The following is a 72,089-nucleotide window of genomic DNA, read 5'->3' as shown; positions in this document are numbered from 1 at the left end:
TCTGAAGGGTGTAGAATTAGACGTCCTTAATGATCATCCATGCCACCACAGTCAAGCTTGCCAAGTGATTAAAATGCTACTGGTCCATTTTACAGTGCGGATTCTCGGTCATCTGAAACTAATTTAGTCACAAAGGGGCACTGGGATTTATTGTTTTCCTGGAAACCGTGAATAATCCACTGCTGTCAGCCAAGCTTATGCTTTCCTGAACATCGAATCATTTGGAGAAGTTTCAGATCTATCTATCAATAGCCCATCCATGCATCTATCCACCCATCAATCCATCTATGGTGTGTCCATCAATCCATCCATCCATTAATCTATGTTGTTCTCTCTATCTATCTATCTATCTATCTATCTATCTATCTATCTATCTATCTATCTATCTATCTATCTATCTATCTATCTATCATCTATCTATCTATCTGTCTATCTGTCTGTCTGTCTGTCTGTCTGTCTGTCTGTCTGTCTGTCTGTCTGCCTGCCTGCCTGCCTGCCTGCCTGCCTGCCTGCCTGCCTGCCTATCAACCAACCAACCAACCAACCAACCAATCTCTCCCTCTCTATTTATGGCCTGTCTATCTATCCATCCATCTATGGTCGGTCCATCTTTCTGTCTATGATCCATCTATCCATCCATCCAACTATTGTTTGTATATTCATTTATCCATCTGTTCATCAATGGTCTATCTGTCCATAGATCCATTTATCTATGGTCTGTCCATCCATCCATATATCTATGTATGTTCTGTCTATCTATTCATCCACCCATCCATCAATTGTCCATATTTCCGTAAGTCTGTTTGTCCGTCCGTCCATTCCATCCATCTGTCCATTATTGGTATGTCCACCCATCTATTAATTCCATTCATCTATTTATGGTTTACCCATCCATCTATTGTCCATCCATCCATTCATCCACACATCAATCCATTCGTGGTTTGTCTATCTATCTATCTATCTATCTATCTATCTATCTATCTATCTGTCTGTCTGTCTGTCTGTCTGTCTGTCTGTCTGTCTGTCTATCTATCTATCTATCTATCTATGGTTGGTCCATCTCTCTGTCTATTATCCATCCATCCATCCATCCATCCATCCAACTATTGTTGTATACCCATCCATGGTCTGTATGTCCATAGATCCATTTATCTATGGTCTGTCCATCCATCCATTTATATATCTATTTCTGGTCTGTCTATCTATGCATCCATTGATTAATTAACTTATTAATCATTAAGTAACCATTACTTTATTCATTCGTTCATCTATCCATCTTTCCATTTCCAACTATCCAACCATCCATCCAATAATGGTATGTCCACCCATCTTCTGATCTATCTATCTATCTATCTATCTATCTATCTATCTATCTATCTATCTATCTATCTATCTATCTATCTATCTATCTATCTATCTATCTATCTATCTATCAGCCTGTCTGTCTGTCCATTCATCCATGGTCTGTCCATCCATCCAATTATCCATATTTCTGTAAGTCTGTCTATCTATTGTCCATCCATCAATTCATCCATCCATTCAGATATTTTTATTTTTCTATCTATATATCTATTTATGATCTGTCTTTCCATCCATGGTCTGTCCATCTATCCATATATCTATCTATGGTCTGTCCAGCCATGTATCAATCTATGGTCTGTCCATCCATCAACCCATCCACCAATTGTCTGTATTGTTCCGTAAGTCTGTCTATGGTCTGTCCATCCATCCATCTATGGTATGTCCATCCATCTATGAATCTAACTATGGTCCAGCTATATATAAAACAATCCATCGATATATCTAACATCCATCTATATATCTAACTATGGTTCATCCATCCATCTACGATCTCACCATCCATTCAAACATCTATCTATGGTCTGTCCGTTCATCCATCCATCCGTTCCTCCAACCCTGTTCCTTTTTGTATCTGTCATTCTACAGTAGCTACCCTTCAATCTAACATTCTGTCATGTTTTCAATTTTCTTTTTAATCTGTTTTCCTCCCACTGTTGCCTTCAGATCCATTATATTTCAATATATAGCTGAAGGGAATTGAACTGGATATAAACATCGCTCACACATGATTGAAAGCATTGATTAGACACACAATAGAGGCAGGCTGGAACATTCCGATGTTTTTTCTGGCAGTACCAGCATGTTTAATTTAACAACCCCAAACTATAACACACATCTGCCTTTCTCCCTTTGGCTTTCTTTAAAGATTAAGATTATCTAATAAATGTTGGAGTTAAACCTTTAGAACTGTGTTGCGGCAAAACTGTTAAAGGGATAGTCAACCTAAAAATTTAAATGCCTCACCATTTACTCACACTCATGTAAACCTTAATGAATTTCTTCTGCAGGTTTTTCTGTTGAACACAGAACAAGATATCCTGAAGAATGTTTTAAAAAGACATCCATAGTAGAATCTCGGAAGTCAATGGCTGTTTTTTCCCAACATTCTTTGTAATACCTTCCTTTGTGTTCAGCAGAAGAAAGAAACTCAAACCGTTTTTGAAAGAGAACAAATAAATGACGGATTTTTTGTGTGAACTATCCCTTTAAGCATATGCATATCCTGTACATATTATGCCATAAAGTAGGTTGTTCTTATATGTGCATGCCATGATCTCACCAAGAATATTTTAGACTACATGCATTATTCTGCCCAATAAAACACACCAAAAGATAAATATCAGTGACAAATGCTCCTCTGAGGGGCTTTTAGGATTGTGGATGTGTTTCCTGTCACATTGCTCTGAGTTATATTCAACCACCTATGAGATAGGAGGCACTTTAAATACACTTTAAAGACACTTTAAACATACGTCACATGCACACTTCATTTCAAGCCTTTTCCAGAGGCCATAACCTCTTTTTGAAACATTGGCAGTTAAAATTCTGTCTCTTCAATGTCTAACTTAAGCATATTTTCTTTTTCTAGGGTGAGTAGCTTGAAGCCTGAGATGACAGCATGACAGGTGACTGACATTTTGAATACTTTTCCTTTGTTTACGTTTGCTCACAAAAAAATGTTCAATGCGGATCAATGTAGGTCAGTCTTTCGCAAAGAAATCAACACACACCCAGCACTCAGGATGCACTTAAAAATAACATAAATAGGGGTTTGATAAACAGGGGCCAGCACGGTGGCTCAGTGGTTAGCACTGTTGCCTTAAAGCAAGAAGGTTGCTGGTTCAAGCATGGGCTAGATCACTTGGCATTTTTGTGTGAGGTTTGCATGCTCTCCCCATGTTGGCGTGGGTTTCCTCTGGATGTCCCGGTTTCCCCCACAGTCCAAAGACATGCGCTATAGGTGAACTGAATAAACTAAATTGGCGATAGTGTATGAGTATGAGTGCGTGAACTGATGTTTCCCAGTGCTGGGTTGCAGCTGGAAGGGCATCTGCTGCTTAAAACATATGCTGGAATAGTTGGCGGTTCATTTTACTGTGGTGACCTATGATTAAGATTAAGATGAAGGAAAATTAATGAATAAATACCTTAATTAAATTAATATTTAAGAAATGACACAAGTGAAATTGTAGGATAATTATACTTGGTAAGATTTCATGAATTCAGAAAAAAAATTTAGGACTTAAATAAGTATTATACACTGTAAAAAAAAAACAAAAAAAAAAAAAACGTTTCCTTCTTGTCATCACAACATGAATCGATTAAGTTGACTTAATCGTGTTTACAAATTTAAGAGGATTGAACATGAAACAATTTAGTTGCCCCCCCCCCCCCCCAAAACCTTAAAAATGGCGTTATTTCAACTCATTTGAACAAGCAGTCATTTTAGAGTATAACACTTATTCCAAGAAGCATATTTAGTCGTATTATCTTAAAAGTAGCTTGTTAGTTGATTTTTAAACAGTTTTTATTTTCTGATATTTGTATGAAAAGGTCTAGAAAAAACTAGAGTTGTTAAACAAGGGAGTTCATCTAAATTTTCCTTCGCCTTTGTCCTTTATTTAACAAGGGTCACCAATGTGGAATGAACCGTCAACTATTCCAGCATATGTTTTACACAACAATGCCCTTCCAGCTGCAATCCAGTACTGGGAAACTCATTCACACACATACCCTACTAATTTAGTTTATTCAACTCACCTATAGTGCATGCGTATGGACAGTGGAGGAAACCGGAGCACCCGGAGGAAAGCCATGTCAAAACGGGAACATGCAAACTCCACACAGAAATGCCAACTGACTCAGGCGCGGCTCAAAGCAGCAACTTTCTTGCTGTGATGTGACAGTGCTAATCACTGAGCCACCTGAGCCAGAGCATTCAAACTTAAAAAGGATTACTTTATGAATTAAGTCTGGATCGAATATACTGTGCATGCATTTCTTTCCACAATTTTGTATCCAAATCAAGACTTGCAAGTGGTTTGCAGTTGCTTCTCAGAAATCACTGATTTGAGCCCTGCCTGGGTCAGTTGGCGTTTATGTGTGGAGTTTGCATGCTCTGTTTGTGTGGGTTTCCTCCAGGTGCTCTGGTTTCCCCCACAAGTCCAAAGACATGTAGTATAGGTGAATTTGGTAAGCTTAAATTGTCCATAGTGTATGAGTGCGAATGAGTGTGTGGATGTTTCACAGTGATGGGTTGCAGCTGGAAGGGTATCCGCTGCGTAGAACATATGCTGGACAAGTTGGCAGTTCATTCCGCTGTGGTGACCCCAGATTAATAAAGGGACTAAGCCAAAAAGAAAATGAATGAATTATGAGCATTTTTCATGAGCAAACTATACTGTGAGTAGAATAACTGTTATCATCGAGCCTTCTATAAAATATAGTCAATCTTAAAACAAGTTATTACAGCTAAAATAAAGTCTTAAAAATACAAGGCTGGTCTTAAATTTGGTCTCTTATTGTTACTACCCAGGCTCATTCTGAATACGTACCTCTATATACATTTTTTTATGAGCGCCAAATATGTCCCAAAGGGTAAGTTTTTTGCAGTTTTTGTTTTCCGTGAATCTGCTAGAGGCTGATGTGTACGCTTTTTCAGGTCTTAAAATTGTCTCATTGTTTCAGATTCAAAATTGATCTCATTTGTCTGCTCTTCTCACGTAAATCCACCAGAGGCCGCTGTCAATCCCCCTCACCCTCCTTCTTCCCTAAACCCAACCGATAGTGCTTTTAAAAGCATCAATTGACCCGCCCACCCTTTTCCCTAAACCCAACCGACAGTGTTTTCAAAAATCAATCCAGAAAAAGTAAAGCCCTCACGGCAGCCTGATTTTTACCAGGTTTTCAGATTTTACCACATTCTCACCCTGTTATACTTTTTCATTTTATTTTTTAGCTTCTGTTTTGGTCTTACCTGCTTTCTGGAACCTATCTTTGCCTGGCTTGGACCCCGTCGTCAAGTCGTCAACTCCTCTCTGCATCTCAAATCCTCTGACGTACATGGCTAGCCACTGAACAAACTGATAACAACAGTTAGCCATCCACACGGAGGAAAGCGGTCAGCTGGTAAGCATGAAAATGAATGGCGTCATACCACCCTGTAGTGTTCGTTTAAAGACAAAATGCAGCCATACGTTACTCTAGCTACATAATATACGATCTGCAAAAATGTATATAGGGCTACGTTTTCTGAATGAGCCTATGTTGCAGCGTAATTAAGCAATTATGCAGGTAAAATACCCAACTTTAAGGTTTACTAAGTAAGAACAAAACACAAATAATCTGAAAACAGTCATAATTGCTGTACACTTTCTTATCTTGCATAGAATTGTACTTTTAAAACAAGACTTTTTTGGCTAGAATTTTAGGAGATTGCAGCGTGCCATCCTTCCCAAGCTAAATCCATCTTTATAATTACATCAAGTGCATGGAAGTAACTTAATGAATGAATTGAAAACAGATCTGGTTGAACACGTTCTCATGAGAGCCCAAACATGCAATTAATCCTTCAACCTTTGAATAATGAGCCCAGAAGACGAGCAAAGCTAACTGCTGAATTTAGATTTCATTTCTTCAAAGGCAATTAAGCAGTGTAACTCATGACAAGCAATGACATTTGCATCCATTGATAAAGTCTTTAATTGTATTTTGTGCGTGTGTAACACAATCTGAAGCCAATATTATATTATTGTATGTGCAGTACAAAGAGTGCATTGTGTGAGAAACGTGTGTGTTTGTGCACCGGTTTTCCTCGTACATGTGCAGTGTGTGTGTGTAAAGTGATTTATGTCTGTGAGGAATGTGTGTTTTATAGTGTGTGATGCGTGCTTCGAGTGTGAAAGCATTAGAGTGTTTATCAAAAACTTCACGTGGGATTTATTATTCTCAGTGTGCGAGATGCATGTTAGAGAATTTTCACAGTTTATAAATATTGTTTTCCATGAGATGATGTTGTGCACTCAGTCAAACACAGCTTAAACGCAGGACTTCATCTGCTTTACTAATTACAGTCCAAGCGCTGAAGGTGGAATTATATCTTGGCGATGATTTTGTGTCATGAAACACTTTTCTGACATTTCCGTTATGCCTTCAGAGGAACTGGAGAAGTTCAGAGAGACAACTTTAAAAAAAAAAAATTGTTACTGTGTTAAATTAGATTTCCAAACTAATCTAAGTCTAAATATAGTCTGCTTTCCTAATAAAATGTAACATATTTTGAATCCAGTATATTTAAGTTAGTAAATGGGCATGTAACACAAGTTTTACAAAAATATCTTTGGCAAAGGAATGTCTTCACTATCCTTTACATTTACATTTAGTCATTTAGCAGACGCTTTTATCCAAAGCAACTTACAAATAAGGAAAAGGAAGCAATTTACACAACTATAAGAGCAACAATGAATAAGTGCTGTAGGCAAGTTTCAGGTCTGTAAAGTCTAAGAAGCAAAACAGTAATTTATTATTTAATTTTGTATTACAGTTAGCGGTAGAACCACAGAGACAATTGCAGATTAGGAAGGGAAGTGGAGACTAAATAGTTGAGTTTGTAGTCATTTCTTGAAGACAGCGAGTGACTCTGCCGTTCTGATGCAGTTAGGAAGTTCATTCCACCAACTGGGCAGATTGAACGCGAGAGTTCGGGAAAGTGATTTCTTCCCTCTTTGGGATGGAACCACGAGTAGACGTTCATTCACAGAACGCAAGTTTCTGGAGGGCACATAAATCTGCAGAAGTGGGAGCAGATAAGAAGGAGCAAAGCCAGAAGTCGCTTTGTAAGCAAACATCAGAGCTTTGAATTTGATGCGAGCAGCAACTGGCAGCCAGTGCAAACGGATGAGCAGCGGAGTGACATGTGCTCTTTTAGGTTCATTAAAGACCACTCATGCTGCTGCGGTCTGAAGCAGCTGAAGAGGTTTGATAGAGTTAGCCAGAAGCCCCGCTAGTAGAGAGTTGCAATAGTCCAGTCTGGAGAGAACAAGAGCTTGAACAAGGTGTTGAGCTGCATGTTCAGATAAGAAGGTGTCGGACCTTTCTGATGTTATAGAGTGCTTTTAGTAAACTGGATGCATTTGTCAACAAGCTTTCAGTTCAATTAGTACGTGTTTTTTTTTTTTTTACAAACATATCTGGATGGAACATATTTAGACCCAATCTCTCTCATTTTTGTACCTCTTCCCCATGGCCCTTAAAACAGAGTGTGAAGGGGAAGAGCTTCAAATTTGACCCCCTAAGAAATGGGACAGCATGACAACACCTACACACGTCATCATATGTCATCACAATCTCTTGCTTTATATGAGATTGATGATTGCGAGTTATACCAGTTGCACTATTTTTTGGTATTTATCTTCAGGAAATCAGAAGGCATCAATATCATGTTATCATAAGGATATAATGTGGCAATAAGCTCATAACTGTACTGTGCATTTACAACATGGCCATATTTATTCATTTACTACATCCAATCAGCTCGAAGTAGAAAAAACAAGCTATGCCCACTGTTTTCTTATTTATTATTTGTGCAGTTTATTCATAAAGTAATTTCGAGAGGATCACGTGCTTATAATGAACATGGCTGGTTCCTTATTAGCTCCGTAATCAGCCCCATTAGATGATTTCGGAAGCAATATAAATAACCTGAGTTTTTCACTCCAGTTATCTTCGTCTTGAAGCTTTTTTTTTTCCACTCCTACATCCTCCCACTTTTTCTGATCGGGCGACATGGTGGCCCAGTGGCTAGCACTGTTGCCTCACAGCAAGAACACCGCTGGTCCAACTTATCGGGCCGGTTGGTGTTTCTGTGCAGAGTTTACATGTTCTCCCCGTGTTCACGTGGGTTTCCACCGGGTTCCTCGGTTTCCTCCCACCGTCAAAAAAAAAAACATAAACCATAGCCAATCGACTAAAACAAATTATCACCCAATACAACCTTAGTTTACACTTCTCACGGTGACAAGCAGGGGAGTTCTTTAGACCTACCTGACCTCGAACTCCCCTCTCGCCCTTCTAATGGGAGGGACCCCCGGGCTCGAGGATATTACAAGTTCAGGGCTCTCTTCCGGGACAGTATACCAACAGTATGTTGTATCGGGGATGCCGCCCTCTGTATTCTGCCGCCCAGGTCGCCTCTATGGACGCGCCGGCCCTGTCCATGGGGCTACATTTCCAGTATGAGCCTTGGTTGACATAATTAGTCTCATCTACTTAACCCAAAGTATGAATTCATCCACCAACACTTAAACCAGAAAAGTAGAAAATAAATGGAGGGAAAAAATTGACTCTACCTCTGGATCACTTCAGACAGATTTAGTGCAGTTTGGGAACTCATAGATCCTCCACTTTTCACTGCAAAATTATACACACAGAATGACGGATATCTGACCTTTTGAAAGTTTCAGGTCATTACTTTTTTGTGTCTTATACGTCTGTGTTGAAAAGTACATCATATCTGAACTCAACCACCCCACACTTTTAACCCGCTCATGCATACATTCGCAGATTTCTTCCCAAACACTGAACAGCGAGTGAGATACAAATGCCCCGGCTGACTGACTGAGCGACTGTTTGTTTGAGTGTTTGTGGGTCTCAAGCGGCTCGGTTAGTGATTGTGTTATTGTATTGCGATATGTGTGTGGATTTGTTCTGCCCTGGGGGGGTTCTGTGTCGTTTTGGCTCGGATCTGTTCCACCCATCTGGTTTAGGAGCACAAAAGCTGAGAGGATCAGACCTAGCCAGAATTATTTCACTATCTCACTCATGTACACAATGAAGAAACTGAGCATAGTGCAAACAATTAGAAGTAAATAAGTAACGCATATCATTTATTTCATATTAGAGTTGTTGAATGAACTCATTTCAGTGCATTTTACTTGTTCTAGTTGTAAAATGTTTGATTCACTAGCCTTAAGTAATTTCTTCCACGAATAGAGTTGTGAGTGTGTGTGTCTCCCCTGCAGGAGGCGAGCTGGTTCGACCTGCAGCTCAGTGTGATGTTGAGGAACAGGTGGAGATGGAAGACTCTACAGAGACTGACAAGGGGGTGTTGGGCTGAACCATGTCATACCTGTGGGAACAGCATGAATTGGGTCTGTGTCATTCTTTGCCATCCAAATATAGTCAAGCAGTCCAACAGAGTCATGGAGAGAAGAATAAACTATATTTAGAGAAAAACATGTGAATAGCATAACATGTACTGTCACATGTTACAGATTCAGGTGATTCGATTAGAGCAAGTCTTCTGCTGGCATTTCATTGGTTTAAATTATTAGGTCAGAACAAGTTTAGAGCTAGCAATGACTCTCTGATTGAAATGATCCAGGCAGAATGTGTCTGGTTAGAGATTTGCTGATTCAGGTGATTCAATCAGAGTGAGTCTTCTGTTGGCCTTTCATTTGTTTAAACGATTTGGTCAGAACGAGTCTAGAGCTAGCAATGACTCTCTGCTTAAAATGATCCAGGCAGGGTGTCTGTGGTAAGCGATTCACTGATTCAAATAATTCAGTCAGATTCAGTCTTCAGTTATTGACTCTCTGATTCAAATGATCCAGGCATAATGTGTCTGGTTAGTGATTCACTAATTCAGGTGATTCGATCAGAGAGAGTATTCTGTTGGCATTTCATTTGTTTAAATGATTTGATCGGAACGAGTCTAGAGCTAACATGACTCTCTGATTCAAATAATCCAGGCAGGGTGTGTCTGGTTAGTGATTCTCTAATTCAGGTGATTCGATTAGAGCGAGTCTTCTGTTGGCATTTCATTGGTTACAATAATTTGGTCAGAACGAGTCTAGAGCTAACAGTGACTCTCTGATTCAAATGATCTCTAGATAAGCTTTAGATAGCTTTTTCAAACATTAAAATATCTGCTAAAAGAACATTCATTCATTCATTTTCATCTGCTTTTCCGAGCCGGGTCGCAGGGGCAGCAGTCTCAGGAGATAACCCCAGACTTCCCTCTCCCCAGACACTTCCTCCAGGGAGATACCGAGGTGTTTCCAGGCCAGCTGAGAGACATAGTTCCTCCAGCGAAAAGGAAAAGCCTGGAACACCTCCCTAGGTTGACGTCCAGGAAGCATCCGAAACAGATGACTGAGCCACCTCAGCTGACTTCTCTCAATGTGGAGGTACAGCGACTCCACTCCAAGCTCCTCCCGGTTTACAGAGCTCTTCATCTATAATGCTGTGTTCACACCAGATGTGGAACACGCGTCAAGCGTGAGTTATTTACATGTTAAGTCAATGCAAACGCACGAATAGACATCCTGCGGCATGATATGCGCGAATGGTGCTGAGCGAATCACGTGAATTGCTCGGTTCTAATAGCGTGATATGCGAGTTGAGCTTTTTGCGCGTTTGACGCTTAACTAGCGTTTTGCGTGAATCTCTCGAGTTCGAAAATCTGAACTTCAGCGGACATTCGCGCCGCATTAACCAATCAGAAGCTTGCTCTTGTGGGGGCGTGATTGATGTTTATGAGCTCACAGAGCTGGATGCACCTCTGAAAGCATGTAGTGGACTCAGACACGACCCTAAACGTATCGACGCTGTTTTTCAGTCTTCATAAAGCACATAAACACTGTTATTTTCTTCATAAAATCCATGTTAGCCATTTAGCTATGAAGCTACAGTCACCGGGCAGACAGAAGCCCTGCCCATCACGCGAATCCGCGTCTGTTCTGAAGTGAATTTGACACGCGAATGAAGCAGATTTGACGCACGAATGAAGCGGGGTTTGACGCACGAATGAAGCGAATAACCTCAAATGTTCACGCGGCTATTTATGCGCGAATAGCGCGATTTATCCGCGCGTTCCGCGTCTGGTGTGAACATAGCATTAGGGTGCGCCCTGCCACCCTGCAAAGGAAACTCATTTCAGTTGTCTTGTATCTGATATCTCGTCCTTTCAGTCATGACCCAAAGCTCATGACCATAGGTGAGAGTAGCAACGTAGATCAGCAGACCTTTCGGCTCAGCTCCTTCTTCATCTTAATGGACCGATACATCGACTACATCACTTCTGCCTCTGCACCGATCAGCCTGTCAATCTCAGATTTCATCCCTCCCTCACTCGTGAACAACCACCCAAGAGACTTGAACTCCACCTGAGGTAAGGACTTTCCTCCAACCTGGATGCTAAAAGAACATCATAACTATAATTAATAATGATCAACATACCTCTCTCCTGAGAAGGTTGCTGGTTAGAGCCTCAGCTGGGTCAGTTGGCATTTCTGTGTGGAGTTTGCTTGTTCTCCCCGTGTTGGCGTGGGTATCATCAGTGTGCTCTGGTTTCCCCCACAGTCCAAAGACATGCGGTACAGGTGAATTGGGTAAGCTAAATTGTCCATAGTGTGTGTGTGTGTGTGTGAGAATAAGAGCATATGGATGTTTCCCAGGGATGGGTTGCAGCTGGAAGGGCATCTGCTGCACAAAACATATGCTAGATAAGTTGGCGGTTCATTCCACTGTGGCGACCCCAGATTAATAAAGGGACTAAGCTGAAAAGAACATAAATGAATGAATGATACCTCTCTACTCACTAACATGATTATTTATTTCCAGATGGCCCAGTAGGAGCCAAATATCGCAACTGAAACTCTTTAGCTGTGTTTTTGCCATGAAAAACAACAAGTTTACAAAAACACAAATGCACACGTATTTGTTTACTCACACACTCTGAAAGTCAAAGTGCTGAGAGAGAAAAACACACAACGGCTGATGAACTGCGCCTGGCATGTAGAGGTCAGGATTTCTGAAACACTTCACCGTCACTCAGCACCGGCATTCACTCGTCATTCTTTTCCTCGCTCAATCACTCACTCTGACACACACACACACACGTGTGGAAAAACTCGCCGTGTGTTAATGTTCCATAGCTTTCTGCACCCTGTAAGAGTGTGTGTGTGGAGATGTGTTGGAGTTGTAGGATCTGTTTTTGAGGGAGGAAACCTCAAGTTGAAGCAAATGTTATGACAGAGCATTGAGTGAAGCATCACAGACGTGACCACACACACATATGAATGGCACTGGGAAAGGCTTTTATGAAGACACAGTTGAATGTGTGTCAGTTGTTTATTAATCTAGAGGCAGACCTGATGAAGGCTCCAATAGTCTTTAATGTTAAGATGGACGTCTAAAATGACTACTTCAGTTTCTCCTTTTCATTTGATCTCTCTCGCTGTTAGATTTTCAAGGGGTCCTATTATTAAGATGTACCATAAGTCTCGGGTATCCAAGATTGTGCCTTTGACGTTTCAAATTCAACATGCTGTAAATGGCAGAAGCTGAAGCAATTTATGTCTCTTTAAATGCAAATGAGCTGCTGCTCCACGCCCCTTTACAAAAGTGGGTGGAGCTTTTATGCCTTGGATATTCTAGCATAGTCAGTTTAAACTTCTTCTATAGACTATTTCAGTTGGTCCATGAACGTCTGCTTGTTATCGAACTATTTCATAACTGTACCAAGAAGCAATTCGATCATAACTTAATCTTAATACCACTATCATAACATTAATTATAAGTATGTGGCTCTTCTGGATTCGTGGAAGCTATAGAAATTAAAAATGTAGAAACACATTGGGACCCTTGTTTTTGTTTACATCCCTTAAAAATGGTCTATAGATTTTCTGAGTGTAAACACAAAGCTTTCGCACTGAAATCCATTGAAATTTGTGGCCAAGTATAATTTCAAAATAGCTGTCAGATACTCTTAAGGCTATGTCAAAAAAAATACAAATGTAGGTTGTGTGTGAATGAAAACATTCGGAGAAGAAATGCATGAATGCATTCAGTGTTTGTGGGTTATCACTGTTGCCTCACAGCAAGACATCACTAGTTCTAGTCCTTACCAAGCCAGCCAACGTTTCTGTGCAGAGTTTACACAATCTGTCCAAGCTCACGTGGGTTTCCCCTGGGTTCCCCGGTTTCCGCCCACCATCAAAAAACATGCAACTAAAGTTAATTGACTAATCCATAGACCTGCTCCTAGTAAGTAGTTATCGCTCAAGAGCAGTCACTATCTATCTGTTCATTAGCTACTACAGCAGGGGAGTTCTCGAGATCTACCTGAGCTCAAACTCCCTTCTCGCCTTGCCAACCCGACTCTCTGCCAACCCGACTCTACACCATAACTTTTCAATCCAGATGGATGGGGCAACCATTACTGCATCCAAAATGGTGAAAAGCCTTGGAGTAACGATTGATGACCAACTAAACTTCTCTGACCACATTTCTAGAACTGCTCGATCGTGCAGATTCGCACTCTATAACATCAGAAAGATCCGACCCTTCTTATCTGAACATGCAGCTCAACTCCTTGTTCAAGCTTTTGGTCTCTCCAAACTGGATTACTGCAACTCTCTACTAGCTGGGCTTCCAGCTAACTCTATCAAGCCTCTTCAGCTGCTCCAGAACGCAGCAGCATGGGTGGTCTTCAATGAACCTAAAAGAGCACATGTCGCTCCGCTACTCATCCGTTTGCACTGGCTGCCAGTTGCTGCTCGCATCAAATTCAAATCTCTGATGTTTGCCTACAAAGCGACTTCTGGCCTTGCTCCTTCTTATCTGCTCTCACTTCTGCAGATGTATGTGCCCTCCAGAAACTTGCGTTCTGTGAATGAACGTCGCCTCGTGGTTCCATCCCAAAGAGGGAAGAAATCACTTTCCCGAACTCTCGCGTTCAATCTGCCCAGTTGGTGGAATGAACTTCCTAACTGCATCAGAACGGTAGAGTCACTCGCTGTCTTCAAGAAACGACTAAAAACTCAACTATTTAGTCTCCACTTTCCTTCCTAATCTGCAATTGCCTCTCTGTATATACCACTAAATGTACTCAAAAAAATTACTAATGCTTTCCTTTTTAGACTTTACACACCTGAAACGTGCCTACAGCACTTATCCATTGTTGCTCTTATAGTTGTGTAAATTGCTTCCTTGTCCTCATTTGTAAGTCGCTTTGGATAAAAGTGTCTGCTAAATGACTAAATGTAAATGTAAATGCAAACGGGAGGGAGCCCCAGGCTCGAGGATCTTATGAGCTCAGGGATCTCTCCCAGGACAGCATGCCAAACAAGTTTCATAATCAATCAGCTAAGTGTGAACTCTTGAAAGACTCTTAGAATTGTTTGAGGGAGAGAAGATGTGTTTTGTGAGAAGCCCAAGATGGCAAGGTTCGGAATCTGGTAGAAAAAGTCTGCCATACACCTTGGAGTACCAGTCAAATATGTTTGTCCAGAATCTGTTCAGTAAGAGACAGAGCCAAAAGGCGAGCAGCCGTGTGCTTTGCTGTCTTGCATCTACTCATATGCATTTCTAATGACTCCTTGACCTCTGTGTGAACGTTTCATAACACTTATAGAAATCTACTAATGGGTCTTTTTTTTTGCACATAAATACGTCTCTTTTTTTTGCATATTTGCTAAATCAGACCTATATGAAAGTGTTTTGCTAAAAGTGAATGTTTCAGTTAATCTCCAGTTTTATCTTAAGATGCGCAGATGCCATCAGAGACACACACTTTAACTCTCTTTAATTAAGATCGATTTCTCTGTCCAAGACGGTAAATGAATGCTCTTTTCTTTGGCGAGGACAGCAGCGGCTAATTGAAATCATCTCTTAGAGATCACAAGAGATCAGATTCCTTTACGTACATCCCGATACACACTCCTGGGGAAATTTCGGAGATTACCGTAGGACAGGTTTTTGGCTGTTGTGATTGAGTTATTTGACTGGTGGGGCTAAAAACCAATCCGCTTGATTTGCAACCTCATATTTAACAATAATGAGGCAAAGCCAGAGAAGCTTTCTGCGTTCAGTGTGTTTATAATGCTGAGCAATGAACTGGTTCTTAGTCATTTCTATAGCGCTGCTGACTCAAGCTGAGCTCACTTTGGCTGAATCTTCACTCTGATAGCCTTCAGATGAGAGTCTCCTGCCATCTACTGGACATCATGTGAAACTAAATAAGAATCGATAGGAGTTCAGTCGCTTAGTGGTGGCTCAGGGGGGGTCGTCTCACAGCAAGAAGGTCACTGGTTTGAGTTCCGGCTGGGTCAGTTGGCATTTCTGTGTGAAGTTTGCATGTTCTCCCCTTGTTTACGTGGGTTTCCTCCAGGTGCTCCGGTTTCCCCCAGTCCAAACACATGCACTATAGATGAATTAAATAAACTAAACTGGCCATAGTGTACGTGTGTGAATGAGTGAGTATGGATGTTTCCCAGCTGTGTAAAACGTATGCAGGACAAGTTGTCGGTTCAATGCACTGTGGACCCCTCATGAATAAAGGGACTAAGCTGAATCAAGCCTCATGCAATGATCTAACAGCATCACTTAGCCACTATTAGCAACAAATTGTTCTGCCTTTAGCAGTTTCCTCTAAAAATGAGTTGGCAGTGATTGGCTTAGTCCTTGATTTATCAGGGGTTGCCACAGAGGAATGAACCAATTACTCTGGCGTATGTTTTATGTGGTGGATGCGCTACCAGCTTAACCCAGAGGTGGGACCAAGTCATTGTTTGGCAAGTCACAAGTAAGTCTCAATTCATTGCCCTCAAGTCCCGAGTCAAGTCCCGAGTCAAGACAGGCAAGTCCCGAGTCAAGTCCCGAGTCAAAGGCAACAAGTCTCAAGTCAAGTCCAAAGTCCTGCAGTTTGATTTTCGAGTCTTTTCGAGTCTTTTTAACAGAAAAATAAAATATATACAGATTAGGTATGGTTGTAAGATCTGTATTAATTAAACAAACCTTTTTTTATGAAAGAACATTGCTCAGATATATAAAAATACAAATGCAATTTTCTGAAAAAGTACTGAACAGTGCTGCGTCTCGTCTCCACAGCATAATGCACAAGAACGAGTTCCACCAAAAAAAGACTCCATTTTGCCTCATCACCCAGAAATTGCAGGTCTCCTGCTGTCTAATTCATTAAGTTTAGTTGTGCCCGTATGTTCTGTCTTCGGTGATCAACTTGTGATTAACCAAAATTACATAACCTCAATGTGGTAGCAGTAGACCAACTCCTGTATATGCTGCAAAGTTAAATTGAGTGAAATTGGAATTTTGTCAATTGAATCTCGTGTGTGCTAAAAAGATATTGCTGCAAATCTGTCTTGCAGCAATGTAAAATGGTAGCACATATTGTTAATGAAGTAGGCTACTTCATACAAACAATAATGTTGTTTTCTTCACATAACGTTGAAGAGCTTTGCTCTCTACCTTGTGTGATGCTCGTGCACGGATTTCCTCTGTTTGTGGACAAAACTGATTGCGAGTTCTCAAATTTTCTCTCGCTCTCAAATATGCACTGCTCACACACAAATTTTCTTGAGCGCTCTCAGAGATTATATGCAAACTCACAATTTGTGTCGTATTCCCTCTTCCTTTCATGCTTTTTGATATGATTCATATTGCTGCACTGTTTAATAACAATACCCAAAATACTAAAATAGACTTACATATTAAATGTTTAATCTAATAAACCATAACATTTTTGGTTGTTTTATATGATGAGATATTTTCAGTTTCAAACACTTAAAGACAGAGAATAGACCAGTGGTGCCCCCCTGAAAATTTGCTTGAGGGGGGCCAGAAGAGGCCAGCTACGTCAGTGGCACCAATCAATCCACAATAATTTAGTGGCTGCTATTTATTTATTGAAATATTGCATTGTATTGCATTTATGTAAGTAGATTTAAATAAATAATGTCAACAGCAAAATCATATCGGGTTGGCCACAGGGGTGGCTAGAGTTTACACAGGGGTAACACCCCTTGTAAAGGGGTTTACACCACTATAAGGCACCCCTGGAATAGATGTTGGATGTAAAGAATACATTTTATTTTAAAAGCATTTAAACAAAAACTAATGCAAGCAGAAATGTAACTGTGATAAAAATAAGGAAACACTTGAAAAGGTATTATAGTCTACTGTAATCTCACTATCAATCTCATTTTATCATGGCAGCTAAAATAAAGTAAACTAGTGTCTGCTGGCTTCCACTTTGCTGATGAGATTTTGGAGGACATTTTCCATGTCATCCTCTTCATTTTGAGGAAAGCTGTGCCACAGGGCCCCTGAACACGTATATTGGCATGTACTGTGTTTTGAACAGTAGCCTCCTACAGTAAAGAACTTCAATTGATCAGTTGTGGTAATACTATAGTTGCTATGGTAACACAAGTGTAATATAAACAAATTACCCAGTGCTGTATTATTTTACAATATAGGGTATTTTATACTACAAATCACTACACTTTACTGTAGTAAAAGTACACTTTGTATTATTTTATCTGTTCACTATTGGTAATACTACTGTATTATGAAGCATTCATTAACAAGTCGTAAATAATACTAGCCTAAAACATAAGTATAATACAAGTATACAACAAGTATAATACTCAAAAACACTAGAATTTATTAAAGAATTTACCTTAACCTTTTAGTTTTTTGTGTATTGTTAATAAATAGTAAAGCAAGAAAGAAACCATATCAACATTCTTGGAATAACCCTTCGCTAAGCCTCGCCCTCCTTAGTTACTGTTGCTACTACGCCTGTCAAGCTTTCATGCCTGGCACATCTATTACAGTGTGTATGCGCTGGTGTCAGACATTCCCAAGGATTTAATTAGTCATTTTTGGCAAACAGGTGAGATATCTGAGAAAGCCAGACAAAAGAGGACTGCAGTATACATTACAGGGGTATATTCACAACATAATAGCAACTGATTAGAAAATAATTTTATCAAAATTGAAGCAAGATTAGCCTAGCCACCTCATACGCTGAACATTCAACAGCATAGTTCATGCACAGCAGGAGAGGTGAAATTATAAAATAATCTAATAACCTAAGAAACTGATGGATTTGTGCCGAATATTAGCATCATTGACCCATACCAGTGTACAGTACCTATTACTGTCAGCATGTTTGTGTGCTCTTTATCCAGTTTTTATTCAAATTTGCAGTTAAGTGGAAGAAAAAAAAAAATGAAATGCAAATCAAAGTATAAATAACAGAAGTGAACAAATAGATTTTTCCTACCAGCAAATAGTAGTGTATGTATTTATATGCGTTACAATAGCGAGGGTTTAAACTAAGCAGTGCTCACAGGGTTCAACGCTAAGGATTTTTTCTACTGGCCCGATCGGGCCAGTGGTTCTGATTTTTACTTGCCCTGCCCAAATTTTCACTGGCCCCACCAAAAAAAAAAAAAAAGAAGTTAATCGCTATTTGAATGTGCGTGTGTGTGTGTGTATACACACACACACACACACAGTTGATTTCAGAATTATTAGTTCCCCTAAATTATTAGCACCCCTGTTTATTTTTTTCCCCAATTTCTATTTAACAGAGAACAGATTTTTTCAGCACATTTCTAAACATAATAGTTTTAATAACTCATCTCTAATAACTGATTTATTTTATCTTTGTCATGATGACTGTAAATAATATTTTACTAGATATTCTTCAAGACACTTCTATACAGCTTAAAGTGACATTTAAAGGCTTAACTAGGGTAATTAGGTTAACTAGGCAGGTTAGGGTAATTAGGCAAGTTATTGTATAATGATGGTTTGTTCTGTAGACAGTCTGAAAAACAATTAGCTTAAGAGGCTAATAAATTTTACCTTAAAATGGTTTTAAAAATGTTTTTATTCTAGCCAAAATAAAACAAATAAGATTTTGTTCAGAGGAAAAAATATTATCAGACAAAATATCAACATTTCTTTGCTTTGTTAAACATCATTTAGGAAATATTTTAAAAAGAAAAAACAAAAAACAAAAGGGGGCTAATAAATCTGTATATATATTTACGGTAATTTTTAAAATGTTTAAGGAAAACTATTCAGTTCATCAAGGCTATATTTATAAATGTAAAAAAGGTGTAATTGTTAAATATTTATTAAAATTTTAAATAACTGCTTTGTTATTGTATTTAGTTTCAAATAAAATAGTTACTCCAGACATTATTGATTTTATAACTATTACCATTAATAAATATAATAATAATTAATATTAGTGATTTCTGAAGGATCATGTGACTGGAGTAATGAAGCTGAAATCTCATCTTTAAAATCACTGGAATAAATGAATAAATTAAATGATAAAGTACTTTTGAACAGTTATTTTATAGTGCAACATTTCACAATTTGTATTTATGATGAAATAATTGCAGCCTTGGTGAGCAGAAGAAGCTTGTTTTAACATATTTAATCACACTGACCCCAAACGTTTGTGTATTGTGTATAGAATATTTTATAAGTGAAAATGTGCACTTTAATTTAACAACCCACAGACATCGTCACCGAATACAAATCGAGGTCAGACTTTCTCATATATACAGAGCCTCATTTCAATTGTCTGGTTTTGTAGAAATCGATCAATTGAATTAATCAATCTATTAAAGAAACGTTGACTATAATTCTGTATTTTAGGCTTAAATTATAGAGAGACATAGCAGATGAACCGATACTGCATCAGATCAATGTAAATCTTTCTTTCGAGCTGTCAGTGCGGAAATGAACAAAACAACAGGCCTAATACAACATTTTATACGATTAAAATATGGAAAAATTAACAGATAGTAATTTCGGTCAATTTTCCTGACGGATAAACCGAGATCAGGCTGGATAAACAGCTCTCGGTAATATTTCAGCATGCTTTCACTTTCGCATTTACCGGTAAGAATGACATCTCGCCCTGCTCATCATTCTCTCTTCATATAGCCGTATATGGCTATTACACGATCATGATACACTGTGATATAGCCTGGGTCGTTAGTTCGTTGCATTGTTTTGTTTTCTCGCTACAATCGATACGCTCAATAGGACAGAGACCGCGTCTCATTCAGGCGATCTCGGACTGATTGATTTGGCGCGGAAGCGAGCGCAACTGCTGGATATAATACTAAAAAACGCGCTAACGGGTGAAACGAGACAGATTCCGAAACAAACGTCTATGTGTGAAAGCACCGTAAGATTGTATTTGCACACAATTGACAGACAGTCGCAGCACGCAGCTCTGGCTCGATCTGGCAGGCAAAAGGGCAGCAGCTGGCCCGATCGAGCCAGTAACATTTTGTACACTGGCCCGAGTGTCTCGCACGCTGGCCCCGGGCCATCGGGCAGTCCTTATTGTCGAGCCCTGGCTCATAATATCGAGTGGGAAAAAAAGAAAAAGACCGCTGGGAAGCATAACCTGCTTTGTTTTTTTGTTTTGTTTTTTGTTTTTTTTATAAGAAACACAGTTTAGATCTGTTTAGGATAAGAGGAGTGTGAGTTATTGCTACCTATCACTGAATGTGAATATCGAAAAAAAAACCAACTTAGCTGTTAACTCCTTTACCGCCCCTCACACAGCTTGATCCACGCTGGCATTTCTCCTCTTGGGCTTTGGTTTTGAAAAGGGAAAAAATCCCACTACCCAGTCCAAACTTTTAGGATAGCGGGTGTCAGATTTTCACAATCCAATTGCGCAACGATTTGGCTTGTTTCCCTCGCTCGAAAGCTTGACAGAGCCTCTGCCCGTAGCTACGATTGGTAAGCCGCGATTGGTGGGTGGCGGTTTTTGGGCGTGGCTTAGCGAAGGGTCAGTTTAACAGGATCCCGTGAGAGCAAAAGCACTAAAGGTATGAGACGCCATCGTAAACAAAAGTCAAGCGAACGCAAAGAGACTGAATGCACGAGAGAGAGAGAGAGAGAGAGAGAGAGAGAGAGAGAGAGAGAGAGAGAGAGAGAGGTGTATGTTGTATGTGAGAGAGAGAGAGAGAGAGAGAGAGAGAGAGAGCGAGTATTGGCACGCGAGTATTGGCTCGATCTCAAGTTCAAATTCAAATTCTCTCTGCGTTCGCTTGACTTTTGTCCACTCCCGCGCCTCATAGTAGTCACGTTGGATACTGTCGAATCAAAACAATCTACCGTGCTTCGATTGGACGTCATGCCGAAAGCGCGCATGCTCACACACACGCGCGCGCGCGCATGCTGTCACACACACGCACACATAAACGGGGAGAGAGAGAGAGCGGTCTATGTCAACATACTTTTTTATCGTTGGGCTTTTCATGGGAAGCAGCAAGTCTTTACAAGTCAATAGGGGCAAGTCCTAGTCAAAGTCCGAGTCATTTATGTTCAAGTCCAAGTCGAGTTGCAAGTCTTTTTATATTTTGTCAAGTCGAGTCTAAAGTCATCAAATTCATGACTCGAGTCTGACTCGAGTCCAAGTCACATGACTCGAGTCCACACCTCTGGCTTAACCAGCATTGGGAAACACCAATACACTCTCTCATTCACACAAACACACACACACAAGTTTGTTTTTGTGAAAAGTGGGGACATTAGGTTTCCATTCATTTTATACTGTCCAAACCGTATATTATATTGCCGCCACCCCACCCCTAAACCCAACCATCACAGGAGACTGTGTGCAGCTTTACTCCATGATTAAACTCATTCTATAGTATTTATAAGCATTTTGAGGAATGAGGACGTCACCAATGTCCTCATATTTCACCTCCTTTTTGTAATACCTGTGTCATACCCATGTCATTATACAGATTTGTGTCCTGATATGTCACAAAAACACGTACACACACACACACACACACACACACACACGTGCACACACACACACACACACACTAATAATGGCCAATTTTGTTTACAGCATGTCTTTGGACTGTGGGGGAAATCAGAGCAATATAAGCGATAGCAAAATAAATAGAATCAATCTAGTATTTATTGGCTAAACTGACAGTGATTCAGTTAATTCTATAACTTCTACAATAATATTTTCTTTTGTTTAGGGTTTCTGAAATCACCATTAGTCTTCTAGAAGAAACTTTATGGTTGCCAGTTTGGTACGGTTATAAAGAAATATGAATTTAGTATAGTTGGTGATGTTAGTGGTTTAATATTTTTGAAATTTAGCCTGAAGGGTAAGTTCACCCAAAATTGTAAGTTCTGTTATTATTAAAACTCCTGTTGACCCAAAGGTCATAAAATGACCCTTTTAACAGCAGAAATAATGTTGTTTCATTTTAACATTTGGTGAATTTTTCTAATATGACCCCAAAATGATCAAATAAGAACCATTTTTAATATTTTTATGAAGGTTGTACACATTTAGAGTACAACAATTTTCATAGGGGTCATTTTTGACCAGCTATAAAGTCATTTTTATACTCCTATGCTTAATTGGACAGACATTTTTCAGTTTTTATTTATTTTTTATTACTGATAGGCCTGGCATATTAATCAATATATCACATGAACATGATCTCAATCATATTTGGTGATGCAATATATATCGCCCATACATAAACACCAATTCTAGCAACATTTACTACGAAATTTCACTATACGAAAGTGTATGTGACAAATAAAGGCCGGATTTGATTTGATTGGATTTTAGCTGATTGTGCAGCATCTCTATCTCTATTGGAGGTGTCAGTGTCAGTATGGTTAAAAACACTGTAGTATTTACTATAAATTACTACAGTATATTTTCATGTGAGTGTTTGACAGCTGAAAATAGATCTGCTAGCAGATATCACAGCCTCCGTTACTGTTTACCTCACACTTTTATTATTAACAATTATTATTAATATTTATTTATTTAGGATATGGATTTTCACATTCTGATTCCAATGCCTGATTATTAAATCATTAAAATAACTATAATTAAATGAAATATTCTTTAGAATAAAATATAATGTGTTCTTTGGAACAGTGTACTTGCATTGTGATTCTATTATGTTGTCAATCTGGCGTTATATAATAACTTAAAATGACAATAATATCATTTATTGTGATATATTTTGGTGCAATATATCGCACAACAAAAATTGATATTGTGACAGGCGTAATCACAGATGATTTCATACTAACACAGTTGGCCAATTATATGCAGAGCTTTTACTTTTGATCAGGTATTTTAAATAAACTCCCTCCTAAATTGCATGTAAATCAAAGCTGCGGTTGGACACTTTACCATTCACAAGTTCTCTTCTTTTCCAAATGGGTGGGTCTTGGACAGAATATATGTCACAAATGTGCATTTTCAGTGAAGTTTTAATACAAAATGGTTCATTTATTTGAAAAATGTGCTTTAAGGTTTGGAATGTGGCAGTATATACAGATGTTAATAACAACATTCATGATACGAAAATGAATAAGTCCTAAAAACTATGTAAAATAAAAACAGAAAAGCACACAAGATCTGTAAGAAATGTGTCAGGACAACATGACTAAAAACAGGACATTCTGCTAACAGTATTTCATTGAGAACTTATCCAGGATGTCTAATCGAGATGCATGATGGAAATAACATCCAGTTCCCCATCACTGCAGGAATAAAGTGGCGAAGTGCCCTAAATCTATTACAATTATTTAAGAAATGTGACCTGAAAATGACATTTTTAGATTTAAAAAATAAATAAAAATAGTACACCACTGGGATTGTCATAATGATCACTGACTTATAAAGGCAAGAGGTGTTTCAACAAGGGAAGTTTGTTTGTCTGGGTTGGTGGTGTGCTTTTTAAACAGTCCTTGACATCAGCAATGCACATTTAAAACAGTCAGATGTGCATATTCACACAGCATCTTAAAATCTCATTCCTAATGATTACTGTAAACATGTTTCCTTCAGTTTGACTCTCTGTGACAAGCAAAGTGTACCGAGCGCTGTGCAGTTACAATTATTTGCTCCATAGACCCGACACTACATCAAAAACAATAGTAGTGCTCGTTCTTAAAGCAACAGTACATCCAAAAATATACATTCTACTTTTTTTTAACCTTAAAGGGATAGTTAAACCTACAAATTTAGATTCTGTCATCATTTGCTCACCCTCCACTCATCCATATTAAACACATGAGAAGATATTGTGAAGAATGTTGAGGGAAAACAGCCGTTGACTTCCACAGTATTTGTTATTCCTACTTGTGTGAGTTAATGATGAGTAAATTTTCATTTCTGGGTGAACTATCCCCTTTCATGTCGCTTTAAATTGCTTTCAATCGAGGAACAAAAAAGTAGAACTTTTGAAAAATGTTCATGCTGCTCTTAATCCACGCACTGAAAGAGAGACATGCAGAAACTAGCACCTTACTCTTAGGAAGATATTGCATAAGAATCAAAGTGATTTGGAGGATGATATTGTGCTTATTTTTTTCACTTTTTCCATTAAATCATCCCTAAAATCGGCTTTTTGTGCTCCACAGGGGCGTTAAAACTACACGAAGGAGCAAATGATAGCAGAATTGTATAAAATATTTGAGTAGCATATTGCTTCCTCACTGTCAGTCAGTCACGTTCACATATTCTACAGTACAGTTTGGTGGCAGGCCTGCTGATAACTCGTCGCATTAACAACACTAAACATATCCTTCCTCACAAAGGACAGGAAATTACCCAGAGGGCACAGCGGCTGAGTCGAGCGGCGATTGTGTTCGCGGCAGAAGGCTGTGTCGAAGGTCAAATCCTCTCCATTATAAAGTACACGAATGAACATATTGTCCAGCTTTCTATCAGACCTTCTCTCTTTCGTTTCAGGGCTACTCCACAGTTCAAACACCAGCCGCGCTGCAAACTTCGGAAATCCTGCTCCCTCCAAACCAAGTGCACTTAGCAGTGGTGCCATTGTTACGTCATGAGCCGATGCTAATGCAAAAACCGCGTCTTCTTTACTTTTGCGCATTTGAGATCCCCTGGCGATTCTCTCTAATCGTGCTGCGCTACGGTTAAGGTATGGATGTGCTGCGAGCACAGCATAACGCCGGTAAAGCCCCGCCTCCCGACGCTCAAGTTCGTCATCTTTCTGTTGCCTACGAATCACAGCAAAGTGCTCCAATGTAAGACACGCCCCCTCATCTGGAGCGTTTGATGAAGTCTGTGTGCTGGAGCACGGAAAGGGAAGCCCGTGGCAAAAGTGACACAATAATGCATCCACCGGATTGGCCGCCCTCAGCGTTTTCGTGGCCACACCCAATGTTTTGGCCATCGTGACGTAAGTGCGTTCCAGTTCTGCGTCTGCGATTCTTTGGCGATACTGCCTGCGCTGCTCCTGGTCGAGGTAGCGATTACGGGCAGGACAGTCACACGATTGGCCGCAGAACAGCGTACTCCACTGCTGTCGCACAGTCAGCCGCGACCAATCGAAATGCGGCAGAAAACCGAACAGGAAGGCCAGTCCGCTCTGAAGGGTGCGGCTTTTACCGGTAGTCTCCACCCACAACTGCCGAGGCAACCAATCAGCAGCGAGCAGATTGTGACGGCTGATGTAGGCCTGGCGAAGATGATCGCCGTTTTTTAATTGCTGCACGACTCCTGAGGAAGAAAGAAAGAAAGAAAGAAAGAAAGAAAGAAAGAAAGAAAGAAAGAAAGAAAGAAAAAGAAAAAAGAATAAAAGAAAGAAAGAAAGAAAGAAAGAAAGAAAGAAAGAAAGAAAGAAAGAAAGAAAGAAAGAAAGAAAGAAAGAAAAAAAAGAGAGAAAGAAAGAAAGAAAGAAAAAGAAAAAAGAATAAAAGAAAGAAAATGAAAGAAAGAAAGAAAGAAAGAAAAAAAAGAGAGAAAGAAAGAAAGAAAGAAAGAAAGAAAGAAAGAAAAAAGAAAGAAAGAAAGAAAGAAAGAAAAAAAGAGAGAAAGAAAGAAAGAAAGAAAGAAAGAAAGAAAGAAAGAAAGAAAGAAAAAAAAGAGAGAAAGAAAGAAAGAAAGAAAGAAAGAAAGAAAAAAAAGAGAGAAAGAAAGAAAGAAAGATAAAAGAAAGAAAGAAAGAAAGAAAGAAAGAAAGAAAAAAAAAGAGAGAAAGAAAAAAAAGAGAGAAAGAAAGAAAAAAGAAAGAAAGAATGGAAGAAAGAAAATAAAAGAAAAAAAGAAAGAAAAAAAAGAAGTCAGTTGCAGTTTTTGTGTGGAGTTTGCATGTTCTACCTGTGTTGGCGTGGGTTTCATCCGGGTGCTCCGGTTTCCCCCACAGTCCTAACACATGCGCTATAAGTAAATTGATTAAACTAAATTGTCCATATTGTATGAGTGTGAATGGATGTTTCCCAGTTCTGGGTTGCAGCTGGAAGGGCATCTGCTGCATAAAACATATGTTGGATAAGTTGAAGGTTCATTCCACTGTGACAACCCCTGTTTAATAAAGGGACTAAGCCAAAAAGAGAATGAATGAAATTAAGTGACTGAGCAAAATGTACTGTTTTAAAACCACTGATGATGCTTCTTTCAAACTTAAAATAAAACATGGCCTTTTAGAGCATAAAAATCAGCAATAAATTAAAAAATATGGTAAAATAATCACAATAAATAACATTTGTATTCTGACTAATTGTATTTTTTTAAGAGAAGACGAATAAAAACCTTAAATAAGTGCATTAATTTATTTTATTTTCGGCTTAGTTCCTTTATTAATCTTTTTTGCCACAGCGGAATGTACCGCCAATTTATCCAGCATATGTTGCCCTTCTAGCTGCAACCCATCTCTGGGAAAAAATAAGTGTATACATATGTATTAATATATATATATATATATATATATATATATATATATATATATATATATATATATATATATATATATATATATATATATATATATATATATATATATATACATATCAATTGAGGATATATTGTTAAACTTTTATAGACTAAACCAAATATTCAAACCCGTGCCCAATATAGCCATGGAAACAGACTTTTCAAAAGGTCTTTTAATGTCTTCCACAGCTATATATTTATATTACATAATATATATTTCAAAACTCTGATTGGTTACCTGTCTGTGTGAGCTCTCCCATTTCACAGGTGCTGTGACTGGGTAATCGAGGCAGAGACCCCAGAGATGCATCCCAGTGGCCACGCCCACCGAGAGCCATGTGACTAATGAAGGAGGCCAAGAGGGGGTGAGAGGGTTTTCTGCAAAATCATAAGCATAAAAGATGTGTTTTATTACAAGTTACTTTGAATAAATTTCATCTGACAAGCATCATTATTATAACATGCAAGGTTAGCAATGCAATGTCATTTCAATATAAATCCACAAGGGGGAACCATAATAACAGGGATTTCAGCTGGAAAGCACTTTGAATTTGACAAGTTACCCTACATTTTAGACTTAGTACATCTTTAGTAGAACATATGATTGATTAATAAAAGCTGATTAACATTTTTGTTTATAATAAAACTGCAAAATCAATAAAAAGAAAGCTGCTTTAAAAAAAATAATAATAATATTAATGCTTGTCTACTGCTTGAGATAATAGTATGTGCCTATATATTGTAAATAATGCAACTACATAAAATATGCATCATTTGATTTATTAATGCGCATATCTAATGCTAATGCTAGTTTAATCCAAGTAAATGAAATGATCTCTTTTTAATAAACTTTTCAATACATTTAAAATAAAAGTTAAAAAATTAAAGTAATAATAAAAATAAAATAAAAGTTAAAAAATAAAAATAATAATAAAAAAAAAGATAAATGCAAAATAATATTTACAGCATAGTGAAGCACTGTATGTTCTATCTAACACAATTGGTACTTTTTTTTTACTATTTTATAACAAGATTTCAGAAGAGAGCTCTAGGTAGGATGCCAGATCACCTTACTTTTTAATTATAATGCATCTTTTTCATATATAAGTCAGAGCTTTGTGGTCAAATTAAGTCCTAGATATGTCCACAAATCACACCTCTCATTGTATGTCTACCTCTGGATAGCATATTTAAGCGTATGTGAAGAACTGGAGCGTGATGAACAGAAAAACAGAAGGATTTATGCTTGAGGATTACTTTTATAATGCATAAATCTCAGACATCAGGGGAATATTATGGGTGGCTGCGCGTGATTAATCATTCTTGGAAATCATGGACAAAATCACTTCTCATGCCGTTGGTTCCAATAATACAGTGTTATTTTAGAGCACATTACAGTGACTGTTCAAGGTTGCCATAACCACGGCGACGTGCTTATGAAAGGATAAATGAAATATTAATCAGATAACGACTCGTAAACTGCATGCCCGGACAAACGTTATAAACATAAGCCTGCGTTTACAGCAGTTACTGGTGGTTATCAAAGCATCCTCTAAAGCAGGGGTTCTCAACTGGTTTGGCCATGGGACCCACATTTTTACATAGTCATCAAGCCCCGACACAAATTTTTAGGAACTAAAATTTAATACAATTTTAGGAATAATAATTATTTTGTATTTATTTGTTAACATACATAAATAGTGACAGATAAATCATAAGACATTCACCAAGACTTACAAATAAACAATATTTTATTGCTGCCATTTAAAAAAAAATGGATCAAATTATAGAAATATTACAAAGTTAAAACGACAAATACTGTAAACAGTGGTTGGGGTGAGGAAATGTTCAGTTACCATGAACTAAACTGAACTGTTAATTAAACATCTTGTCTGGTTTCTAATTTCGTTTTAATTTAGAAGGTTTCATGCTCTCTTATGAGAGCAGCTCACTACATATAGCACTGAGGCTTTAAAGGGCACCTATGGTGAAAAATCTACTTTTCAAGCTGTTTGGACAGACATGTGTGTAAGTATAGTGTATATACCAGGGGTCAGCAACCCGCGGCTCTTTAGCGCTGCCCTTGTGGCTCCCTGAAGTTTTTTCAAAAATGTTCAAAAAGATGGGGAAGGTTAATATATATTTTTGTTTTAATATGATTTCTATAGGAGGACAAACATTTTTAACGTTTTCAAATGCTGTAAAAGTGTCTAGAATTAATATTTAATTTCAACATTTCTGTCGACGAAGATTTGCGTCATAGCCTGCGACACAGGTTTCTATCAGCAGGGCGGGATGCCGGGCAGGTGGCTGTTGTAAACAAACCGGGAGATAATAAAGCATGGAAAACCGTTCACAGATGGTCACTACATGAAGGAGTCATTCATCAACATATCAGTCATCAACATTCAACACTTCTCTCCGCTAAGACAGTGAAGGAAAGGGCTATTAAAATGGCAGGTAACATCACCGATCAGCAAACCAAGGACATTAATTCAGTGCCAGCATACTCAATTGCCTGTGATGTGGCCGATATTCAATGCACTTTTATGCAGGTATGTGAACTCTGATGGGCCACAAGAAGAAATGATCAAATTAATATCACTGAAAGAGGCTGTGCTGAAGTGTTTAAATGACAACGAAATAAACACCAACCACCTGATTTCAGTGGCTATTTAATCATGAAGGCTCATTATGTATTTGTAGCCAACTTAGTCATTTTTATAGTAGGCTAATATAGCTACTTCATTATAAGGCTTATATAAGGCTTTACATTTTTTTGCGGCTCCAAACATATTTGTTTTTTGTTTGTTTTTTTGGTTAATATGGCTCTTTCAACATTTTGGGTTGCCGACCCCTGGTATAGACCTTCATATTGGTGTGATATAAACACACACAAAAAAAAAAAACTCCTTTGTTTTTTCAACATATAAACGGTGGACCAATTGGAGCGGTTTTCAGACTGACCGCAACTTGACGTAGGAGAGCAATCCCCCCGCCTACCAATATTGATTGACAGCCTCGCGTCACAATCATATCCTCAGTTTCTTGTTGCACGTCCGCCATTTTCAGCATGTGAGTCAAAGCGATATCACTAAAGGAACACCTGCGATCTATTTTTTGATGAAAAGCTCATTGGGCTCAACACAAGGTCAATATTCTCCACCGTATCGCTGTAATCGGAATTAATGCTTGTACCTTTTGCGTGGAGCCGTGCATTTCGGAGTTCTGGACGTGGGTTTCTGTCGGGGTGCACGCAGGGGAGCTTCGGGTTGGCGGCTCGGCGGCCGCGTGGCTGTTGTGTTTGCCCTGATGGAGGCCTGTGTTTGGAGTTGCGTGGCGCAACGATTCGGGACACTTCATGCTTATGCCGCGCAGAGTGTCTGATGTGCCGTGTCGCGGCACATTCGGTGCCTCAGTCAAAGTTAATTCAGTGTGTGTGGTTATTAGTCTCAGTGAACAAGCTCAGCACTTGTACACCGAGACTATACAGAGACACAAATGATTTTGTACTCTCTGCTTGGTCTGTGTCTGAGTAGTAAATGTACGGCTGAATGCTCATCCTAGCTTAGCTTCTCTCTCTCTCTGTCTGTCAGCTTGTCTGTTGCAAACACAGAGCGTGGGAGCTCTTGGCTCCGCCCCCTTGTTACGTTGGGCGGGAAGCCGAAACTGTGAAGCAACACGCCCTTTAAACAGCAAACTGTGTAAACACCCCCAACATGACACTTTTTAACACATTATAATAAAAACATCTGAACTGTGTGTTGAACTGAACCTAAACTGGCACACTCAGAAAAAGCATAATATATATATTAAATCATAAAAAGGGGTAAACGATGTGCCCTTTAAGTCTTTTTTGTCGTCAATATATGTATACCCATACTTTACATATTCGGGGTCGTATTTCCGCTTCGACATATTAAATGAATATGTAATTAAATGGAATTTCATATGTCAAACGGTAGGGTTGTCGTGCACGAATTTCAAAATAAAAGTCCGATATAAGCAAAACAAATTAAAAATTAAACTTTTGTTGTTTTTTTGAACACACACTCCGCGACCCACTGAAAATGTTCCCGCAACCCACCAGTTGAGAAACACTGCTCCAAAGTGATGTCAAGTTAGTTTTGATCCCTTTTAAATTCACTTTAAAATGATGCATCATGCAGTCTTTCATTATATATTACATATGACAGATAAAGACAAGACGAAGGATTGAAAAATACAATGACAATAAGAATACGTTTATGTTACATAGCGCCTTTCCAGTGCTCAAGGAGGCTTTACAAGATGATAACAAAGTAAAATAAATAAATAAATAAATATCCGAGAAGAAAGAGAAACAGATGTGCAGAAGTCTGAATCTACATTTGCTGACCGACAGTTTAAGCTACTTATGGCCCGACAATATTTAATTGGATTAACATTTTTTAATTTCATGCCTAACTCAGAATATAAAAATACATATAACAGGTGCTGTAACTTATCTTTATTTATTTATGATTTGGTTATGGGTAAAACAAAGACCATGCGGGTCAGGCAGTTGAAACGGTAGACTACAAATAATTAATCCATTATAAATTAATTAATTATTCATAAATAATTAATTCACCACCGCCTACAATGATGATGCCATCATCCATCTCGATGTTTCACATTAGACATCGTACCATGCCAAATTAGTCAACATCACCCAAAACCCTAGTATATCATCAGATGATTTAGATGAACATGTACCTCTTTTCTGACAGGATGCAGTCTATAGTGGGTTTCTTGGTTTTGGGGATGGAGTACAAAGGAAAGCGGTCTCCATGTCGAATCATGACCTGGACCGACAGCAGCTTGTAGTCAGGCGGACAGTGACCTACGACCCACACAAATACATCAACATACGTCTGAAAGAGTGTTTGAGAAGGTAAATCTGTGTGTGTTTCTTACCCTCCCAGCCGTGTTCGGTCAGGTTGGGGTAATTGCAGTACTGGTGTGTGTCTCTGATGGGGTCCGGGGCCGGAGGATCTGTATGTAGGACTGGATTCACACGCTTTCGGCTTTTACCAGCTGACCTTTGCTCCGCCACCGGATTGGTAGGAATGAGGTGCACTGGGGAAAGAGAGAAAGGACTAGTCATTAAACACAAGCACACACACAGTTTTTCCAGCTTCCTCAGTTCTGACCTCATTGAACAAACATTGAGAGTGGACAGAGCTGCGGATTGTTGAATTTTTTTCTGGGCACAGCTTTGGTGATGTGGGCTGGGGGCGGAGCCTGAGAGGATGATTGACAGATGAAAACACGAGACCAGCATCTAGATTCTACTGGACATTTTAGCTGCATATTTGTATTTTTACGTGCACTAATGCAATTTATAAAGAGTCTTTTGTATTATTATTATTATTTCTTTGAGTAAAAATGGTGTTGTGCTATGAAAACAAAACCAAAAACCAGCCTTCAGCCTTTATAAAACTAGTCGAAAAGCTACGCCAGGATTGGTTACATATGCTACAGAAAACTAAATAGTTAAATAAAGAAAAATTGTGTATTAATAGTTTTTTCACACACACAAAATATTAATAATAATAATTTGACTAATAATATAAACTATAAAAATATCAGTAAATTATCAATTTACAGTATTGTGTGATTCATTTTACCCACCGTGTATTTCTGCTTTTGAATTTCATTAAAGGTGTAGTATGTACGATTGACACCCAGTGGATGAAATAGGTATTGCACTCCTGGATCAAAACACATTTTCACTCGGCTCCTACTCTGAGGAGTCCAATCAAGCGCAGGTTGCCAGATTGACACGAGTGTGCCTGGCTATCGAGCCTAGGACTGATTTAAGGCTGATTGGAACCATTTTTTAAATTTTTTTTTATAAAACCAACGGCACATGATAGAATAACCATTTTCCATACTAAAAAGAGTTTTTGTCCAAACCAACACTTGAAATTTCTATTTTAGAAACGGCTTCTATTTTTAAAGGTGAACAACAATTGCCTCAGGTACTCATGTGCTTTATTCAGTGTTAAATGCTAACAATGTGAGTTTGAATGCCATTTTACACGACATTTAAACTACTCTATATATTATTTCTTATGTAATATATAGTCTCAAGCTACTCTCTATAAATTATTTCTTATGTAATATATAGTCTCAAACTACTCTATATTAGTTCTTATGTGATATATAATGTCAAACTACTCTATATATTATTTCTTATGTAATATATAGTCTCAAACTACTCTATATTATTTTATGTAATATAAAGTTTCAAACTACTGTATTATTTTTTATGTAATATATAATGTCAAATTGCTCAATATATTATTTCGTATGAAATATATATATTAAAACTACTCTATATATTATTTATGTAATATATAGTCTCAAACTACTCAATATATATAATTTCTTATGTAATATATAGTTTCAAACTACTCTATATATATTATTTCTTATGGGATCAATAATGTCAAACTATATATTATTTCTTTTATACTATATAGTCTCAGACTACTCTTTATACATTATTTCATATATACTATATAGTCTCAAACTTTTCATATATATAATTTCTTATGTAATATATAGTTTAAAACTACTCTATTTCTTATGTAATACATAATCTCAAACTATTCATATATATATATATATATATATATATATATATATATATATATATATATATATAATTTATGTAATATATAATGTCAAACTACTCAATAAATATTATTTATTATGTAATAATAATGTAGTTTCACACAACTAAAACGCTATTAAACATCACTTAGTTAAACTGCAGAGTTGAATTTTCAACATCAAAAGTCAACAAAGCAGATCACAAGGCCTCATAAAGCTACTCATAACCGTAAATAAACCACAAAAACACCTGTGAATTGTAAATACAGAAACTGTTAATTAAATTGCTTTACATTGTGAGCAGATCTCAAAGACAAGAGCTACTAACACAACTCTGCATGCATTTTTGATAGCATAATGCACATAATAGTTTGTTTGTGTGATGCATTTACAATTTTAGTTGTTATACATTTTATCTTCTATATAACAATACAATTTGACAAATTCAAGCATAGTCACTCTAAAGCGCTAGTTATAAATGATAAAAACTGCTGACATAATAATAACAATGGCTAAACTCCTACACAAATGAAAAGAATTGATTAAAACTGCCAACATAATAATAGTAGCTAAACTGCTCAATAATATTAAGCACTTTAATGAAAACTTCTTAAACCAGCAACTGTTTGAAACTCACCAGACAGAAGTATAACGGTTAGCTGGTTTATACGCAGGGAGGTGGACATTGTGGAGATGTTAAAGCCAATACGTTGAGGTGTGCAGCTCATACTGGTTTTAATTCAGCATCAAACTCCATCCCTCCTCTAAAATCTGAACGACCAATCATGCATTAGCTCGAGCTCACAACCAATCACATTAGAGCTCCGTACAGAGGCCGACCGCACAAAGAGCTCTTTGTAGTTTCAAGTCTGAGTTTAGTGTACTGAAAGAATCACACACACCTAAACACAAATACAATAGAGAGAAATCAGAGAGTGCAGACAGTGTTTATACCGCAGAGCGGTCAAGGCTGATATTGTGCGTCATGCTGGCAGAGTGTATTACAAGCGATGAAACTTCACTGAGATGAGAAGTGCTCCTCTTTCATCCCTCACTCCTCTCTTTCTCATTCTCAATGTATGGCCTCTTTCTCTCCAGCTGCTTGTTAGTCTCTACAGACCTGGAGCCTCTTTCTTTAAAACTACATCAGTCATGCTTGAGTGAGCCGAAGTAAAGAGAGAGAGGAGGAGAGGTCGGCTAATTTAAGACGCAGTTCTGTCCTACATTCAGACAGCTTTTCAGCTCTACGCTGAGACCACCACAAAAGAGGAAATGAATTAGTTATGACCTCACATGGGGTGAAATGAAATAGGCAACGTGAGGATGGTAGCCACAGAATGATTGCATTTGTGCAACTCGCCTCACAACAAAAAGTATACGTGTGTTTAAGCATTGAAGACACTTAAAATGTCATGATCAAATCTGCAGAATTTGGCAGAGTATATAGTTTCAAAGTACTTTATATGTAATTTCGTATATAATATATAGTTTCAAAGAACCCTATGTACTATTTCTTATGTAGTATAGTTTCAAAGTACTCTATACAATATTTTTATGTAATATATATAGTCTCAAACTATTCTCTATATATTATTTTTATGTAATATATAGTCTCAAACTACTCTGTATATATTATTTCTTAAGTAATATATGGTCTCAAACTGCTCTCTATCTATATATTATTTCTGATGTAATATATAGTTTCAAATTACTCTATATTATTTCTTATGTAATATATAATCTCAATCTACTCTCTACATATTATTTCTTACGTAATATATAGTCTCAAATTACTCTATATATTATTTCCTGTGTAATATATAATCTCAATCTACTCTATATCATTTTTATATAATATATAGTCTCAAACGACTCAAACGAAGATATTATTTCTTATGTAATATAGATTCAAATTACTCTATATATTATTTCCTATGTAATATATAAACTCAATCTACTCTCTATATATTATTTCTTATGTAATATATAGTCTCAAACTACTCTACATATTTACTATGTAATAGTCACAAACTACAATATGTATTATTTACGATGTAATATAGTCTCATACTACTCATATATATATTTCTTATGTAATATATAGTTTCAAAGTACTATATATATTATTTCTTATGTGGTCTTGTTTCAAAGTACTCTTATTTTTTCTTATGTAATATATAGTCTCAAACTACTCCATATATTTCATGAGAATTAATATATTTAGTCTCCAACTACTCTCTACATATTAATACTCATGTAATTATATAGTCTCAAACTACTCTCTTCATATTTATGTATTATATAATCACAAACTACTCTATATATTATTTACTATATAATATATAATCACAAACTACTCCATATATTATTTACTATGTAATTTATAGTCTCAATCTACTCATATATTATTTTATGTAAAATATAGTTTCAAAGTACTCTATATATTATTTCTTTTATAATCTATTGTTTCAAAGTACTCTATATATTAATACTTATGAAATAGATAGTCTCAAACTACTCTCTACATATTAATTCTTATGTAATATATAGTCTAAAACGACTCTCTACATATTAATTCTTATGTAATATATAGTTTCAAACTACTCTCTTCATATTTATGTAATATATAATCACAAACTTCTCTATATATTATTTACTATATAATATATAATCACAAACTACTCTATATATTATTTACTATGTAATTTATAGTCTCAATCTACTCATATATTATTTTTATGTAAAATATAGTTTCAAAGTACTCTATAATTTCTTTTATAATCTATTGTTTCAAAGTACTCTATATATTGATACTTATGAAATATATAGTCTCAAACTACTCTCTACATATTAATTCTTATGTAATATATAGTCTAAACGACTCTCTACATATTAATTCTTATGTAATATATAGTCTCAAACTACTCTCTTCATATTTATGTATTATATAATCACAAACTACTCTATATATTATTTACTATATAATATATAATCACAAACTACTCTATATAATATTTACTATGTAATTTATAGTCTCAATCTACTCATATATTATTTTATGTAAAATATAGTTTCAAAGTACTCTATATATTATTTCTTTTATAATCTATTGTTTCAAAGTACTCTATATATTAATACTTATGAAATAGATAGTCTCAAACTACTCTCTACATATTAATTCTTATGTAATATATAGTCTAAAACGACTCTCTACATATTAATTCTTATGTAATATATAGTCTCAAACTACTCTCTTCATATTTATGTAATATATAATCACAAACTACTCTATATATTATTTACTATATAATATATAATCACAAACTACTCTATATATTATTTACTATGTAATTTATAGTCTCAATCTACTCATATATTATTTTTATGTAAAATATAGTTTTAAAGTACTCTATAATTTCTTTTATAATCTATTGTTTCAAAGTACTCTATATATTGATACTTATGAAATATATAGTCTCAAACTACTCTCTACATATTAATTCTTATGTAATATATAGTCTAAAACGACTCTCTACATATTAATTCTTATGTAATATATAGTCTCAAACTACTCTCTTCATATTTATGTATTATATAATCACAAACTACTCTATATATTATTTACTATATAATATATAATCACAAACTACTCTATATATTATTTACTATGTAATTTATAGTCTCAATCTACTCATATATTATTTTTATGTAAAATATAGTTTCAAAGTACTCTATAATTTCTTTTATAATCTATTGTTTCAAAGTACTCTATATATTGATACTTATGAAATATATAGTCTCAAACTACTCTCTACATATTAATTCTTATGTAATATATAGTCTAAACGACTCTCTACATATTAATTCTTATGTAATATATAGTCTCAAACTACTCTCTACATATTAATTCTTATGTAATATATAGTCTAAACGACTCTCTACATATTAATTCTTATGTAATATATAGTCTCAAACTACTCTCTACATATTCTTATGTAATATATAGTCTCAAACAATATGCCATTACACAAACGAGACCCAGGTAATGAAGTATTAAGCGTTTCTTCCAAAGAAAAGCCTGTCTAAGCAAAATGCTAGTAGTCATCTTAAGCTCCACTGATGCTCCACCTCTTTGCCCTTTTTTGGGCATGCACCCCCAATCGGTCCTATAACGTTCGACAAAATGGCGATGGTTGGCAGTGCCTACTTGTAGCTTCATTTGCTCTCTTCACACACTTATGGGTGACGTCACTGATACTACGTCCATATCTTTTACAGTCTATGAACCAACCTCAGTGCCTGATAGCTGGTCCCCTTTTGCTACACTAGCATGAAGTGTTCAGCATAACTCCTCCCCTTTTTCTATTAGTTAGCATGAAGTGTTTACCATTACACCCTTCTGGTTATCGGTTGACTTCCAAAGTGATTTTTTTTTACCCTAGAAACCAGCATTTTTTTAAACATCTTCTTTTGTGTTCAACAGATGAAAAAGTCATAAAGGTTTTAAAACACATAAGGGAGGGTAATCGATGAGGTCATTGTCATTTTTGGGTGAACTACCCCTTTAGTTAAGGAATTTGTGATACGTTATAACACTGCAATGATAGTGACTGTAAGAATGACAAAGGTCAGCGCTTTATTATAAACAAGCACAGATGTATAAATCCTGCTGCTCAGACTTGAGATGTGATTGGCTGTGATGATACAGAGGGTGGGCATTAAGAGGATTTCTGCCCAATCCCTGCATACCTTGCCCAAAAAAATGTCAGTTTGGTTTTATCCGAGTTGGCTTAGCAAATTCCTACCATCTGTGCTGGTAAATGACTAAAGTAGCAGGATTTCCCTGTAGCTGTCGCTGTGACATCTGCTGATATCTGTGAGGCTGAGAGAGAAAACCGCAGTCCCCAGCGGAAGAGGATTTTCAGTCAAGGACACCGGACATTGGGGTCTAATCTAAACATAATCTGTCTCAAAAGCCAATCTTACTGAGGCATTTATCAGAAAAATACACATATATTCCTCTACTGCAAATCACATTCTCACTCATGACTTTCCAGGGTTTTAGACTGCTCGCTTTCACCCACATTTCCCTCATTTGCTGATTTCAGAGTCTGCGTTTAGACTGACCAGAAGTGAAGTGTCATCAAAGTGTCATCTGGTGGGCCCCAACTTCTTCAGTTCACAAGCTCATGCAAACATTCTCAGGTCAGAGAATCTAAACTTCTTACTTACTCTTACTTCTTACTTCTTAAAGGCCCTGTTTTCACCTGGTGTTAGGATTAGTTTACCCAAAAATGAAAACAGGTCCAGACAGAATATGTAGACATTTATTTTATTTTTGCTATTTCTGTGGAGAATTGATGCATGATTTTGGAAGTATCAGCACTAAAGACGTAATATGGGCCATTCTTCAACTACAGGCACTTTTAGCCTTGTGAAGTTGAGTAAAAAAAATTTGTTCAAAATGAACGTAACACAGCCTCATAAGTTTAAACCATTTGTCTAGTTTTAAGATCTGTAAGAGGACAAACTTAAAATAAGAAGAGAAACATTTTTTTTCCGTCGTGAACTGAACAAATGTCAACTCCACATCTCAATATACAGCTTATTTCAAGATGAAATCAATTATGGCAGTCAAGCATTGTCTAAGATCATTTTTGTATGTAGTTTAACCAATCTTTCCACAATATATATATATAATAATGATTAATTTATTAATATATATAATAATTTAGATAATAATTATATAAACATTTGTCAATGAAATAAATTAGTTGTATGCTAAATTGTACACCTGTCACACCCTAAAATCTAATATTAATTTTGTTAAGAGCTTATTAGAAAATCAATAAACTGAATTTGTATATTAAATAAAGCATGAACTAATACATTGTAAACACACTTTTAATATGTGATAAAAACTTTTTAAATATTTTTTAAAATGTGTGGTGATGGAAATGACATTTCAGCAGTGTATTGTGAACAAATGAAAAATAGCTTTACTGATTAGCTTTGAATTGATGCTAGTCTTTCATGTATACAAAATACTCTTATTTACCTTAATTTTGTTTGGTACATCATGTTTGAAGGTACAACATGTTTGGAAATGACATAGAATAAATTAATTTCCTTATCAAGCAATATTTACCTTGATTTTTCTTCAAGTGTTGTTGATCAAACTATAAATACTTTCCATCTTGAACATGTTCTCAGATGGCACTATTCATTTTCATAGAAACCACCTAAATAATCTTTCACATAAACTTTTTAAAGCGACATTAGTGTTGTGGTGGAAATGACACTGAGACTGTGAAACAGCTATATTTTGTATAAAAAATAATATTGATAATAATCTCACATTAATTACTACAGATTATTTATTTCACTAGTGCTCAATTAGGATACATTAATAGATACCAGATAAATAATATTTTAAAATGCTATTTTCATTGTTTCAAACTCTGGGTGCGCGACAAGGTGAAAACTGATAATATGATGATAATAATAATAAAATGAAAAATATATAATAGAAAGCTAGTACATTTTTTAAAGGTCTATTGTTAGTCTGACAAAGAAAGAGGAATTTAAACAAAATAATATATATTTTTGGATATAAAAGTGCCTGTAGTTGAAGAATTACCCATTTATGAAATAAAAAATAATACCTTTTTAACTTTTTATTTAATGTTTACAATGCAGATCCAATTAGATCCACTTATTTGGTAAACGCAGCAAGTCTCTCATATGATATATCTACTAAAGGACAGAAAATATTAGTTCACAAACTGTATTGTAAATAATTTAAATAAACATTTTCCTATTAGTCAATAATAATATTGAAATGAATGTAAAAACTAAATAAATATAGGTTTTCGCACATTTACACAAGTAAATAGACAGGCTAATAAATAGACAAATGACTGGCTTCAAATCTGCAGATATCTGCGGATTTTTGCGCACACAGATTCCATGTGGGTCTACTCATCCCTCATGTTTTTCCAGTCCCGAGACCTTTGTTTACTGTACCATGGTATTTTTAGAGCACAACAACAAATTTCAGTACTATTGCATAATTGAAAGTACATTTGTGTAGCTATTTAAGTATCTATTATTGAAAACTCCACCAAAAACATATTCACGTATTTCCCTAAAGCTATTTCCATAGTATTTCCATAGTTTAGAGTACACAGACTAGGCCAGCACAATATATTGTTTCAGCATCGATAATGCAATGTGCGCATCCTAAATAGTCACATTGCAAGACCTGCAATGTAGAGTCTGAATTAAAGTAGACCAGGAGCTACAGAACACGTGAGTCACTGCTAAATTTAACCATAACTAGAGTAAAAGTTATTTGCATGCTTTTAAGGCCTGTGACTGAGCATTTCAAGAGAGTTTAAATCATTTGGGGACTAAAAAAATTGGATGTTTAGAGGTGTACACAATATATCGTTTCAGCATCGATAACGCAATGTGTGAATCTGCAATAGTCACATCGCAGGATTTCAAGAGATTTCAAGATAAATTAAACCATTTGGACAAAAGTTTTCTGCTTTAACAATTAGATTATATCTTTTAATTGGGTTTATATTCATACAATGAAGACACTGTTGTTTTACATTTGATTATTGAAATTCTACACTCACTGGCCACTTTATTAGGTACACCTGTCCAACTGCTTGTTAGCACAAATTTCTACAAAATGTTTCTTGAACATGACAATGAGTTCACTGTACTCAAATGGCCTCCACAGTCACCAGATCTCAATACAACAGAGCATCTTTGGGATGTGGTGGAACGGGATATTTGCATCATGGATGAGCAGCCGACAAATTTGCTGCAACTGCTTGATGCTATCATGTCAATATGAACCAAACTCTCTGAGGGATATTTCCAGTCCCTTGTTGAATCTATGCCACGAAGGATTAAGGCAGTTCTGAAGGCAAAAGGGGGTCAACCTGGTACTAGTAAGTTGTACCTAATAAAGTGACCAGTCAGTTTATGTATTTGTTTGCAATTTGCCACATTTATAAAGTGTACCTAATAAAGTGGCCAGTGAGTGTATATCGTTGAAAAACAAAATATCCCAATGTCAGTTTTATCCAATATTGTGCAGTTCCTACACAGACACTGTTTGTATTCTTCATTGAATTGCAATTTACTCATTTGCAGCCAACTGACAACTTTAACCCCTAAAACTGTGTTTAACTGACCCAGAGAATATCCCATGACCCTATATATAGCACACCTTCAAGGGAAATGCCTTTGTTTAGTGTGCTGAATGCAGCGTAATTGAGACCATATTCCCTCTGGAATTACAAAACACACAAAGGCACATACCAAGATGCAAATACAATCCAGCAGAGGAGGTGATATTCCCACTGACACACTAAACACACACACACAGTAGTCACTGGGGGAATTTGAGTCTATGTATGAATAGCTGTAAGTTCATACAAAGGAAATGCTGGTGAAATCATACAATGTGCTCACACACTTACAATACTGCAGGCTGAAACTCAGCACCGCCAGCAATGCGCCCACCACCAGCACCAGGATGAAACGGCTCCGTGCCAGCATTGTCCTGTGATCCGTTCAGACGTCTGTCCATCAGCCATACATGCGCAGCTCACACACTGTCACCTGGGAAATCAAGTGTACAGAAACTTAAAGGCATGATATGTACGATTTCTCTTCATTCATTTTCCAATGACCAATAGAGCAGTGTTAAAAATGTTACTGACTTATGTACAGCTGAAGACAGAATTATTAGCCCCCCTGTTTATTTTATTCCCCAATTTCTGTTAAACAGAAAGATTTTTTTCATCACATTTCTAAACATAATAGTTTAATAACTCATTTCTAATAACTGATTTATTTTATCTTTGCCATGATGACAGTACATAATATTGTATGTAATAATATTAAATAATATTATTATTAATAATATTAAAGTGACATTTAAAGTCTTAATTAAGTTCATTAGGCATCGTCATGAGCTGAAGAATCATACATTGATAATCCTTCCATGATAATAGGTGTTATATAATTTAGCAAGTGTTAAATCCATCAACATGATTTCTGCAGACGTCTTGTAGCATGTAACGAAGATCACAACTCCCATGATTTTACATTCAGTCACACCGTCATCAATCTATGCATTTGTTTGTTGCCAATACACGCCCTCTAGTGATGAAAATGAAAACTGTGCTTTTGTTATGGCACACGTACAAAAAAATATAACTCGTTTCAGTGTTCCCATCTATTTGATGGGACATTGTAAAATTTGGAGTACATCTGAACAACAAAAATGATGACTTAACTGCAAATTGTTCACTTATTTTAATTAAAATATTACATTTAGAAAAAAGCTCTTCAGTTGACTGTCTTTGAAAAGGAGTTGGCCATCTTTAAAAATAATGAAGAGTGAGAGGGCTTTAGTTTTATGATTTGTTTAATGAATGTGGTTTTAACCCTTTACAAAGCTTCTGTTTGAGTCTGCATTGACTGTTGATTATTTTTTTTAAGTTACTGTTTACATTATGATTTTTTTTTTTACTTTTTTTATTTTGTGGATTACTATTTGACTCATTGTATATTGGACATTTCTCATGTCTTGTGAGAGATTACAATGGAATTGAGTTTGGTCTAAATCAGGGATGACCAAATTTTTTCTTATAAAGGGCCAAAAACCCAACTTGATTGAGATCTGTGGGCTGAAGTTAAATATGCCAAACCAATTGACATTAAATTTGCCTTGTGTCATTTTTAATTTATTACCAAATTATTTTAAAATAACTAAAAAAGTTAAAAAGCTTTAAAACATAATAAATAATGATGCAGTATAATTTTTTATATTTTATAATGAACTTATTATAGTAAAAACATAAACAATCCCATTTATAACACATTGGAGTTCAATGCTGAATACACTAGTCGAGCTGCTCCTTCCTTTGCCTTGATTTGCTCGCTGATGTCTTGTGCATCTGTCAAGTGACAGTATTTAAATTTAAAATTCATTTACAACATTTAAATGAAACATTAATTTTAGCTGGCTTTTTTTGTAGCTCCTCAATTAAACCATAAAACAAAAAGTTCAATTATTAGTTCGCCTATAATTAATTCAATTCGAAATTCGCCTCAACCAACCGCCCATCATTTTTCCCCATTTTCTTTTCAGATGTGATGGCGGGCTAAACCAAAGGTTACCATGTGCCAACTTTGGCCTGCGGGCCCTACTTTGGGCACCTATGGTTTAAATCATAGGTCTCAAACTTAGTAACTGGAGGGCCGCAGCTCTGCACAGTCCAACCCTAATCAAACACAGCTGATCCAAATAATCAAGGTGTTCAAACCTCTTTTGAACACCTTGATTATTTACATCAGCTGTGTTTGATTATGGTTGGAGCAAAACTGTGCAGAGCTGCTGCCCTCGAGGAATTGAGTTTGAGACCTATGATCTAAATTGTAAGAATTGTTAAAATTGTTTTTGAAATATATATATATATATATATATATATATATATATATATATATATATATATATATATATATATATATATATATATATATATATATATATATATAGTGCTCAGCAAAATTGTGTCTATTTTGAAAACGAATATTTTTATCCATTTCTCAGTGAATATAGGCAATGTATTTAGATGAATTTAAACAAAACAGATTTATTAAACAGATATATTTGTTTAAAAATTATTTTAGTCAAAGAACATCTTTAGAAATTGAAAGATAATACAATTAAATTCAAACAAAATTTTGCAAAAAATAAATACAACCTACAATTTTTTTATTTTTTTTATTTTATTTATTTATTTATTTTGCTTCTCTTAATTTTTCCTCTTAAATTTGTATTTAATATTTTTCTATAGCATATAAATTTGGTTGTACTAGTTTTTGGACCGTTATTGTAAGTTATTCTGTTAGATGAGCTCCAGATTTTGCTTCAGTACAGACTAATCTAATGTATATGCACAAATATAATATTGTAGAGCTTCCTATTAAAAATATGAGTTTAAAAGAGAGATTGGATAATTAATCCCAAAACACATTGCAATATATTTTTATTTATTTGCCTTCAAGTGTCTCTAAACCATTAGACTTTTTCTGTTCTGTAGACTAAATTATTTGGAAATTCTGTAGAAAATTTGAAACCTGTAAACACTGACATCCATAGTAGGAAAAACAAACAGTATAATAAGTCAATAGTTATGGTTTTCCAAACCAGTCAAACAGGTATGTTGCAAGTAAAGGGTGAGTAAATAATGACAGAAGTTTCAGTTTTGGGTGAACTATCCCTTTAAAAAGATAAATACTTAAAACACACACACACACACACACACACACACACACACACACACACACACACACACACACACTAATGTCACTTTTGCAAATGTCCAGTTGAAGTCAGAATTATTAGTCTTCCTGAATTATTAGCCTGCCTGTATGATTTCCCCCTAATTTCTGTTTATTGGAAATAAGATTTTTTCAACACATTTCTAAACATAAATGTTTTAAAGGGCCATGAAACCCCCTCGTTTCAGCAGGGTGTTTTCACACCTGTACTTTGGAAAAAGTCAGAAAAGTGGGCGTGTCCAGCTCTGTTTAGGGGGGAGTGTCGGAGGAACTAAAGTGGGATGGTGTGGGAGTGTCTATTTGGGCACGCGCGACTTTCAGTCAAAATACACACACACAGGAGAAAGTGATGGTGTTTAACCTACATGGACATCTGTAGTCGAATTATTTGCCAAAATATTAAATGGTGGACTTTAACTGCAGTTTGGCTCTTTGATTCAGGGAATTCATTCATGCCCCTCGCGACAAACGAGATGTTTGATTCGAGGATCTGCTCTAAGCGTGTATTTTTCATGCAATGTTTGATACCGCACGGCGAATGAGAGAAAAAACCCCTCTGCATTTCCCGAAAACTTAGATGCACACGGCAGGTAGCGTAAGAAAGCCGCGTGTGTTATTCCGGTCACAAAATGCGGTAAAAATCCTACACGAGGTTAAAGTTTGGTTGTGGTGCTAACATGTTTTCACTCGGTGCAATAGTTAACGTAGTTCGATACGAACAAACTGAATAAACAAAGAGCACTGGTCGCTCACTTACCAAATCTGTAGAGACAGGACAATCACCAGCAACTAGAGCCGCGTCTTTATTAAGAGAAGACTACAAGCGAATCCGGATCTCAGCGTTTGCAGATGAGAACAGCTCTCAGGTAAACAATGTTCCTCCTTAGACACGTAAGTTATTGTTGTCGAGCATCGCGTACACTGTAATCCACACGTGATCCAGCTGAGCTCTCACAAAGAGAAAATGAAAACGAAACTTAACAGCAGCAAACTATAAAAGCAACACTTCACACTTGTTTTGCCAACACAACGTGGCGTCTATGTCGCGTAAAAACACGGTGACAGTAATGAATATTAATGAAGTTGCACAATAGAGCGCGCTGATTGGTTTGAACCAAGCCTTACTCATGCATTAATGCAACACACTGTAAGACGTAATAAGACACACTCTGGCACAGACGTCCAGTCTGCACGCTGGAATACACGCTATTATGTCATGACCGTGACGCAGCTTCAAAAATTCATTTCAAACAGGAAGTACGAATTTGCTTGAAATAACGGAAAAACAACCAATTTACACTTTTTAGTGAAATATAGGTGTCCTAATAGTGTTTATAGCAGTGTGGGACACATATACGACTGTCAACAGCTCAAAACATGTGTTTTGGTGTTTCGTGACCCTTTAATAACTCATCTCTAATACCGGATTTATTTTATCTTTGTCATGATGACAGTACAGATTATTTTACTAGATGTTTCATGATACTTGTATTCAGCTTAAAGCAGGGGTGCCCAAACTCGGCCCTGAGGGTCGGAGTCCTGCAAATTTTAGTTCCAACCTTGTTGAAGGAAGTTTTAGCTAAACTATGCAGGACACCGGCCCTCCAGGAAAGGGTCCAAGGGTCCGCAAACACCAAAACACATTTTTTTGAGATGTTGACGGTCATATATGTGTCCTTGGTTGCTAAAAACACTATTAGGACACCTATATTTAGCTAACCAGTGAAAATTTGTTGTTTTTTTCATTATGCACATGTTTTTACCTGTTACTGTGTTCAGAGAGACGCCACGTTGAGTTGCCAACCATAATTAAAACAAGTAGAAGAAGAATTGTTTGGAGACATGGGTCGTCAGTGATGCGTTAATAAATGTGCTGCAACGAAGATTTTGTTTTCAATTCCCCACTTTGAGAGCGCAGCTGGACTCACGTGTGGATTACAGTCAGTGGCGTAGCAAACGGGCCCGCAGGGCAAGCACCGCGGGGGGGCCCCGCGTGATTGGGGGGCCCCACGTCGTGGCGATTTTCAATAATTGAAAATCCGGCAACCGCAATAATCAAACTCTCCGGAACAACTGTGGTCAGAACCAAAGTTCACAGGTCTGTGTTCTCTGAACTCCTCTCAAGCAGTGGACTACTTCATTCTGATTGCTTGCCGCCGAACCGCGTCATAGCTCATACCATAAAGTTGACTTGATTTTAACTCTCCTCGACGCCCACACAGGATAAGACGCGCCGCGCTGTTCCTCGCCGCCGGTTCTTATTAAAAATGAATGACTTTTGGCTACTTTGACACTTTTGTCGCTTTCTGTTTGTGATCGCTCCTCAGTTTGTGAAGGCTTCCCCGCGTCGTCGCTCCACCCCGCCTCTTTTCCCCTCCTCAGTTTGTGACATATATATATATATGTGTGCCCAATATATATATTGGATCTAATCTCACTATCTTTATTAAACGGGATATTTCATTCATCTTGTTGTCTTTATCTAACGACATATTCCCTGACTTTGGTCATTGGAATCTATTACTTGTTCTCAGGTAACGTGTTTTGACTGAGCGCAGATAAGTTAATGGTTAATGTAAGCACGTACATTCTGTATATTGACTGATCGCTTGCCTTTATTTCCTATAATGTATAAACTTATTGTATGTTAAACTTTTATAATGGCCATTATCGATTATTAAAACTGATATTCAGCAAAAGAGAGGGTATGTTTCGTATTTTCACTGAAATTGAAAGGAGGTAGTTGTTATTGGCTCCGTTTTGCTATAAATATCCACACAGTGAAGATGACGCTCATATATGCAGCACGATGCCTCAACATTTCTGCTGTCTGTTTAGTTGTTAATATTAAAATGAAAATAGGCAGTTCCTTAAATCATGTTTACATTTTATTGTTGAGAAAGTGAAACAACGTAGCCAGGGTGATGTGAATGAAGTTATAAAGTACACTGTTCCCTTTGAAGATTTACCCGTGTCCTCGGTATAGTCTGCTTTCCATATCAAACTGAGAAGAAGAGACTGCAGCCTTGATCAAACTTGCGAAGTCTGAACTTACACGGAGAAGATGCGGGACTGAACTGTGTGTGTTAAGCTACTTAATATTGAGGAAAAGCCCCAATCAGAGAGGCGAATGTCTGCAGTCCCGCCTCCGTTTTCAGATGTCTCCGTTTTCCATCATCCACACTGAGACGGAGCAGCAGCGTTTTAGAATGATAACGGCCTCTCCAGCGTTTTCGAAACGCTCCGTTTTCGGCGCTCGAGAACTCCGGCATAGTGTGGACGGAGGGCGTAACCGTAGCAAAACTTATGCGTTTTCAAACTAAAACGCATTAGTGTAAACGGGGCCATAGTCACTATAATAAATTCCCAGAATTACACAACATGTAACTGTAATTTTTCACCTTAAATTACATTAGTGTCACTTTACAGTATTTAACTGTTTGTTTTTTCCTATTCAGAATTTTATTGTGAAATTAAGGTAGACATCATGATTACAGTAAATTACTGTAAAAATAGCTATAATTTGTGCACGTTATATGAATTCAAACACTATTATTAGTTTATTCAACATAGAAATTATTACACATTAACTTTTATGCTAGTACAGGCACTTTTTTGATATTTAGAAATATTCAAAGAATTATTGTTATTATGAAGTACCTCACAGTAATTTTCGGTGAATTTACATAAAGTACATTACTGTGAAAGTAATGCAATTATTAGCCAGTAGTTTACTGTGAACTTAAGGTCAAATATTTTACAGTGTATGTTAATTAGGGTAATTACACATGTAGTTTGTTCTGTAGACAATTGAAACAAAAATATATAAATAAAAAAAATATATATATATATATATATATTGCTTAGGGAGGCTAATAATATTGAACTTAAAATGGTATTTAAAAAATTCAAAACTGCTTTTATTGTAGCAAAAATAAAACAAATACAATTTTCTCCAGAGGAAAAAAATATTATAGGAAATACTGTGAAAAAATTCCTTGCTCTAATTCTAACTTCAACTGTATGCTGCAGCAAAAACAACACAAACTAAAACCAAAGTCTGGTGAAACAACTCAGTACTAAGGAAGCAACATGTTATTTACCCAAGTCACACAGAAGCAGAAACTGTTATTAACTTTAAATACCTGTGCCTTTAAATTCATTCGTACAGCAAGCTTTTCTACCAAATTTGAAGTGCACACACACACACACACACACACAAATACACCCAGCTGATTAACTGAACAGATGTTTAAAGCCCAGAGGCCACATCATCAGGGCATTAAACCACGCTTTCATGTCTACACCCTTCACTCCTCTGCAGCTAAATATGAAAGACTCTGATGAAAACGGATATGCACTGTCACCTTCAGACGTGAAATCATGCTACTGTTTGGCTTTATCACCTTTTTTGGCAGTTGCTGTTATTAAAAAAATGCAGCATCCAGCGGCTCTCTTGTGGTGTGTATGTGTGACATACTCTATTGAAAAGTGGTTTAAGTTTTCGTGCATTTATTATTCATGGCCTCATTTAAGAGGAAGGACGATGTGAAATATTCACACTTTAAAAATCCGTCACACCAGAGGAGGATTATTCAAATGAGCTACTGAGAACTAAACTAATTTAAAAAGGCAGTTAGCACAGTCAGTTGCTTGAAAATACCATCTACTTTAATTCACTTGTTTTCATTTTCTGAAATAAAAAGAGCAATATTGTCAGTTGTTTAGAGAAGTGTAAAACGCATGCCTCATTATAGGGTCATCAAGTTCATTTCACATATTGTTGACTTTTTAAAAAGGAATTACTGTGGGAAAAATTATTATGCGTGTTATAATAATATATTATTTCATATTCTATGCATGCTATTAGAAACAAATCTACATTTAAGCATTGAAAATATTTGCTATTTAAAGGTGCTGTAAGTAAGTTTGACACCCAGTGGTTGAACTAGGTAATGCATTCCTGGATCAAAACAAATGCAAGTGCAGGTTGCCAGATTGAGGACCAACAGGACCAACAGTGTAAAGCCTGGTTTATGCTCGATGTGTCCACTAGTTCGCTTGAGTGCACGCAGCAAATGTGACATCAACACTGTGATTGCGGAGGTGTGCTTTGGGTGTGCGCGACATGATTTTGCCTGGCGGAGCTCATAATTAGTTTATGAGACTCGAGCGAACAGTTTGCGTGCTGCCCTCTTTGACTTGAGTTGAATATGAAACACTTTGAAGAGATTTTGTCTGAAACAGGTACGACTGTACAGACATCTTTATGATCTGTCCATGCGTGACTATAGGGATAACCAGATAAACAACCATTCTAGGCTAGAAATTGCAACAGCAGTGGGAAAGTACGACAGTTTTTGTATAAAAGTTTGGAAAAACCTGAGCGATAAGATTGTTAAGCCAAAAGGGACAAGTTTTTCCATCTTTTATAGGTTCAACACTGATGTAAATATTACAATTTTGACACTAAAACAATTTAATAAATACAAAATTCAAAATTCAAAAATGAATTCACAAAATTTTTCTTTGATAACAGGAAAAGAATATCTGAACCTATCACTTTACTATATACTGATGGCCTGTTTTTCTAGGCTTTATTGGTGTTAATGGTCAGGAATGTTGGACCATTATTGCCTTTTTAGCATAAGAAGAGGACAGAAACTGGCCAGACAGTAATGTGTGAATTGTGGAGCAGGCTAAATCTACAAAAAAACATGTACTTTTTTTTAGCTTTTATTATTGCCATAATAAAAAATATATTTGTAGAGCAACCCATGTTCTCTTATCATTAATATTTTAATGAACTGTAATAGATAAACATGTCCGAGATATAAACAGATATAAAGCAAGTGATGCATCAAAGTTTGATTTAAAAAAAATATTGAAAAGTTCTAAAAATCCTTATAGTCATTAAAAAAATAATGGAAATAATTAGTTTAAAAATCTTCAATAATATTAAGAAATGACGGTCCCACTTTATATTAAGTGGCCTTAACTGATAAGTACTTACACAGGAATAATTAGTTTGTACTTATTGTGTAAATACATGTATTTACTGTGTACTTATGCTTGATTAAATAAAAGTATGTAATTACATCTGTAATTAACTTTTGTAATTACATTTGTAAATACACTGTTGACCATCCCTTACACCTTAACCCACCCTTAAACCTACCTACACCACCAAACCTGTTCATAACCCAACCTCTATCCCAAAAAAGCACCACAAGTGTTCTCAAATGCATCATAAACACAGTAAGTACATTGTATTTATTTTTTTATGCAAGTTCATAGTAGTTAAGGACACTTAATATAAAGTAGGACCGAAATGACATTCCGGAAACTTCCTACTTCTCTGTTTATCCATTTTATTTTACAGTGGGTTTGTTTTTACCACCCCCTGTTGTTTTAAAGAATATCACGACAGCGAACGTGTCAAGTATAAAAGCCTCGTCTGTTTCGTGAGGTGCGCATGCAGTCAGCGGAGCTCCGCGACGCAGTGCCAGGCAGAAGTATAAATCAAGCTTAACTATCAACCCTAAAGGCTGATTTGAGTCGTGTTCTAAATAAAATCAACGGCATGCGATATAAGAAATATTTTCCAAATTAAAATAAGTTTTTGTCCTAACCAACACCTCGAATTTATATATTAGAAACAGCTTCTATTTCTTGCAGCTGAACAACAGAAAACTGACAATGATCACCTCAGGTAAACCTCATGAGTGGCTTTGCGAGGGGGGGTGGAGGTGGGGGGATGGTTCGGGGGGTTAAGCCCCTGATATATTGTCAAAAGCCCCTGATCTTTTGGAATATGCTGCACTTAAACTAGGTTGTATAACATTTTTTTTGTTATTCAAGTACTTAAATTTACCACATACATCACGAGCATTCCACTTAGCGCAGCTTTTGTGTCGGGTATTTAAATAGTCAGCTGTTCAGCAGTACGTGTTTCTACCGGCAAGTGGGACTGTTGTCACACGGCAAGTATAAAAAAAAAACGTCTGTTGTTTTTTATTCTTTTTTTTTTGGTGATGTTTTAATGTCTTTAGATTAAAAAAAAATAAAAGACATTCAAACAAACAAACAGGGTAGGGGAGCAACAGACATATCAACAATTTTCAATCTGAGAGAAGGAAAAAAAAACACCTTTCCATTTTTTCATATAGTCTTAAATGTTGGAAGAAAAACACTGCCATGCATCAAGGGTACTAGGTAGGGCTGTGCAATATGGACAAATTAATCATATTGCGATTTTATGAATGAATATTGCGATTGCAATTTTATTTGCGATTTTGGCAACTGTTTTTGCTTTTTCAAACAAGCTACATACACACATTCTAAATGCATTCAGTGCACAAGAAGTGCATGACAAAACTATAGCGTCAGTAATTTCTTTGTGCCATTTTGACCCTTTCCCATAAGGCACAGCACTTGCAAATGCTTGAACAATGGATACTAGTTTAGGCTGTTTGGGCTCGCTTTGATGTGTGCTTTTGTTTGTTTTGATGGACTTTGTCGACATGCATTGATCATGCAGTTTTTTATGACGCTGTTTTAAGTGTTGGAACAGATCTTTCTTCTACTCAGCTTAGCTGTAACTGCCCCGGTGCGCTGCGTCAGCTCTGATTGGTTAACATTAAAATCATGCGCACAAGAACATAGTCCGAATAAAATTTGAAATAAATAGATAAAAATTGCAACCTTTTGCGATTTAGAAAATGCGTGTGCTTAAGTTGCGATTTTTTTGTGATTGCGATTTATTGCACAGCCCTAGTACTAGGTTTAGCCTTATCAATTTGTGCTTTTGTACCTTCACAAGTCACTATTTTAAGGAGGCTATGAATCCAAAATGTTTTTGAACACATCTGTGGAGTAAACCAATTTTGTATGATTGCCTTCTTTGCAGCTGTAAAACCAACAAACAACATTCTCTTCTTTAGTGTACTTAAACAGAAATTAGAATCATCATTGAGAAATTTCATTCATTATATTGAGGAGCTGAAGCTGATGAGGTAATAATACAACTGTTTCCCGAAACTGACTAGCTCTAACTACTTCTGAAGCTTAATATTTGGTTTCACAGTATAAAATGTGTGTAGCTTTGGTGAAATAAAATAACTGTAATCAAAAAAAACATGTGTCATGTTAATGTAAACACCTGCCAGTTATTCAGAAAAAAAAAACTTGTTTGAGCTAAGCCCCTTATCCAGGGCCCACACATCCATAGAGGCGACCTAGACGGTATACTAAGGGCGACGTACGTTCAGTTCAGCTTGCTCTGGCCCTGCCCGTATCCTTTTTGACCCTAGCAACGCCCCTGTACCTCATGTGCTTTTGTTCAGTGTTAAATGCTAACAATGTAAGTTTGAATATCATTGTACATGACATTTATTGCCGTATAATGAAAGCAGCAGCAGATAGTTCACCTCAGATCTTGAAAATAAAATAAACTGTTTGAAATTGAACTCAAAACCAACACATATCAGTGATTCAGCATCTACATTTAATAGTGTTAAAGAGGTATAATATGTATTAATAAAATTAAAAACAATGTAACCTGCTCACTTAATGTTTACGTTTGTAATATTTCTATTATTTGCTAATTGATAACCTCATGTGGAACTCTGAATCTGCATCTCATTTCGGAGTCTGCTACTGTCTACCTGAGGTTGCATTTTGGTCACAACCGCATGCTTTCAGAGCCTTTATGAATGAATGAATGAATGAATGAATGAATGAATGAATGAATGAAATATGTTGTTTTCCACCAAGGCAACCTGGGATGCTAAAATATAATTGGCTAAACTGGCAGTGGACGGATAAAAAAAAATTAAAACAAAGACAGACGTTCCGGCACATAACGCACATTTTCAAAGCAGAATATCTGACTTCAGCATTGTTTTTCAGGTAAACAAGAAGTTTCACTCAGCATGTTTCTTAAATAACTGCAAACATATTATAGTATTTTTGCTTTAGAAAAGTCAAAAATCTACATATAGCACCTTTAAAAAGTATTTAGATACCATATCTATCATCTTTTGCATCGTCTTTTGTCTGTGGGGTCTATATCTATCAATGTTTTACATATTTGTCTGTCTAAAAAAAATATATGCTGTTTAAAAAAGTATTTGGATACAAACGGGACAAAAGCTATATATATATAAATATATATATATATATATATATATATATATATATATATATATATATATATATATATATTTATATATATATATATATATATATATATATATATATATATATATTATTTTTTAACATACAAAAACTTAAATATTTAAACAGAAATGTACTATATTATTTACATATATACATTCATATTTTAATATAGAAAATTGAAGCCCATGTTATCTGCAGTTTTGCTGTCTCCAGAAGTATACAACGAAGTAACATATGACAGCTCGCCTTTAATAATGCAGTTTACGTAAAACGTCTGTCTCACAGTGTTAAATCTTCCTACAGGAGCGACGGTGTTTCCCTTTAAATAATACATAGGCTATCTGTCGTGAATATGATCAGCTCATGATCTTAAAAAGGCGAAATCTACGCCTTCATTAAAGTCGTTCAAATATGTGAAGAATGCGTGTGGAAAACTGCTGTAGGAATAATAATGATCCTGGACGCGGCGAGATCAGCAGATCAAAAACACACGTACAGACACGTCACGGCGCGAGAAGAGGGAAACCCGCTGTTTTTAACGTTACCTGACCGAACACAGCCGTGAGATTCCGCTCAGAAGACCCGAACCGACCGATAATCCATCTGTACCTGAAGAATGAGCAGACTGTGCCCTGTAGAGAGCCTCCCAGTAGCTCCTCTGACAATAAAAACTGAGAGTGAGTGTGTATGTGTGTGTGAGTGCGCCTGTGTTACAGGCATTATTGGTAAGAGTTGTACTGCTCCCTCTGCTGGTCACAGATGGTCATAGACATAGACGCCGGTACAGTGAGGATATCATTGGGTACTTTGATATTTAGACGCGACAGAACTGATTAATTACTTTCTTTCTGTCTGACATTTGACCCATTTTGACCCATCCATCCATCCATCCATCCATCCATCCACCCATTCAGTCTGTCTGTTGCTTTGTCTATCTATCTGGGTTGTCTTCTGCATCTATCTATCTATCTATCTATCTATCTATCTATCTATCTATCTATCTATCTATCTATCTATCTATCTATCTATCTATCTATCTATCTATCTATCTATCTATCTATCTATCTATCTATCTATCTATCTATCTATCTATCTATCTATCTATCTATCTATCTATCCATCTATCTATCTATCTGTCTATCTGTCTGTCTGTCTGTCTGTCTGTCTGTCTATCTATCCATCATCCATCCATCCATCCATCTAACTTTTCTATATATCTAAACATCCATCCATCCATCCATCCATCATCCATCATCTATCCTTTCTATCTATCTAAATATCTATCCATCCATCTAACTTTTTCATCCATCCATCCATCCAACTTATTATATCTATCTATCCATTCATCCATCTAATTTTTCTATCTATCTAAAAAGCTGAGAGAACCAAACTTTACCTGTTATGAAACAACAGTGATCTACTACACTCGGACAAACTCACAGTAAATGATTGTGCAATCAATTGTTCTTAGGTTTCAGATTTCAATGTTAAATGGCGGTGTTATATTGCAGTATATTTATGGTTATTACAACCATGACCTAACAAAACACTGACATTTGATTCTACTTCATGCCCTAACATGTAGAACAATGACATTAAAGCTTAACCTAACCACCAAATGGCTTCAGGTAACAGGTCAAGTGTTCACTTTACACATGAAACGTCTGAAACGTTTGATTTTATAAAACGTTTAGTTTTATGCTCATGTCAGCAACAACCACATGAACACACATTACTGTATGTTTATCCTTGGTGCAGAATAACACATATTTACTCCCTTTTGAAGGACAGTAATAAGTGTGCTAGCATGCATAATTATATGTCTTATAGCATTGTTGTCCATTCTGTACACCACAATTCCCCTGTAACTGTAACCCATTTTTTCGTCGATGTGTTCATACATGCTTTTAACCCTTTAACTCACATTCTTATTAAAGAATTTACTAATTTCCTTGGTAAATTTGGGACAATTTGACTTGATTACTGTGATATACAGCAACTCTACAGACCCTAAATAGTCAAATATCTTGGTTTTATTTTGTTATTTTATTATGAAGCCAAAAAATATTTACCCTACACTCTCAGAAATAAAGGTACGTGAGCTGTCACTGGGGTAGTACCTTTTCAAAAGGTACAAGTTTGTACCTAAAGGGTTAATACTGGTACCTCAAAAGTGTAATTTTTTACCTACAAATTTTAAGAGGAACACTTTTGTACTTTTTAGGTAATAATATGTGTTACATGTCCATGTATTTATTATTTATTTATTTGTTACTTTGTCGCCCTCTTGTGTTGTGTTGCTGGTTGTGTTTTCATTTAGAGTTGATTTCCTCCGCACCTGCAGACAATTCATCGTCGGCTATTTAAGAGCTCGTGCTGCAGTGATTCAGAGACGGGGATTTGAGCGGCCGTCCAGACGTGGAGTTGTGCTCCTTTGTTCTCAGCCTGTGTTTGTTGTGTTTCTCCCCACACTTTATTTATATTTGATTGTTTAATTAATAAAACCCCTAGACTGATCCATTTGTGTTTTTCCCTCATTTAATGTTGTGACTGGGGTCGTAACATATGTACCCTTGAGGTATTAATATGGACCTTTTAGGTAAAAATTTGTACCTTTTAAAAAGGTACCACCCCAGTGACATGCTGAAGTTTTTCCGCAATCGATCTTCAATCAATCGACTTTTTGGATGCATTGCCAATTTTTTGCATTTAGGGTCATGAACATCTTGGTAAATAGCTGATGTAAAAATTTGCAATGTTTTTTTCTGTTTACATTTCAATTTTACTCTTCTATTGCAATGTTATTATAACTCTAAAAACCCAAAATATGAAGGTATCTCAATTATATTTTGTTATTTTTGTTGATTAATTGCCTATAAAGACCAGCGCCGAGATAATCCCAAGGTTTTCAAAATCCTGGACCAGGCCGTATCCTGAACAGCTGCTGTGGTGGTCTTGAAGGAGAGGAGAGCATGAGTCCTGTGATGCTCCAGGGACAGACGAGTCTTCACTGAGGTCCAGCTTTCTCTAGCGCCTACACTGCAGCTCTGCACAAGACGTTTGGCCGGTGGAGAAATGGTCGTGCCCAACTGAGCCTGGTTTCTCTCGAGGTTTTTTAATTCTTCACTTTCGCCAATTGGTGAAGTTTTTTCCTTGCCGCTGTCACCACTGGCCTGCATGGTTCGGGATCTGTAGAGCTGCGCATCGATTAATTTGCTCTTTAGTGTTTGGACTCTCAGTTGTGATTATTAAACCAAACTGAACTGAGCTAAACTGAACTGAACTTAAACACTGAAAACTGAACTACACTGTTTCAATTTACTTTGTTCTTCTATGTGAAGCTGCTGAGCTGACGCAATCTACATTGTAAAAGCGCTATAGAAATAAAGGTGAATTGAATTGAATTAGCCAATTATGTCTGTGCAGAAGTATATTTTGTCAGCCATGCACAGATTAGCAATCACTTTTTTGCAATCTTTAAGAAATGCAATGAATAGCATTTAACCCATAAATAGTTTAGCATGATAAATTTGACCCATTTAATTGATGTCAAGCAAGATATTCTGATATTATAGATAGATATTATAAACAAGATATTCTGAAGAATGTTGGAAAAAAACAGCCACACTATAAAAAAATGCTGAATCAAATAAACTTTTCTAGTTATCTCAACTGATATCAGTCAAACTGACTAAAAATGTTAAGTCAAACTCTGTATATCTTAAAATGTTTAGCTGAAACCTGATTAACTTATTAAAATAAGTTAAAGTAACCTAAAATATTTGTTGTCTTGTCTTTTTTCATTATTTTTTACAGTAAACTGACATCCATTGTCAGATCAGAAAATACTCTGAAATCAAGTGCTGCTTTTCATTCATTCATTCATTCATTCATTCATTCATTCATTCATTCATTCATTCATTCATTCATTCATTTTTATTCAGCTTAGTCACTTTATTCATCAGGAGTCGCCACAGTGAAATGAACCCCCAACTTATCCAGCATATGTTTTCCACAATGGATGTCCCTCCAGCTGCAACCCAGTACTGGAAAACACCCATACACACTCATTCACACTCATAGACTATGGACAATTTAGCTTATTCAATTCTCCTATAGCGCATGTGTTTGGACTGTGGGGGAAACAGGAGCACCCAAAGGAGAATGAGTAGAACATGCAAACTCCACACAGAAATGCCAACTGATCTTTTGAGCAACCATCTTGCTGTGAGGCAACAGTGCTAACCACTGAGCCACCGTGTTGCCCCTATGGCTGTTTTTAAATAGTAAATGATGTTAAATTTTGGGTGAACTATCCCTTCAAAACAGAGCTGTGTCAGATTATTGTGTTTAAGTCGAGGGAAATAAAGGAGGAACTGTATGAGGGGAAAAGGAAGAGATTGATTCTTTGGATAAACAGTGAACTTCACTAATTAACATCTCTTCCGTAAAACACTTTCCCCTGGTGTCCACCCTTTCATGTTTCCATACCGTTTAAAGGAACGCTCCACTTAAAACAAATACTTCCCCTAATCATAAACAGTTGAGTTTTTGATACAACTTTCACTTTTAGCTTAGCTTAGCTCATTGAATCGGATTAGACCATTAGCGTCTCGCTTAAAAAAGACCAAATGTTATTAATTGTAATAGTTAAAGCTTGACACTTGTGTAGTTATATCGTGTAGTAAGAATGACTACATGTTGCTATTTTCTAGGCCAATATCAACCCAGGCTCATTGTTAATATGTACCCCTGCATACATTTCAGGAGAGAGCGAAATATATCCTATGAGGTAAATCTTTTTTGCAGTTTTTGTTTTCGTAAATCCACCAGAGGCCGCTGTGTACGCTTTTTCAGATCTCAGATTTCTCTTGTGAGTGCCATCCGCACATGCTGTTCACGCATAAATCCACCAGAGGCCGCTGTCGACTGACTTACTAGATGACTGACCAACTGATACCCCCTTTTCTTAACCCAACCGATAGTGTTTTAAAAAGCATAGATTGACCAGCACCCACTTCCCTAAACCCAACCAGCCCTCATGGCAGCCTCATTTTACCACGTTTCAGATTTTACCACATTCTCACCCTGTTATTTACTTATTTTATTTAATGTTTTTGGTTTTGTTTTTGTTTTAACAGCTTTCTGGAACCGATCTTCGCCAGACTCAAACCCTGTTGTTGCGGTCAACTCCTTTCTGCGTCTTTAGTCGGCAAACATAACAGTGGTCCACACGAAGGTAAGCGGTCAGCTGGTAGCTCAAAATGAAACAGAAGCAGTCGCGGCATCATATCGCCCTGTAGCGTTCGTTTTAAAGACGAAACACAGCTGATTTAGTAGTCTTGAACACCTTGATTAGTTGGATCAGCTGTGTTTAATTATGGTTGGAGCAAAACTGTGCAGAGCTGCGGCCCTCCAGGAATTGAGTTTGAGACCTATGCCTTAAGGCAAGTTGATGCATGTTTGAAGGATTTTTCTAATTAAATTCCCACATGCCCACACAAAGTGGATGAACAGAAGATTGAATCACTTTCAATTTAGATCCACGTGTTTATATGATCACACAAAGTTCAAAGAGCCTCGGTTTGCTGAAGCAACCTATTAACAACATTTACATTTACATTTAGTCATTTAGCAGACGCTTTTATCCAAAGCGACTTACAAATGAGGACAAGGAAGCAATTTACACAACTAAGAGCAACAATGAATAAGTGCTATAGGCAAGTTTCAGGTCTGTAAAGTCTAAGAAGGGAAGTATTAGTAGTATTAGTTTTTTTTTTTTTTGGGGGGGGGGGGGTACAGTTAGTGTGATATTCAGAGAGGCAATTGCAGATTAGGAAGTGAAGTGGAGACTAAACATCATAGGAAGAAGAGATGTTCATCTTGATTTCTTTATCTCTCACAGAAACAAAAGCTGCAAATGTGTTTGTTACTTTCTTACAAATCTAATAAATAATAAAGGATATGTTGTTTTAAAGATATTGAATGCTGGATTTAATGATTAAACGATAACTACGGTTTTTTATTTGTATTCTTCAGGTTAAAGATGTGTAAAGGACTTTTGATTTTATAAAACCACCAACATCAGTCAGGTAAAGCAACTTACTATACATCCCACTATAACTAGAGTACTTCGTCTTCATAGACTATCTTAATGTGGTCAAGTCATCGGCCCATTAACATTTCCTGCTTGTTATTAAACTATTTCATAACTGTAACAAGAGGCAATTCAATCATAACTTCATGTTAAAACGGCTGTCATGACATTGTTTATCAATATTTGGCTCTTTTTGTATTCTCGGAAGCTATAGAAATTAAACATGTAAAAAAAAAGAAATATGTTGGGACCATTGTTTTTGTTTACATCCCTCAAAATGGCCTGTATCACTGTTTTGTGTTTAAAGCACACTTCTGATGTTAGACAAAAGAAACTTATAAGTGTGTTATGAAAAGGTGTGGTCCATTTCAGCTGGGGAAAACAGTAAACTATGCTTTTAATTTGTATTGGAAGACATACAGTGTCAACAAAAGGGTGTTTTGTGGACAAAGTTTGTATTTGCTCTCAAAGTACAGCTTAAAATTTCCATGTTGAACGTGTCACCATTTTTCTCCTTTGCAAATGCCAAAAGAAATAAAGCAATGGTCTGAAATCAGGTGAAATTCTGATTAAAAAACACTTTTCTAATCTCTTCTTTTAAGGAATAATAACTTTAAAATAATAATAATAATTATATATCAAAATAAAGAAAGGCTAAAAAGAAAGAGAAACACTTAGGCTACATTATTAAACTGACAAAAGAGTTACAGAATTGTTTTTTATAAATTGGGATTGAGCAGTGCAGAGTCTAGAAATACTTAGACTTAATATTACAATTACTACTACTATTTTTACAACTTTATTATTGATGATAACTGCCTATATTTACTATATAACATTTGTATGTACAGGATAAAAAGGCATAGACTTTATATATATATATATATATATATATATATATATATATATATATATATATATATATATATATATATATATATATATAAATAACCAAAATACCTAAAATTAATGCTTAAATGAAATAAATAAAACATTGTATGGTATCAAACAGTGCTCTCCATTATTGTGAGAGGTGTCTGTATATTTAACTATAAATTATAGGTTCATACAGGTGCTGAAATCCTTGAAAATACTTAAATTAATCTGCATAAAACTACTTATAGTAATTGTGTTCCCTCTATAATCGTACTAAATATTGTAATAATAATAATTAACTATTTTAAATAAAATTATCTTTCATTTTAAATTAAATATTTTTCATGAAATTAAATCTCTTGAGTCTCTACATCAAGGGATAGGACAAAAAGAAAAAAAAGTGGGAGGAGATGAAAAACCATAGAGATTACAGTTTATAGAATGAAATTTAAGATGAACGATAACACATTTAACACAAATAAATGTCACAGTAACTCAATGTTAGGCTTCCAATTCCAATAGTATCAACTATAATGTGATGAAATATACGTACCGGCCACTTTATTAGGTATGCCTGTCCAACTGCTCATTAATGCAAATGTCTAATTAGCCAATCACATGTCAGCAATTCAATGCATGGTCATGGTCAAGACGATCTACTGCAGTTCAAACTGAGCATCAGAATGGGGATGAAAGGTGATTTAAGTGACTTTGAGCATAGCATGGTCGTTGGTGCCAGACAGGCTGGTCTGAGTATTTCAGAAACTGCTGATCTACTGGGATTTTTATGCACAACCCTCTAGTGTTTACAGAGAATGGTCAGGAAAAAGAGAAAATACCCAGTGAGCGGCAGTTCTGTGGGCGCAAATGCTTTATTGATGCCAGACGTCAGGAGAATGGCCAGACTGGTTCCAGCTGATAGAAAGGCAACAATAATTAAAATAGCACGTTCAACCTTGAGGCGGATGGGCTACAGCAGCAGAAGACCACACCGGGTGCCACTCCTGTCAGCATAGAACAGGAAACTGAGGCTACAATTCACACAGGCTCACCAAAATTGGAAAATAGAAGACTGGAAAAACATTGCCTCATCTGATGAGTCTTCATTTCTGCATAGTGTCAGAATTTGCCATGAACAACATGAAAGCATGGATCTATCCTGCCTTGTATCAACGGTTCAGGCTGGTGGTGGTGTAATGGTGTGGGGGATATTTTCTTAGCACACTTTGGGCCTATTAGTATCAATTGAGCATCGTGTCATACCACAGACTACCTGAGAATTGAGCTGACCATGCAGACATCCCAAGTTGGGAAAAGTCATTTCCAGGGAGAAAAAATATGATTTGATATCCGGGGGAGACTCCCAGAACTTCGGGAGACTTGGGATGTGTGAACCATGTCCATCCCTTTATGACCACAGTGTACTCATCTTCTGATCGCTACTTCCAGGAGGATAACGCACCATGCCATAAAGCACGAATCATCTCAGACTGGTTTCTTGAACATGAAAATGAGTTCACTGTACTCAAATGGCCTCCACAGTCACCAGATCTCAATCCAACAGAGCACCTTTGGGGTGTGGTGGAATGGGAGTCGCATCATGGACGTGAAGCCGAGAAATCTGTCAGTATGGACCAACATTTCTGAGGAATATTTCCAGTACCTTGTTGAATCTATGCCACGATGGATTGAGGCAGTTCTGAAGGTAAAAGTGACCACTGAGTGTATGTTGTATGTAATTTGCCACATTTATAAACTACTAGAAAATTTTATGTAAATTGCTTGAAAAGTGTTTAAATTTGACAGTGGAAAAGGTCAAATTTACGCTGATTTCATGACCTTTTTTGCCACTATTTACAGAGTAAAGCGCACGTGTAAAACGTTGAAAGCTACAATTAGAATCTGACGAAATCGTTTCACTTGTATGTAAAAGAGCACTGATCACGTGAAAGGAGTTTGGGGGAGGCGGGCTCTAGTGACGTCAACTGAAATTGACCAATAGACGCTTATGTTTTTCGCCCTCTGATTGGTCCATCGCCAGAGTGAACTGTGAGCCCCGCGTTTACGTCGCAGGAGTGAGAATGTGTGAATGTTCACGAAGATTATGAACTGCGAACGGGGAAAACGTGCACGCTTTTAACCCCCACTCCATCTGACCTGCAGTTTGGATTTTGACCCAGATCAGTGATATTCGGTCACTTCTTCTCCACAGGCTCGCTTTCAGAAGTTAAAGTGGAAGAAGCGACCGCGGATCGATCAGCGGAGGTTTGCTGGGGGTGTAACCGCGTTGAGACGTTCTGAGGTCGGTCACTGAGTGTAGGAGCGGCCGTTGGACTCACACCCACCCGCATGAGCTCCACACGGACTTTTATGACTCTGCTGCCCAGTCCGGTTGATCCCGGAGAGCATGAGCCGAGATGAGCCAGAGAGACACACTCGTGCATCTGTTTGCTGGAGGGTAGGTTAAGACGAGCTTTTTTTACTTCTCGAGTTTGTTTGACACGTAACGTTAACCTTACACAAACAAAAATTGAGATTGTTTAAAGTTGGTTTTATATTCACACATACGGACTTTCTCCATAATAATGTGATTTCAGAAAAGTATTATTTGCAAATTCTACATTGGAAATCGTATTATCAGCCAAATGACTATCAAAGTACAACATTGTACACAAATAAATAGTTCTAATGTTGTTTGGAGGTCATACTTGGATGTAACTTCAAACCGAATATTCAAAGTTCCATACTAATAAACAATACAGGGAAAATATAATGACGTGTGACTTTTATGAAACTTACTAACTTATTATTATTTGGTTTCTTTTGGGCAAACAATTAAAAATACTGATGCTATCCTAATCCTAAAAAGTAACAAATAAAACAACAAAAATAAATGTAATGTGAATGTGTGTGTTGTTTTCCAAAATTAAGTTAGGCCTAAGATTTTATTGTATAACTTTTTTTTTGAGGTAAAGTTGGTTTTATATTCACACATTCGCTCAATGACCATATTAAGGTAAAGCTGGTTTATTATTCACACATTTAGACTTTTTCCTTTATAATAAAACTTCACAAAAATGTTATTTGCAAATTTTAAATAGTGAAATTATAATAGCAGCCAATGAATATCAAAGTAAAACATTGTTTACAGTCAAATAAATAGTGCTAATGTTGTTGTGAAGTCATACATATGATTTTAGACTGAATATTCAAAGTATCATGGTAAACAATATAAGGTGTGTCACAAGTTGCCATTGAATTAATGTGCGAATATAAAACCAACTTTACCTCAGTAATGACCATTTGTCAAATGCTCCTTATATTGTTGACTATGGTACTTTGAATATTCGGACTGAATTCCATGTAAATGTGACTTCAAAACAACATTAGCACTATTTATTTGACTGAACTATTTTTGATAATAATTTTCTGCTAATGTGATTTCACTATGTAGAATTTGCGAAATGTCTGAATGTACGAATGTAAAACAAACTTTTTTACTCCTTGAGTTTTGTTTGACACATACACAAACAAAATAGATTTTAAAACTGAAATGGCTATGTTAGAACCTACTGTAAGGCTACTGCGAATGTTACAAATGTGTGTATATGTAAAATGTAACGGCTGTGTTACTTTTATTAACAAAATCTTTACACTATCTTAATCGCAAAAAGTAACCAAACATATAAAAAACTAATGTGAATGTGTGTGTTTTCTTCTAAGATTAAGATAGAATTAGGTTTGTAATATATAACTTGTTTGTTCATTTTAGGAAAATGCAATTTCAGTTTTTTTATTGTAGTTATTAAATAACTTACAATTATTTTTGTGTTTAATATTTATTTTCTTTGAGATTCAGAGCTTTTAAAAGTTATATGCTGAATTTTGTTTGCCTTTTTTAAGATTTAACTTTAATGCATTGAAATGAAACAAAGCTTGTTTCACAGTTTTTGTTATGAATATTTTCTGTTCAGTTGGAGTACATGTGGGTTATTACTTTATATTTTTATTTTACATAACAGAATTACTGTACCTAATGCTTCTGTCATCACCACTACACTAACCGTTTAAGATTTTAGAGAACAATTGAGCTTTTGTTTACTAATGATTAACATAAAAAGCTGGAATATCCAGCAGGATCACAGATTTATAATTTCGAGATCTACTTATGTTGTTAATTATAAATGATATATAACTGTAATAAGATACAGATGTCATTTTGTGCTAGTTTAATTAGTTTCCTCACAATGGTCTTCTTAAATTATTTATTAAAAAAATAAAAAATAAATAAAATTACTGTAGCGCATCATATACCATAAGGTCCAATATCATAACTTAATATAGGTATTATTTGCAAATTCTACATTAGAAATCATATGACTATCAAAGTACAACATTATTCACAGTCAAAAAAATAGTGCTAATGCTGTTTTGAAGTCATACTTACATGTGATTACAATCCGAATATTGAAAGTACCATAGTAAACTATATAGGGTAAATATAGGGAAAAACTTATTACTGTTGTTATTATTATTATTATCATTTGGTTTCTTTGGGTAAACAGTTAAAAATCTTCAGATTATCACATGTAAACATGACTTCAAAACAACATTAGCACAAATTAATTAATTGTAAACAATGTTGCACTTGGATAGTCATTGGCTGCTAATGTGATTTCCCTATCCAAAATTTGCAAAGAATACTTAATTTCTGAAGTTATATTATTAAGGAGAACGTCTAAATGTATGCATGTAAAACCAACCTTACATAAATAGCTTTTTTTTTTTTTTTTTTTTTTTTGCTCAAGTTTTGTTTGACACGTACACAAACCTAATATCTTTTACAACTGAACAGGCTATTGTAAGGCTTCTGCTAAAGTTACCACTTTGTGCATGTGAAATGTAATGGCTGTGTAACTTTTATGAAACTTATTATTATTTTGTGTTGGGTAGCAGTTAAAAATCTTAATCCTAAAAATGTAGCAAAACACATAAACTAATGTGAACGTGTGTGTTTTTCCCCTACGATTAAGATTGACTAGAAGTCTGTAATCTATTACTTTGTTATTCTTTTTAGGTAAATGCAATTTCAGTTTTTTTTTTTTTTGGTTGTTATAACTTACTTTTTTGTTCATTATTTCTTTTCTAATTTTCTTTGAGAGTGATATAGTGTGGGAATATAAATTGAAATAATCTATATAACTTCTTGTCTTAGAGTTTCACAAAAGTTTTGGTGCCGTGAGCCAGACAGAGAAATTCACAACAAGAGTTTAAAAAAAGTTATATGCTGGATTTTGTTTGGTGTTTTTTAATCTGTAACTTTAATGTCCTGAAAGGAAGCAAAGTCTGTTTACAGTTTTTCAAATGAATATTTTCTGTTCAATTGGAGTGCATGTGTGTTTATTTTTTTATTTTACATAACAAAATTACAGTACTTAATGCTTCTGTCATTACCACCACACCAATCGTTTAAGGTTTTAGAGAACAATTGAGTTTTTGTTAAATTATGATTTATGTAATTAGCTGGAATATCCAGCAGGATCACAGATTTATAATTTCGAGATCTATTTATGTTATTAATTATAAATGATATATATTTATATGTAATAAGTTATACATGGTATTTTGTGGCTAGTTTGTTGTCTTTACAATCTGAAAGTCTTATTAAAATAATTATTTAAAAAAAGAAAAATATAATTACTGTAATCTACTAGGGATGTAACGGTATCAGAATTTCACGGTTCGGTAATACCTCGGTATGAATGTCACGGTACGGTATTTATTGAATCATTTACAGGAAAAAAAAAACTTTTGAAAATACTCCAAAAAAGTGCCAAAAGTGTCAATGACATACAAATTAGCCATCTATCTGTTAGCTTTGAAACAGGAACTTCAATTTTAATAACAAAAAATTATTAAACCATGTAAAAAAATAAAGTTTCAATTTAGTATTGTTGAAAACTCATCACATTCAACATTTAATCACTCACTTAGATAGAGATGGGTTTAAAGGAAAATTATCATATAACTATAATCTGGTAAAAGCTGGTATCTCTGGGTATTTACAATGTCCCCTGCAACAGAAAAAAACCCTCTCATTTGGGACTGAGGTTTCTGGGACAAGAGAGATATGACTTGGCCCATGTTGACAGCAGTGGGGTAACGTTGTGCATTGTCTTTCCCCCACTTGAGAAGACAAACCATGAGTGAGATAGAGATCTCTTTGCGGTACAAGTCAATGTCTGCATCAATCTGAACAGTGCTGTGTTTCTGCAGTCCCCATGACTGTTATTAGTCGTATTCCCCAACTTGCAGGCACGTGCACACATAGGGCTCAACCTGTGCAGTGCACATGCCCTTTTTAGTCTTGGATAGAAAATGCCCTTCCAAAACGATCAAAAGTGCCCCCGCGACGCGACACAACCTCCGTCCAGTCCAGCCTCAGTCCAGTCCGCTTTACAATACGCGCGCCACAACACAGCTGATCAGAACGCGCGCGACAGCACCGCTATTCAGCACGCGCGCGGCGACAACACCCGCTTTAGGTTCGATCATTTCCATCTTTTTTTCATCTCCGCTACTAGCAGCACACTCCATTTCCGCATTACTGGATCTGTAGCGACAACAGACCGCAAAGGATTATGGCCACGCCGGGGCTGATGGGAAATGAAGTTTCAGCTACCTCCCGTTCGCTTCATTCGCCTGAGCAAATTTTCTCTGAAGATCTATAGTTTTACCGAGTCATGCGACTTCGGTAATATCGAAAAAATTTAATATTGCGGTATGACGGTATTTACAATACCGTTACATCCCTATAATCTACAGTATTCCAAAAATAGATTTAAAGCATAATCAAGTCCAATGTCGGATCTTAATATTTGAACAAAATATTGATTTTCTTTTTTTTAATATTATTATTATTATTATACATTATATATTATACATTTTATACATATACATTTCTATATTATAATATTATATTATACAAAGAGCAAATGAAGGTTGATTGCACCACATTTCAAAATTAGTTGCACTTTTGCCGGAAGTATAAATCTGATGAAACACAGGAATCAGTAGTTGTCGCAGTGTCATTTATGGCTGATAATGTCTCTCATGATTTGACTTTCAACACAACCTTCAGTCAATGAATCACTGACAGACACTTGATTTGTAATCAGGCAGAAAATCGAACATACCTAAAAATAAATGGCGTGTTGTGGAGTATGACTGTGCATAATGTAGCACCACAATCCTGAGAGCTCTTAAATTCAGCCACCAATATATTTACATTACAGTATACAGAATATATATTGACAGAAACATCAAGATATTTCCAAGCGTTATAGGTATTACATATAGAGCTGGGCTGATAAACGATATTATATCGAATCACAATAATTTAATTTGAATTTATTTTATTTAACAGGGACAATGCTCATTAATAAACAGTAGAACTGTAAATAAGCCAGAGTTAAGCCGCCTTTCCACTGCACGCGACATTTGGACACGACTGTCGGAATACACCCCCTTGTGGCAGTCGCAAATTTTCAGTTCTGGCGTGCACCATGGGAGAGAAGCTGTTCTCGCAGTGTCCGAAATAAAGGAGTGCAAAAGCAATTCATCTCAATGAATGAATGAATACTAGAAACTCAGACTTCTAAAATATTATAAGGAGTGTGGAGACAACATAAAACATTATAACATTATTGTTATAATCATTATTGTTAAACTGTCGTTTATTGTGTGCAGTGGAAAGGAGACTTTTGCCACAGATTTGAAAAGGCAACTTAAAATCAAAAAACACATCATCACTCATACAAAAAACAGTAAAGTTACATATGACAAAGCGATGAAACATGTAATAACAATTTCTTAAAATCTTAGACAAACGAATTACACATGATTACAAACTTGATTTGCTTTTAGCCATTTCTTTAACCTGTATTTAAATGTTGAATAATTTGTAGCACCCTTTTAATCCATAGGAAGTGTGTTCCAGAAATGACTGGCTCTAACTGAGAAGACTGATTGTACAAAAGTTGTACATCTAAACTGCACAGCACAGCCTCCCCTGTAAACTCCCCTGTTATTATTCTTGTGTGTCACAAACTTGCATAATGGAGGTGGAGCACATCCATTTAAAATTAAAAGAAAATGTAAAAATCATACAAGCATCAGCCAAATATTTCATACTATCAAAGCTCAGTAAATATTGTTTTTGTGTTATATTACAATGACTTCTGATCAAATACTTTAAGTGCCTGTTTATAAAGTGATTCAACTGATTTAAAACCAACTAGTAAGACAATATGTAATATGAGGAAAAATCATGGAGTGCATAAAAAGTTGTGCTGCTTTATTAGTCAAGTAAGGTTGTGCCTGAAGTTGGCCTGATTTAATTTGAACAATTTTAGTGACCTTCTTGGCATGCTTTTGGAATGTCAATTGTGAATCTAAAATTAGACCTAAATATTTAAAATCAGAGACAACCCTGAGCTTATCTCCTTTAACAAATACATCAGGATGATGGTTAACTGTCAATGATTGTGAGAAGAACATATAAACCGTTTTACTTGTATTCAAATTAAAATATGATTCACACAACCAATCAGAGACATGAACTAGTGCCTCGGTTAAATAATTTGCTGCCAGCTGTTTGTTTTTCGTATGCACATACAGAATAGAACTGTGTCATCAGCATACATCTGAATATTAATAGTAGGACAGACTTGTGGGAGGTCATTTATATACAGACTAAGCAGGATGGGGCCCAAAACGGTTCCTTGAGGAACTCCACAATTACTGATTCTGTATACTGATTGACTATTAATAAGGCGCACACAATTTATGCCAAAAACAATTATATGCTCTAGACTTTTGCACTCTCTATTGATCTAAAAGCCAACTAAACAGCAGAAATGTGCAACAATGGACATCTAATAGTGTGTTGATGTTAGAAATGTACCGAATTTTTGCCCACAGAAAATTTATCAGCTGAAAATGTTACGCCATTTAATGGACCCTCTTGTTTTTGTGGCTTCAGGCATTGTTGGGGTACTCCTAAATCTGAAAGCATTAACAACTTTTATAGAAATATGTATTGTTATTGTTTAATATGGAAAATAATTATTGAGATTGCATTTTGCCACATCTCCCAGCCCTAATTACAGAAAATTAAAATGGAAAGTAGTAATTTAATGTAAGTGCTTTCCTGAATTCGATTTGTCATGCCTTGTAATAATATTCTGTGCCCATAGTGATAGTAGTCAATGCTCTAAAAATATCTGTCCTCACATAAACCAGATCTGCGTTTTAAATAGAATTATTGATTGGCTCTTCATTAACTCTCTGTGTAACTCAGGGATGTCCAGCTCAGTCCTAGAAGGCTGGTGTCCTGCAGATTTTATGGCCCGTTTCCAAAGAGTGGTACGGTACAGTTTGGTACGCTTTTATGGCCGTTTCCACTGTCAATACTAAAACCATACCGTACCACTTTTTCTGGACCCTTTTGAAAGGGTACCAAAAGGTGGAGCTACACGCGCAGCCGAACGCTGATTGGTTACCAAGATATGTCACAAGCTTGTGGAGCTAGACAGAATGTAAACAAAGGATCCGCCATGTACTAATACACAGCCGAGAGATTACATGGACATACCATATGCATATAATAACGAGCCATGGATGACCCGAGCTCAAACAAACCGTGTCGACGTCTTGATGAACAGACACAGTGCAAAGAAGAACAAAATCTGCCGTGTCCTGTTGTTGCTTTACGAGCCCGTCTAAAAGTGTGAGCGGTATTCACTTTCTACCGGGAGCATGCGATCACATCTATATTTGATATAACGAACTTCTTGAGCTAATGATAAAAATGTGTGCATGATTGTTGAAGTGTCTTCGTCATCTGATCCATTCAGAAAGAAAAGGTCAAGCGCGAGAGTAAAGCGCGGTAAAAAAGGATAAACACAGCAAAACACAGGAGCAAAAGTGTTCAACAACCTGAATCATGAACAAACTGCCATGTTTATCTTTGCTTTTTGGACTATTATGAACTGGGAATGACAAAGACTCTCTAACAGAGTTTGCATGTGCTGGTGAAGATTACAGACACAGATGAGAGGTTTGCGCTGACTGTGGGCTATATTGCGTGTGTTTTTGAACTTAAATTAGTCCTAAATGTATGATGTGTGTGGTTTTTCTGTAATTAATAATATATTAGAGACCGTAAGGGGCTGTATGTGTTCATATATGTTGCATTTATGTATTTATTTTGTATAATTGCAGACGTTACAGTAGCCTATTTTGCACTGTCATTGATCTGCAGTTATAATCTACTCCTGTCCATAGAAAAGTTAGTAATAAACATTTATAAACAAGTATTTATGTGTATAAAGCATCTGTTTTGTGAGAAGTGCTTCTCATATGATATGTAAGAGACAGCTTTACTGTAGACATTTATTCGAGCGAGCATGACGTCAACTTAAACTTCATGTCGTACACCACGCCCAACAAAAAGGTACCCTTTGTGGTGGAAACGCAAGCATGATAAAGGTGACCCGTACCAACCCGAACCATACTGTACTGTACCAGTCAGTGGAAACACGAGGCATTAGCTCCAACTTGCCTCAACATAACTGCAAGAGTGTTTCTAGAAAGCCTAGTAAGAGCTTGATTAGCTAGCTTAGGTGTGTCTGAGTGGGGTAGAAACTAAACTTTTTCAGGACCGAGTTTGGACACCCCTGGTCTAACTGAACTCATTAAATGTTGGCTTTTGATTTATGTTTGTCTCATCTTCTCATGTTATTACTAGCTTTTATTTCCATAGTATTATGATAAAAGTACTCATATGATTTTAAAAGGCTAGTTTGCCTCACAATGGTAATTCTGTAATGATTTACTCTCCCTTCACTTGTTTCATGCCTACTTTACTTTCCTCTTTCTCTTGAAAACAAAATAAGATATGTTAGA

General features: G+C 36.2%; 2 protein-coding genes across 6 annotated transcripts in view; one reads left to right on the top strand and one right to left on the bottom strand.

Annotated features, from left to right (window-relative positions):
- Window positions 1-23,476: 23,476 nt before the first annotated feature.
- pxylp1 (2-phosphoxylose phosphatase 1) lies at window positions 23,477-54,833 on the bottom strand. Of its 3 annotated transcripts, none has more exons than XM_005157794.5 (6): window positions 54,758-54,833; window positions 42,094-42,235; window positions 31,889-32,050; window positions 31,688-31,814; window positions 27,189-27,328; window positions 23,477-25,738 (listed from the first exon to the last, which is right to left on the bottom strand). In XM_005157794.5, the coding sequence occupies exons 2-6, from the start codon at window positions 42,170-42,172 to the stop codon at window positions 24,735-24,737; spliced, it is 1,512 nt and encodes a 503-aa protein (XP_005157851.1). In that variant the 5' UTR covers window positions 42,173-42,235; window positions 54,758-54,833; the 3' UTR covers window positions 23,477-24,734.
- An 8,359-nt stretch (window positions 54,834-63,192) lies between these two features.
- The window catches only part of slc25a36b (solute carrier family 25 member 36b), a 39,681-nt gene continuing 30,784 nt past the window's right edge, over window positions 63,193-72,089 (top strand). For all 3 annotated transcript variants that reach the window (XR_012391056.1, XR_011006362.1, XM_681507.8), the window contains exon 1: window positions 63,193-63,579. Coding sequence is in view for 1 of the 3 variants with exons in the window: in XM_681507.8 (XP_686599.4) it covers window positions 63,539-63,579 (41 nt within the window). In the remaining 2 variants the exon portion in view is untranslated. The remainder of the gene's footprint in view (window positions 63,580-72,089) is intronic.

The sequence above is a fragment of the Danio rerio genome, chromosome 15 (assembly GCF_049306965.1).
Source record: "Danio rerio strain Tuebingen ecotype United States chromosome 15, GRCz12tu, whole genome shotgun sequence".
In the NCBI taxonomy this organism is placed as follows: Eukaryota; Metazoa; Chordata; class Actinopteri; order Cypriniformes; family Danionidae; genus Danio; species Danio rerio.
Note: the sequence above shows the minus strand (reverse complement) of the source record. Positions and strands in the feature narration are given on the sequence as shown.

Coding starts and splice junctions, on each gene's coding strand:
- pxylp1 (XM_005157794.5), bottom strand. CDS start 42,172: ATGCTGGCACGGAGCCGTTTCATCCTGGTGCTGGTGGTGGGCGCATTG. Junction 31,815..31,888: donor GACCGAACACGGCTGGGAGG/GTAAGAAACACA, acceptor TGTGGGTCGTAG/GTCACTGTCCGCCTGACTAC. Junction 27,329..31,687: donor TGCATCCTGTCAGAAAAGAG/GTACATGTTCAT, acceptor ATGATTTTGCAG/AAAACCCTCTCACCCCCTCT.